General features: G+C 67.5%; 9 protein-coding genes across 11 annotated transcripts in view; 3 read left to right on the top strand and 6 right to left on the bottom strand.

Annotated features, from left to right (window-relative positions):
- Positions 1-2,828: 2,828 nt before the first annotated feature.
- RFX1 (regulatory factor X1) lies at positions 2,829-12,769 on the top strand (the record flags this gene model as incomplete). Its single annotated transcript, XM_065654900.1, is given in 15 exon segments — positions 2,829-2,927; positions 3,440-3,484; positions 3,572-3,645; positions 3,752-4,121; positions 4,924-5,105; positions 5,686-5,805; positions 6,832-6,944; positions 7,603-7,721; positions 7,808-8,141; positions 8,217-8,314; positions 8,404-8,553; positions 9,528-9,736; positions 10,979-11,132; positions 11,383-11,428; positions 11,788-12,769. Coding segments are annotated over 15 exon segments (2,274 nt in total), but the record flags the coding sequence as incomplete, so codon positions are not given.
- A 123-nt stretch (positions 12,770-12,892) lies between these two features.
- Positions 12,893-18,011, bottom strand: DCAF15 (DDB1 and CUL4 associated factor 15). Its single transcript, XM_065654952.1, has 13 exons — positions 17,854-18,011; positions 17,361-17,458; positions 17,131-17,266; positions 16,932-17,038; positions 16,709-16,848; positions 15,625-15,795; positions 14,817-15,308; positions 14,609-14,700; positions 14,382-14,510; positions 14,210-14,295; positions 14,020-14,124; positions 13,435-13,550; positions 12,893-13,111 (listed from the first exon to the last, which is right to left on the bottom strand). Exons 1-13 carry the CDS (start codon positions 17,989-17,991, stop codon positions 13,056-13,058), a joined length of 1,866 nt encoding a protein of 621 aa, XP_065511024.1. The 5' UTR covers positions 17,992-18,011; the 3' UTR covers positions 12,893-13,055.
- Positions 18,012-18,386: 375 nt separating this feature from the next.
- On the bottom strand, positions 18,387-29,454 carry CC2D1A (coiled-coil and C2 domain containing 1A). 2 transcript variants are annotated; one of them, XM_065655059.1, is made up of 30 exons: positions 29,398-29,454; positions 28,642-28,710; positions 28,275-28,410; positions 27,756-27,862; positions 27,599-27,658; positions 26,990-27,118; positions 26,413-26,632; positions 26,199-26,305; positions 25,470-25,542; positions 25,311-25,373; positions 25,070-25,200; positions 24,913-24,985; positions 24,665-24,795; positions 24,368-24,473; positions 23,565-23,737; positions 22,814-22,936; positions 22,301-22,359; positions 22,074-22,190; positions 21,892-21,965; positions 21,530-21,588; positions 21,383-21,434; positions 21,174-21,273; positions 20,967-21,057; positions 20,747-20,878; positions 20,555-20,610; positions 20,113-20,176; positions 19,921-20,047; positions 18,980-19,056; positions 18,832-18,879; positions 18,387-18,742 (listed from the first exon to the last, which is right to left on the bottom strand). In XM_065655059.1, exons 2-30 carry the CDS (start codon positions 28,699-28,701, stop codon positions 18,722-18,724), a joined length of 2,769 nt encoding a protein of 922 aa, XP_065511131.1. In that variant the 5' UTR covers positions 28,702-28,710; positions 29,398-29,454; the 3' UTR covers positions 18,387-18,721. The 2 variants fall into 2 exon arrangements, with proteins under 2 accessions (XP_065511131.1, XP_065511132.1); XM_065655060.1 differs by lacking the exons at positions 18,387-18,742; positions 18,832-18,879; positions 18,980-19,056; positions 21,530-21,588 and having other exon boundaries at positions 19,960-20,047.
- A 3,834-nt stretch (positions 29,455-33,288) lies between these two features.
- NANOS3 (nanos C2HC-type zinc finger 3) lies at positions 33,289-34,755 on the bottom strand. The gene has a single exon (XM_065655065.1). The coding sequence runs from the start codon at positions 34,106-34,108 to the stop codon at positions 33,365-33,367; it is 744 nt and encodes a 247-aa protein (XP_065511137.1). The 5' UTR covers positions 34,109-34,755; the 3' UTR covers positions 33,289-33,364.
- Positions 34,539-40,849, top strand: LOC136000901 (basic proline-rich protein-like). Its single transcript, XM_065654898.1, has 5 exons — positions 34,539-34,556; positions 34,658-35,362; positions 37,744-38,043; positions 38,989-39,056; positions 40,681-40,849. The coding sequence occupies exons 1-5, from the start codon at positions 34,539-34,541 to the stop codon at positions 40,847-40,849; spliced, it is 1,260 nt and encodes a 419-aa protein (XP_065510970.1).
- A 5,280-nt stretch (positions 40,850-46,129) lies between these two features.
- C36H19orf53 (chromosome 36 C19orf53 homolog) lies at positions 46,130-46,849 on the bottom strand. The gene is made up of 3 exons (XM_065655066.1): positions 46,702-46,849; positions 46,499-46,554; positions 46,130-46,406 (listed from the first exon to the last, which is right to left on the bottom strand). The coding sequence occupies exons 1-3, from the start codon at positions 46,790-46,792 to the stop codon at positions 46,263-46,265; spliced, it is 291 nt and encodes a 96-aa protein (XP_065511138.1). The 5' UTR covers positions 46,793-46,849; the 3' UTR covers positions 46,130-46,262.
- Positions 46,850-47,237: 388 nt separating this feature from the next.
- MRI1 (methylthioribose-1-phosphate isomerase 1) lies at positions 47,238-52,513 on the bottom strand. The gene is made up of 6 exons (XM_065655062.1): positions 52,364-52,513; positions 50,871-51,115; positions 50,057-50,229; positions 49,792-49,968; positions 48,667-48,891; positions 47,238-47,411 (listed from the first exon to the last, which is right to left on the bottom strand). Exons 1-6 carry the CDS (start codon positions 52,493-52,495, stop codon positions 47,272-47,274), a joined length of 1,092 nt encoding a protein of 363 aa, XP_065511134.1. The 5' UTR covers positions 52,496-52,513; the 3' UTR covers positions 47,238-47,271.
- Positions 52,514-52,960: 447 nt separating this feature from the next.
- On the bottom strand, positions 52,961-56,131 carry YJU2B (YJU2 splicing factor homolog B). 2 transcript variants are annotated; one of them, XM_065655064.1, is made up of 10 exons: positions 56,097-56,131; positions 55,944-55,988; positions 55,135-55,188; positions 54,952-55,034; positions 54,225-54,280; positions 54,080-54,140; positions 53,837-53,979; positions 53,587-53,759; positions 53,394-53,505; positions 52,961-53,308 (listed from the first exon to the last, which is right to left on the bottom strand). In XM_065655064.1, exons 2-10 carry the CDS (start codon positions 55,944-55,946, stop codon positions 53,049-53,051), a joined length of 945 nt encoding a protein of 314 aa, XP_065511136.1. In that variant the 5' UTR covers positions 55,947-55,988; positions 56,097-56,131; the 3' UTR covers positions 52,961-53,048. The 2 variants fall into 2 exon arrangements, with proteins under 2 accessions (XP_065511136.1, XP_065511135.1); XM_065655063.1 differs by having other exon boundaries at positions 55,944-56,125.
- Positions 56,132-62,141: 6,010 nt separating this feature from the next.
- CACNA1A (calcium voltage-gated channel subunit alpha1 A) overlaps positions 62,142-62,447 on the top strand; it is a 45,202-nt gene continuing 44,896 nt past the window's right edge. Inside the window, 1 exon segment of the mRNA XM_065654897.1 lies at positions 62,142-62,428. Coding sequence (XP_065510969.1) covers positions 62,142-62,428 — 287 coding nt within the window.

Here is a 62,447-nt window from a genome sequence, read left to right as displayed (position 1 = left end):
GTACAGCCCAGTACAATCCAATACAGTCCTTTACAGCCCAGCACAAGCTATTATAGCCCAGTACAGCCCAGTACAATTTATTACAGCCCAGTACAAGCTATTACAGCCCAGTACAGCCCAGTACAATTTATTACAGCCCAGTACAAGCTATTACAGCCCAGTACAGCCCAGTACAATTTATTACAGCCCAGTACAATCCAATACAGTCCTTTACAGCCCAGTACAAGCTATTACAGCCCAGTACAGCCCAGTACAATCTATTACAGCCCAACACAATCCAATACAGTCCTGTACAGGCCAGTACAACCCAGTACGATCTGGCACAGCCCCGACGGGCCCCGACAAAGCTCTGTTGTTCCCTGTCGGGTTTTGTCGGTGTCCTTCGGGCCCTGTCGGGGTCTTTCGGGTTCTGTCGTGTTTCGTCGGGGTCTTTCGGGCCCTGTCGGGTTTTGTCGGGGTCTTTCGGGCTCAGTCGTGTTTTGTCGGGGTCTTTCGGGCTCGGTCGGGTTTTGTCGGGCCCTGTCGTGTTTTGTCGGGCTCTGTCGGGCCCTGTCGCATTTTGTCGGGGTCCTCCCGCCCTGTCGGGCTCTGTCGAGCTTTTTCGGGCCCTGTCGGGGTCCTTCGGGCCCTGTCGTGTTTCGTTGGGGTCTTCCGGGTTCTGTCGGGCCCCGTTGGGGTCTGTCGGGCTTTTTCGGGCTCGGTCGGGTTTTGTCGGGCTCTGTCGGGCCCTGTCGCGTTTTGTCGGGGTGTTTCGGGCCCTGTCGTGTTTTGTCGGGCTCTGTCGGGCCCTGTCGCGTTTTGTCGGGGTGTTTCGGGCCCTGTCGTGTTTTGTCGGGGTCTTTCGGGCCCTGTCGCGTTTTGTCGGGGTGTTTCGGGCCCTGTCGTGTTTTGTCGGGGTCTTTCGGGCTCGGTCGGGTTTTGTCGGGCCCTGTCGCATTTCGTCGGGGTCCTCCCGCCCTGTCGGGCTCTGTCGAGCTTTTTCGGGCCCTGTCGGGGTCCTTCGGGCCCTGTCGTGTTTCGTCGGGGTCTTTCGGGTTCTGTCGGGCCCCGTCGGGGTCTGTCAGGCTTTTTCGGGCTCGGTCGGGTTTTGTCGGGCTCTGTCGGGCCCTGTCGCGTTGTGTCGGGCCCTGTCGCGTTGTGTCGGGCCCTGTCGGGCCCTGTCGCGTTGTGTCGGGCCCTGTCGCGTTGTGTCGGGGTCTTTCGGGCTCGGTCGGGTTTTGTCGGGGTCTTTCGGGCCCTGTCGCGTTGTGTCGGGCCCTGTCGCGTTGTGTCGGGCTCTGTCGGGCCCTGTCGCGTTGTGTCGGGGCCCTTCGGGCTCCGTCGGGCCTCAGAAAACCGGCCCGGAGCTGACGTCACGCGGCAGTGACGTCGGCGGTAGAACTACATCTCCCGGCGGCCCCCGCGGCCGCGCTGGCGCATGCGCGGCCCGAGCGCCCCGCCTTCCCGCCGATTGGCAGCGGTAGCGGCCAATGGGAAGCCGCCAGCTCCCCGCGCGGCCCCGCCCTGCCCGCCCCCCTCAGGAAGCGCGGACGGACGCGCGGCGCAGCCAATCGGGCGTCGGCGGGGCGGGAGCCGCGCAGAGCGACGCGCGGCTCGGCCAACCAGCGCGCGGCGTCGGCAGGCGAGGGCCAATGGGCGCTGGGGGGCGGGGCGCCGCGCGGGCGGCCCCGCCCGCAGCCGAGGCGGGTAGCAACAGTTGCCCCGGTGAGGGAACACGGAGGGCGCCATAGCCACGGTCGCCGTGGCGACCGCGCACCGGCCCCGGCCCGGCCCCGCCGCCCTCGCCCGCCGCCCCCGCCGCCCCCCCGCCGCCGCCGCCGCCCGCCCGGGCCGGGACGAGGCCCCGCGGGGCCCCGGCGGCGGCCCCGGGCAGGTGGGTCCGAGCGGCGCCGCGCAAGATGGCGGCGGCGGGAGGGGCGGCGGCGGGAGGGGGCGGCGGGCGGGGGGGGCGCGAACGGGGACGGCCGGGCCGGGCGGCGGCGGCGGCGGCGGCCCCGGGATGGAGCCGGGCCCGGGGCCGGAGGGGGCGGGGCCTGCCGCGCGCCCCGGCGATTGGTGGGCGGGCGGGCCAATGGGGGAAGGCGGGGCGGCGGGGGGAGCCAATGGCGGCGCGCGGCGGGGCAGAGACCCCGCCCCCCGCCCCCGGGCGCGCGAGCGCGGCGGTGATGTCACGCGGTGGTGACGTCACGCGTTGGTGATGTCACGCGGCGGTGACGTCACGCGGTGGTGATGTCATGTGGCGGTGATGTCACGGGGCGGTGATGTCACGGGGCGGTGATGTCACGCCACGGTGATGTCACGCGGCAGTGATGTCACGCGGCGGGGGTCGGTGACATCACAGGGTGATGATGTCACTCCCGGGGTGGCTGGTGTCGCCTGGCAACGGCACGAGGGGGGAGGCGGGGCCTCGTGACGTCAGCCCCCGGCGTGATGTCACCGTGTGACGTCGCTCGGTGACACCCCCCCACGCACTGATTTGTCTTTTTCTCTCCCACTTCTCCCCCTCCCAGGCCCCCCGCCCGTCGCCATGGCAACGCAGACCTACGTCACCGAGCTGACGTCACCGCAGCAGCCGCAGGCCCCGCCCCCTCCCGCCCCCACCCCCTTCGGGGCGGAGCTCCCGGGAGGCCCCGCCCCCCCGGCCCCGCCCCCGCCGCCCCCCGCTCCCCCCGCGCCCCCCCCGCAACAATTCATCGTCGTCACCGTCTCGGGTGAGCGCCCCAAAATCGCCGCTTTTCACCCCAAACCCACCATCCTCCCCGCCCGGCTGGGGCGGGGGGGGGGGGTCGTTGTGCTGACCCGTTTTTGCCGGTTTTCTCCCCAAAGCCGAGGGCGCCCTGCGGGCCAGCGAGGGCGTGGCCGAGGGCAGCCCCGCCCCCCCCGCGGCCCCCCCGGCCGGGCCCAGCCCGGGGGTCCCGGGCACCCAGGTGGGGAACGGGGCGAAACCGCGCGGAATCAGGCAAAACGGGGCAAACCGGGGAGGAATCGGGCAAAACGGGGAGAAATTGAGATAATGGGGACACGGGGGAGAAATGAGGCGAAACGGGGCAAAACTGGGGTTGAGGGGAGGGAAATGGGGTAAAAAGGGGCAAAATAGGGTAAACCCAAGTAAAATGGGGTAAAACTGGGGGAAATGGAGTAAAATGGGGCAGAACTGGGGTTTGGGGTGGGGAATGGGGTAAAAGAGGGCAAAACTGGGCAAACGGGGGGTGTGGGGGTGGGAAGTGGGGCAGAACGGGGCCAAATTGGGCAAAACGGGGTATGGGGGGAATGGGGCAAAATGGGGTCATGGGGGGGGGAAATGGGGCAAAACTGGGCAAAATGGGGCAAACCGCGGGTCCGGGGGGGATGTTTCCCACCCGAGGGGGGTGGGGGGGTCCCGTGTGTCCCCCCCCCGGTTTTGGGGACCCCCGACCCCCCCATCTTCCCCCCCCCCCAGTGCTCCCCAGCACCGACCGGCGCCGCCGCCCCCAAACCCCAGGAGGTGAGCGGGGGGGCTCGGGGGGGACAGGGGGGGCGCGGGGGGTCGCGCCCCCCCCCGGTGACACCTCCGCGTTGTGTCCCCCCCCAGGTGACGCCGCTGCCGCACGTTTACCCCGCGCCCTACGTGGAGGGGGGCGACGGTTCCTACCCCCCCGCCGCCATGTGAGTGCCCCCCCCGCACCCACCCCCCGATATTTAGGTGGGGGGGGAGCCCCCCCCTTGGCTCCCCCCACCCCTTTTATTAATCCTTCCCCCTGCCCCCCGCCAGCCGCTCGGGCTCGTTCCCGTTCACCGAAACGCCGCTTTACACCCCAAACGCCGGCGCCGCTTATTATGAGGGGGGGGCGGCGGCGGCGGCCGCCGGGGGGGGCCCGGTGCAGCCCAGCCCCCCCCCGCCAACTTCGCAGGCCCCCCCCCCCGTCTACGTCCCAGGGGGGGGCGGGGGGGCGGCGGCGGGGGGGGGGGGCCCCATTTTGGGGAGCGCTCCCCCCCCTCCCCCCGCCGCCCCCGCCGCGCCCCCCCCGGCCGCCGCCGCCCCCCCGCCCCCCCCCGGCGGCACCTACGTCATCCAGGGGGGGTACGTGCTGGGGGGGGGCGCCCAGTCCTACTCGCACACCACCCGCGCCTCCCCCGTCACGGTGAGAAACGGGGCGAAAACGGGCGGATTTGGGCAAAAGGGGGGGGTGCGGGGGGGGACTGTCCCTGTTTGTACCCCCGTAGGGGGTTAAACTGGGGAGAAACTGGGAGGTTTTGGGGAGGGGGAGTGTTTAGGGGGTGGGAGGGCACTCAGAGGGGTTTTGGGGAGAAAACAGGGGGTTTAGGACAAAAGGCGAGGGGGGGGCACTGTCCCTGTTTGTGTCCCCCAGGGGGTGAATTGGGGCAAAACTGGGAGGTTTGGGGGAGGGTTGGGGGGGTAGGGGGCACTCAAAGGGGTTTTGGGGTGAAAACAGGGGGGTTTGGGTAAAAGGGGGGGGGTGGGGGCGTGGCCGACACCCCGTTCCCCGCCCAGCCCAAAATTTTGAGGGGAAACCATGAGAATTGGGGGGTAAAACGAGGCCTGGAAGTGGAACGAGGCGACAGGGGGCGTGCGGGCGGGGCTGGGCGGGGGCGGGGCCGGGGGCGGGGCCAACGCCCTGTGCCCCGCCCACACTGCGATTTAAAGGGACACACCCGAGGTTTTGGGGAACATGGGCCTGGAATGGGGATGATGCCGCAGGGGGCGTTTGGGCGGGGTCAGGCGTGGTTGGGCGTGGCGGGGGGGCGTGGCCAACACCCTGTGCCCCGCCCACGGTAATATTTAAAGGGAAACCCCCGAGTTTTTGGGGCGCATGGGGGCGATGCCCCAGGGGGCGTTTGGGCGGGGTCGGGTGTATCTGGGCGTGGCCAGGGCGTGGCAAAGGGCGTGTCCGACCCCCCCGTGTGTGTCCCCCCCCCCCGCAGGTTCAATGGCTGCTGGAGAACTACGAGGCGGCCGAGGGCGTGAGCCTCCCGCGCAGCACCCTGTACTGCCACTACCTGCTGCACTGCCAGGCGCAGAAACTCGAGCCCGTCAACGCCGCGTCTTTCGGGAAACTGATCCGCTCCGTGTTCGTGGGGCTGCGCACCCGGCGCCTGGGGACGAGGTACAGACCGCCCCCCCCCCCCGCCCAGGGCTCCCCAAAACCCCACAAACCCCCCGAACTCGGCATCTCGCCGTCAATGCGGTGGCTTTTGGTAAATTCATCTGCTCTGTTTTTATGGGGTTGCACAGCCGGTGTCTGGGGACACAGGGTGGATTCCCCCCCCCCCAAAATTATGAGACCCCTCCTAAACCCCTGCAGGGCACCCCAAAACCCCCCAACCCCCACAAAACCCCACAGACCCCCCCAGAACCCCCATCAACGCCCCCTTGTTTGGGAAATTAATTTGCTCTGTGTTCGTGGCGCTGTGCACCCGGCATCTGGCGACACGGGCCGGGCCCCCCCGAAATGATGGGACCCCCCCAGAGCCCCCCAAAGCCCCCTGGGACCCCCCATTAACGCCGTGCCCCCCCCGTTCACCAGGGTAACTCCAAGTACCACTACTACAGGCTGCAGATCAAGGGCAGCTCCTGGGACCCCCCCAGAACCCCCCAAACACCCTCCAGAACCCCCCAGGATCCCCCAAAACCACCTGACCCCCCCCCGGGCCCCCCCATTAACCCCGTGCCCCCCCCGTTCACAGGGGTAACTCCAAGTACCACTACTATGGGCTGCGGATCAAGGGCAGCTCCCCGCTGCTGCGGCTCATGGAGGACCAGCAGCACCTGGCCATGCGCCAGCAGCCCTTCGCGCAGAAGCAGCGGTAGGACACTTACTACGGGTAGTAAACGCTACTACGGGTCGGACCCGATCCCCCCCCCCAGCATCGCGGTTTTACTGCTCTGGGGGGATTTCCCTGTATTGGCTTCAAAAATTGGTGGTTGAGCCCACAAACCCTCGTGGAGACGCACCCAGAAGCAGCGGTAGGAGAGTTACATGTGGTAGTAAACGCTACTACGGGTTGTACTACAGCCCCGTCACTCTGCAGTTTAGCTGCTCTTGGGGTGTTTCCATGTATTTCCATTAAAAAGTCTCTGTTTGACCCCCCAAACCCTCATAGAAACACGCCCAGAAGCAGCGGTAGGAGAGTTACACCCAGTAGTAAAAGCTACTATGGGTTGCATCCGAACCCCCGCCCCCTTTAGAGGTTTTCAAGTATTTGTCTCTGCCTAAAAAATGGGTATTTCACCCCAAAACCCCTCCCGGAGCCGTGGCCGGGTCAGGACCGCCCGTCCCACCCCAAACCAACCCAAATCTGGCCGTTTTCCACCAAAACCCAGCAGTTTGGGGGCAGTTCCAGTAAAACCTCCATCCGGCTGCTCAAATCTCCCAAAAAAGCCGCGTTTTGGGGCTCCAGCTCCACCTGACCCATTGACCTTTAGCGGGACTCACAAACTTGGAAATTCCCTGAAGAAATTGTGGGTTTAATGCTTTTTTTCTGCTGTTTCTTGGGGAAAAAAACCCCAAACATTTCCCACCCAATTCCCCCGTTGACCAAAATCTCACGTTCTTTCCTCATTTTACCTCATCGCTTTAATCCCTTTGGCGTTTTGACCTCTTATTTAGTGCTCTCACTAATTACACTCCCAGGTGATAAATTAATTTCCTGTAACGATCCCTAATTAATTAATTAACCCTGACTGGGGGGGGGACTCATTAACCCCCCCTCGACTTCCCCCCAAATCGCCTTTTGCTGCGATTTCTTTCCCGAGAACTTGGCAAATCCCGTTTTTTCCCCCAAATTTGGGGCCGTGGGGGGTATTTAAGGTCCCCGCCGTGTCCCCCCCAGGCTGAAGCCCATTCAGAAGGTGGAGGGGGGGGTGACCAACGGGGTGACCCCCCAGCCCCCCCCGGGACTCTCCGACATCAGCGCCCAGGTCCAGCAGTACCAGCAGTTTTTGGGTGAGAAAACCCCCAAAATCCCCCCAAAAAACCCCCAAATCCCCCCCCAAAAAACCACCAAATCCGCCAAACCCCCCAAATCCCCATGAAAATGCCCCCAAACCCGCCTAAAAACCCCTTGAATAGCCCCAAAACCCCCCCGAACCCCCCGTATTCCCCCAAATCCCCAATCCCATGAAATCCCCCCAAATCCCTCCAAACTCCCCCCAAGTCCCCCCAATTCTCCCTAAACCCCCTGAAATCCCTCCCAAACACCCCAAATCCCCCCAAAACCCTCTGAAATTCCCCCAAAAGCCCCCAAATTCCCCCTAAACACCCCAAATCCCCCCACGCTCCCGAATCCCCCCAAATCCCCCCAAATTGCCCCCAAATCCCCCTAAAATCCTCTGAAATTCCCCCCAAACACCCCAAATCCCCCCTAGACCCCCCAAATCCCCCCAAAACCCTCTGAAATTCCCCCTAAACACCCCAAATCCCCCCACGCTCCCCCGAATCCCCCCAAATCCCCCCAAATTGCCCCCAAATTCCCCCCAAATCCCCCTAAAATCCTCTGAAATTCCCCCCAAACACCCCAAATCCCCCCTAGACCCCCCAAATCCCCCTAAAACCCTCTGAAATTGCCCCAGATTCCCCCCAACCACCCCGAATCCCCCCGCAGACGCCTCCCGCCCGCTGGGCGAGTTCCCCGAGCTGGACCTGCAGGGGAAGCCGCTTCCCGACGGCGCCGGCGCCGACGACCTCAAAACCTTCCAGCTGCTTTACCGCGAGCACTGCGAGGTGGGCGCCCCCAAACCCCCCGAAACACCCTCGGGGGGACCCCCGCTTTGTCCCCGACCCCCCCGCTTTGTCCCCGTCCCCCCCAGGCCATCGTGGACGTGATGATCAACCTCCAGTTCACGCTGGTGGAGACGCTGTGGAAAACGTTCTGGCGCTGCGGTTTGAACCAGCCCGGCGACGCCACGGCGGCGTGAGTGTCCCCGCGGGCTCGGGGCCGCGCCGGTGGCCCCGGGGCCACCGCGGTGACGTTCAGTCTCGTCCCCGAAAGGCACGAGGAAGCCGAGAAGCGTCTCCCCAAGTGTCGCCTGGTCCTGCTGTCCAAATTCGAGCCTCTGCTGCGCTGGGTGCGCGACTGCGACCACGCGCTCTACCAGGGGCTGGTGGAGATCCTGATCCCCGACGTCCTGCGGCCCATCCCCAGTGAGTCCCCACAAACCCTGAAATCACCCCAAAAACACCCCCGGACCCCCCTTTTCACCGCTCCCCCCCCCGCAGGTGCCTTGACCCAAGCGATCCGCAATTTCGCCAAAAGTTTGGAGAGCTGGTTGACCAACGCGATGATGAACATCCCCGAGGAGATGGTTCGCGTGAAGGTGATTAATTCGGGGCGGGTGGTGATTAATTTGGGGGTTCCCCCCCTACCCCAGCGCTGAGTCTCAGGCCCAAAACCGGTGGTTTTTAGGTGGCGGCAGCAAGTGCCTTTGCCCAAACTTTGCGGCGTTACACGTCGCTGAACCACCTGGCGCAGGCGGCGCGCGCCGTCCTGCAGAACACGGCCCAGATCAACCAGATGCTGAGCGACCTCAACCGCGTCGACTTCGCCAACGTGCAGGTAACCCCCCCGGAAATCGAAACGCGCACCTGGGGGGCTCCCCCCAAAAATATGGGGCGGCGGGGAGAGCCTGGGAGTGAAATATATGGGGGAAAAGAGCTGGAAAAAATGGTATAGAAGGGGTGTGGCGAGCGCCCAAAACTAGAGGGGAGATGGCCCCAAATTGGGGGTTCCACCCCCCGCTGTGGGTCTGAACCCCCCGCTGTGGGTCTGCCCCATGTCCCCAGTGTCCCCAATGCCCCCAACCAGGAGCAGGCGTCCTGGGTGTGCCGTGCGGGTCTGACCCGTGTCCCCAGTGTCCCCAATGATGTCCCCAGTGTCCCCAGTGATGTCCCCAGTGTCCCCAATGATGTCCCCAGTGACATCCCCAATGCCCCCAACCAGGAGCAGGCGTCCTGGGTGTGCCGTGAGGGTCTGACCCATGTCCCCAGTGTCCCCAATGATGTCCCCAGTGTCCCCAGTGATGTCCCCAGTGTCCCCAGTGATGTCCCCTGTCTCCAGGAGCAGGTGTCCTGGGTGCGCCGTTGCTGCATGGGGCTGGTGTCCCTGTGTCCCCGGTGATGTCCCCATGTCCCTAATGATGTCCCCAACCAAGAGCAGGCATCCTGGGTGTGCTGTGCGGGTCTGACCCGTGTCCCCAATGATGTCCCCAGTGACGTCCCCAATGTCTCCAACCAGGAGCAGGCGTCCTGGGTGTGCCGTGAGGGTCTGACCCATGTCCCCAGTGTCCCCAATGGTGTCCCCTGTCCCCAGGAGCAGGCGTCCTGGCTGTGCCGTGCGGGTCTGACCCATGTCCCCAATGTCCCCAATGATGTCCCCGTGTCCCCAACCAGGAGCAGGCGTCCTGGCTGTGCCGTGTGGGACTGAACCATGTCCCCAACGGTGTCCCCTGTCCCCAGGAGCAGGCGTCCTGGGTGTGCCGTGCGGGTCTGACCCATGTCCCCAGTGCCCCCAACGGTGTCCCCTGTCCCCAGGAGCAGGCGTCCTGGGTGTGCCGGTGCCGCGCGGGGCTGGTCTCGCGCCTGGAGCAGGATTTCAAGGCCACGCTGCAGCAGCAGCACTCGCTGGAGCAGTGGGCGGCCTGGCTGGACGGCGTCGTGGGCCGCGTGCTGCGCCCGCACCTGGGGACAGCCGCCTTGCCGCGCGCCGCCAAGCGCTTCCTGCTCAAGTGGTCCTTCTACAGGTCGGTGTCACCCCCCTGTGTCACCCCTGTGTCCCCAAACCCCGACCCCGTGTCCCCCTAAACCCTCCATGTCCCCCCGCACCACCAAGCGCTTCCTGCTCACATCGTCCTACAGGTTGGTGTCACCCCCCTGTGTCACCCCTGTGTCCCCAAAACCCCCCCGTGACCCCCTAAAACCCTCCACGTCCCTCCCGTGTCCCCCCGCACCACCAAGCGCTTCCTGCTCAAGTCCTTCTACAGGTCGGTGTCACCCCCCCGTGTCACCCCTGTGTCCCCAAAACCCCCCCGTGTCCCCCTAAACCCTCCATGTCCCCCCGCACCACCAAGCGCTTCCTGCTCACATCGTCCTACAGGTGGGTGTCACCCCCCCGTGTCACCCCTGTGTCCCCAAACAGACCCCATGTCCCCCTAAACCCTCCATGTCCCTCCTGTGTCCCCCCGCACCACCAAGCGCTTCCTGCTCACATCATCCTACAGGTCGGTGTCACCCCCCCGTGTCACCCCTGTGTCCCCAAAACCCCCCCGTGTCCCCCTAAACCCTCCATGTCCCCCCGCACCACCAAGCGCTTCCTGCTCAAGTCCTTCTACAGGTGGGTGTCACCTCCCTGTGTCATCCCCATGTCCCCAAACCCCCCCGTGTCCCTCCTGTGTCCCCCCCGCTGCCACGCCAAGCGCTTCCAGCTCAAGCGGTCCTTCTGCAGGTCATTGTCACCCCCCCGTGTCAACCCCGGTGTCTCCACACCCTTCCCCGTTCCCCCCAACCTCCCCGTGTCACCCTTGTGTCCCTGTGTCCCCTGCCCTGTGCCACCAAGCATTTCCTGTTCACATGGTCCTTCTACAGGTCAGTGTCACCTCTGTCACCCCCCCACGTGTCCCCAGAACCCCCTCCTGTCCCCCCCCGTGCAATGATACAACCCCCGTGTCCCTCTCCAGCTGGGGTGTCCCATGTCACCCCCGCAGTGACCCCCCCCATGTCCCCTGTCCCCCATGTCCCCCGTCGCCTGTGTCCTCCCTGCAGTGTCACCTCCACAGTGACCCCCCCATGTCCTCTGGGTCCCCCCCACGGTGTCATCCCCGCAGTGTCCCCCACATGTCCCCTGTCCCCCCCACAGCTCCATGCTGATCCTCAACCTGGCCCATGTCCCCCATCATGTCCCCCATCATGTCCCCCCATGTCCTATGGCTGGGGTGCCCCCACCGCGGCGTCACCCCGTGGTGACCCCCCCGTGTCCCCCCGCGCAGCTCCATGGTGATCCGTGACCTGACCCTGCGCAGCGCCGCCTCCTTCGGCTCCTTCCACCTCATCCGCCTGCTCTACGACGAGTACATGTACTACCTGGTGGAGCAGCGCGTGGCGCGGGCGCGCGGCCAGAGCCCCATCGCCGTCATGGGCGAGGTACGGGGGGGACACAGGGCGGGGGGGACACGGGGGGACATGCAGTGACACCCCCTGGGTGCCATGAGTACGTGTACTACCTGGTGGAGCAACACGCAGCCAGAGCCCCATCGCTGTCACAGGTGAGGTACGGGGGACACGGGGGGGACATGGGGTCAGGGGGGGACATGGGGTTGAGGGGGGACACACGGGGTCGGGGGGGACACACGGGGTGACCCCCCCAGGACTGACGGCCGCTCTCCCCCCGCAGTTCGCCAACCTGAGCAGCTCCTTCAACGCGCTGGATGCGGAGAAAGGTACCAGCCCTTCCCGCCCCGGGCGTGTTGGCTGCTTGTTAACTCTGAAACCTACCGATGGCAGCACAGTGAGAGACTGAGCGTTTGTGTGTGTTAACTCTGAAACCTACCGATGGCAGCGCAGAGACAGAGTGTGTGTGTGCGTGTCTGCGTGTTAACTCTGAAAATGACTGATGACAGTGCAGAGTGTGTGCGTGTTAACTCTGAAACCTACTGATGGCACCTCTGTGCGTGCACACACGCGTGTTAACTCTGGACCCTACTGACGGCAGCCCTGCTCAGCCTGTTGCCACAGCAGGGTTTGGGGGGGGGCCGGGGGTGCTGGTGGTGCCCCCCCAATCCGTGTTGTCCCCCCCCAGACGAGGAGGAAGAGGAGGAAGAGGAGAGCGACGAGGAGCTGCCGCAGGAGCTGCCGCTGGGGGAGGGGCCGGCGCTGCCCCCCGCCCCCCTGGAGCCCCCCCCCGCCAAACTGCCCCGCACCGACCGCGGCCTCTTCGTCCAGGCCCTGCCCTCCAGCTGAGGGGCCCCCCCGCCGGTAATGCCCCCCCCTGCGCTTTCACCCCCGCCTGGGCCCCCCTGTGTGCCCCCCCTGCCCCGCAGCTTCCCAGGGAGGGGGCCGGGGGGGTCGCTCAGCGGTGACAATTGTGCCTTAAGCCGGGCCGGGACCCTGTGCCAAAGCCCCCCCGCCCCCCCCCGCGGGGACAGATTTGGGGGAGGGGGGGGGTGACACCCCCGGCCTGGGGGTTGGGGGGTGCGGGGGGGGCGCTCCCGCAAAGGGAACCGCAGGATTTGGGGATGGTCCCTCCCCGGGGTGGGGGGGGGCGCGATTTAGGGACCCTTTAGGGGGTGGGTAGAGGGGGGGGACACACAAAACCACCCCGGGGGGGGGCACAGAGAGCCCGGGGAGGGGGGGGGTACAGAGACCGCAGATGCTGCCCCCCCCCGGCACAATGTTGGGGGGGGTGACCCCCCCACACAGCCCCCCCGCCCCCCTCCCCAGTGCCAAACGCCCCCCCCGCCCCCGCTGCCTTACACCAGCCCCTCCCCCCCCGCATGAAGGGCCCCCCCCCGGCCCCCCCCGCGCTTCAGCCCCGCCCCCCCCCAATAGATATTCCAGTTTTCAATCAATTCTGTGCTTTTGTAACCCCCCCCCCGCCCCCTCCCGGGGGGGGTCGGTGTTTGTGGCCCGTGTGAGAAACCGCCAGCGGGGGGGGCAGGGCGGGGGCCCCCCCGTGTGTGTGTGTGTGTGTGTCCCACCATGACGCGCCCCCCCCCGCAGACGCTGTTTTCTACCTTTTGTAGTTCTTTCTTAAGAGAAATAAAATCCGCCGTGGTCTTTGCCCCCCGCCCGTCCCTGCGCCGTGGGGGGGGGACACGGGGGGCACCCAAAACCCTCGGGATTTACCCCAAAACCCTCCGGATTTACCCCCAAACCCCCGTGAACAAAAGTGCCGGAAACATGGAAACTGGGATGTTTATGGGGGGTGGCTGCTGGGGGGGTGGGTCCGGTCTCCTCCACCGCCACCCCCCCCATTACAACACTGAACAGAAAAAGAGGGAAAAAAAAATAATAAAACCCCCCAAAACGGCCCCAAAATGGGGTCGGGAGGAAACCCCCCCGGGGGCTCTAGAGCACGATCCAGGTGTAGCGCTCGTTGTCCGCCAGAACCTTCAGCGAGCAGCCTGGGGGGGTGCAGGGGTTGGGGGGGCGCAGGGACACCAGGACCCCCCCGAGGACCCCCCCAGATCACCCAGGCCCCCCCCCAGACCCCCGTCCAACCTCCCCACCCCACCTTTGGCACAGAGACCCCAGGACCCCCCCAGATCACCCAGGACCCCCCAGACCCCCCTGTCCCCCTCCAACTTCCCCAACTTTGTGCAGCCCCTTCAAGGGAGGACAAAAAGGGTTTGAGGGGGAACAGGGAGGCTGGGGGGGGGACACAGGGAGGCTGGGGGGGGGGGACAGGGACCCCAGGACCCCCCCGGGCCCCCCCCGGGCCCCCCACCTTTGTGCAGCGCCTCATTCGTCATCCTGTTGACGACGCGCCCGGGGCTCTCGGGGACCAGCCAGCGCATCACGGTGTCCACGCAGCCCTTGCGGTACGAGCTCCACACGCTGCCGCTGCGGGGGGGGGCAAAACGGGGCTGGGGGGGGCACAGAAACCTGCCCCCCCCCCACCTGCACCCCCAAACACCCCCCCAAACTACCCCAGGGGGGCAGCAGTGCCCACAGTCACCCCCATTTGCTGCCCTGGCACCTCAAACCGCCCCCCCCAGCATCCAAATTACCCCCCCAGGCCCTTAATTGCCCCCCCAGCACCCAAAGTGCCCCCCAATCCCTCAAATTACCCCCAAAAGTGCCACCCCCAGGACCACAAATTGCCCCAGAGGCCTCAAATCACGCCCAAAATTCCCCCCCAGCAGCCAAACTGCTTCCCCCTCCACCTTAAGTCCCCCCCAGCTCCCCAAAGTGCCCCGTGCAGCCTCCAAATTACCCCTCGGGCACCACAAATCACCCCCCCCAGCACCAAAATCACCCCCCCCAGCCCCCAAAGCGGCCCCCCCCGTCCCCAACCCGTGCCCCCCCCCACCTGGTCTGTCCCTTGACCTCGGTGAGGTCCCCGACGCCGACGGTGACGAAGGTGCCGCTGTTGAGGTCCCAGGCGACCTTCAGGCTGGTGTGGTAGGTCTTTGGTCTGCGGGGGGGGCTGCTCAGCGCGGTGGGGGGGACAGGAGCACGTTTTTGGGGTGGGGGGGATGTTTTTGGGCCCCCCCCCTCACCGCAGCTGCCCCTCCTCGTCAGGGGAGGGAAAAGCCAAGAGCAGGAGCCCGATGTTGATGATGACCTGGTTGGTCTCGGGGCAAACCTGGGGGGGGACACACAAAGGGGTGAGTTGGGGGGAACACGGGGGGGGACACGGGGGTCGTGGGGGGGTCCCCGTCCCCCCCCCACCTCGAGGATGACGATGTCGTAGTCGCTGAAGGAGCAGAACTGGCGGGACCAGGCGGCGTCGTTCCGAATCACCTCGTTAATGACGTACTCGAAGTCCAGCGTCAACTGCTCCACCGTCAGGTATTGCCCCTGGTTTGGGGGGGGACACGCACACAGGGGGGTCTGTTACCCCCCCCCACACCGGGGGGAGTCACCCCAAAGCGTGTCCCGCCCTCCCAAAAATCAACCTGCGCGGTCGCTCGGTCCCGAAGCGGCTTCAGGCTGCGGCCGCGCAGGTCGGTGACGACGAAGGGCAGCGAGATCTTGTCGTCCTCGTACTCTGAGGGGGGGGCAAAAAAGGGTCAGGGGGGGTCCTAAGAACGGGGGGGGGCACCCCTGAATAGGGGGGAGCACGGAAGCCCAAAAACAATGGGGAGAACCCCCCAAAAACCTCACCATCCTGGGGCTCGCCGGGCTCCAGCACGAAGCGCAGTTTGGTGTAGTTGACGTAACCCGGCTCGGGGGGGGCGGGGGGCGCGGGGGGGGCGCGGGGGGGGCCGGGGGGGGGCTCCCCTAAAGCGCTGCCGCCCCCCCGGGGGGCCGCGGGGTGCACGGGGGGGCTGGCGGGGCCGGGGGGGTCGCACCGGAACGTGGTGTCGCTGGCATCGTCTTCATCTTCGTCCTCCTCCTCGGGGCCCCCCCCCGGCGCCCCCCCCGCGGCCCCCTGGGCCCTCCGGAAAATATCGGCCACGAACTCTTTGGCTTTGGCCACGGCGGGGGACAGGGGGGGGCCCCCCGCCGCGCCCCCCCCCCGCCGCTGCGCCCCCCCCACCTCCCGCTGCCCCCCCCCGGCCCCCCCCGGCTCCTCCGCCTGCGCCAGGACCCGCCGGGGGGGGCACGGGGGGGGGTGACGGTGGCTGTAGAGGAGCTGGGAGGGGCTGCTGTCACCTGCGGGGGGGGACAAAAGGGGTTATGGGGGGTCCTGGAGGGGATTTAGGGGGGTTTGGGGGGTCCCAAGGGGGTTTGGGGGTCCTGGGAGAATTTAGGCAGGGTTGGGGGTCCTGGGGGGAGTCCCAGGGGGACTTGAGGGTTCCTGGGAGGATTTAGGGGGGGTTGGGGGTCCCAGGGGGATTGGGGGGTCTTGCGGTGGGGGGGGTACCAGGGGAACTTGGGGGGTCCCAAGGGTGTGGGGAGGGTCCTGGGCGGACTTAGGGGGGTTTGGGGTGTCCGCAGGGTTCTGGGGGGCCCCGGGTGGGGGGCGCACCGGCGGCGTGGACGGCGACGGCGCAGGCGACGAGCGAGTAGCTGGTGTTGAGCAGCACGACCTGGTCCTTGCGCAGCTGGAACGCCGGCTGGAACGTGGGGAAGGGGTAGACGACCTGGAACTTGGTGTGGAGCAGGAAGCCGTGGCGCAGGCAGTGCCGGGGGCCGGGGCCTGCGGGAAACGGGGGCGCAAAATCACAGAACGTCGGCTTGGAAGGGACCGCGAAAATCATCTGTTCAGAGCAGGAGCACCCAGATGAGGTTACACAGGAAGGCGTCCCTGTCCTTGGACTGAGGGGCCAGAACTGGACACAATATTCCAGATGCGGCCTCACCAGGGCAGAGCAGAGGGGCAGGAGAACCTCTGGACCTACTGACCACCCCCTTCTAACCCCCCCAGGTCCCATTGGCCTTCCTGGCCACAAGGGCCCAGCGCTGGCTCAGCCCCAGCACCCGGTGCTCCCAGCCGGTCACCCATCCAAGCACTAACCGGGCCGGACCCTGCTTAGCTTCCAAGACCAGACGGGATTGGGCATTCTCAGGGTGCTATGACTGTATGTATTTTATATATACATATATATATATTCCCCAAGTACATCCTGATAGTATCTGAACTAAACCCTTTTCTCAAGAGCAGAGCAGAGGGCAGGAGAACTTGTCTGACCTACTGACCACCCCCCTTCTAATCCCCCCAGGTCCCACTGGCCTTCCTGGCCACAAGGGCCCAGCGCTGGCTCATGGTCACCCTGCTGTCCCCAGGACCCCCAGGTCCCGTTCCACTGCTCCAACAGGTCGTTCCCCAGCTTATACTGGAACCTGGGGCTGTTCCTGCCCAGATACAAGACCCTACACTTGTTCTATTCCATTAAGTTTCTCCCCACCCAGCTCTCCATCCTGCCCAGGTCTCTGGATGGCAGCGCAGCCTCCCAGTATCAGCCACTCCTCCCAGTTCGGTGTCACCAGCAAACTGGCTGACAGTCACTCTATTCCCTCATCCAAGTCACTGATGAATATATTGAATAATAGTGGTCGCGAACCAGCGCCGGGACCCCCGCCCGGGTTCCCAGCACCCCCCCGGGGCTCACCGGGGTGCGCCAGGGCCACGTCGCGGCAGGAGGGGCAGTGGCGCGGCGGGGGGACGGCCACGGCGCTGACGTAGATGTCGCGGTGGTTCTCGTCGCTCATCATCATCATGTTGACCATGAGGCCGGTGGCTGAGCGGGTGCTGGAGGGACACACGGGGAGGTTGCGGGTTTGGGGGGGACGTTGCGGGTTTGGGGACACTCACGGTGACGCAGGGACACTCACTTGAAGCCAAAAACAATGACTTTGGAGGTGTCGCTTGGCCACTCACACACCGTCAGGTACAAGTCGCTGTAAATCTCCTCGTCCTGGAACAGCCGGACCTGCCGCACCTGCGGGACGGGGCGCGGTGGGTGCGGGGACCCCCCCAAAAACAACCCCCGGAAGGGCGGAGGAGACATTTGTCCATCCGTCTGTCCAGTACCAGTTTGAGTTTGCTGTGGACGTTGAACTCCCACCAGTAAAGGTGATAAATGTAGAAGGAAAAGTCATCGTCGCCACTGCTGCTGGTGTAGGACAGGACGTAGCGGCCGCACTTGGAGAAGCCGAGGAAAATGTGCCTGGTGGGGGGGACACACACACGGCAGCTCTGGTGGGGTCCCCAAATTGGGGGGGACACCCCGTGTGTCCCGTGTCCCCCCCCCCCAGGCTCACCCCGCGCACAGAAAATCCTCGTCCACGATGCTCTTCAGGGAGACGCAGACGCGGGGGGGCAGCTTGCGGAACAGCCGGGGCGAGAGCTGCCCGCTGATCTGGGGGGGGGCGGCGTTAGGGACCCCCAAACCCCCCCGAGCCCCCACAACCCACCCCCAGACCCCCCAACCCCCCCAAACCCTCCCCAGATCCCTCAACCCCCCCAAGCCCTCCCCAGCCCCCCCCAACCCCCCCTGGTGTCCCCCAAACCCCTCACAGGTCCCAACTCAGGGCCCATTTCAGGCCCCCCCGCCCCAAAACTCAAGACCCCCCACCAGCTCAGGGCCACCCCCCACCACACCCCCCAGGCACCTCCGAAATGTCCCCACTCAGTCCCCAGCGCCCCCTGCACTGTCCCCCCCTCAGCTCCCCCCATCAGGGCCCTCGTTCCCCCCTCAGGGCCCCGTCCCCCCGCTCAGGGCTCCCCTCAGGCCCCCCGCCGCCCCCCGCTCACCTTGACGCGATCGAGCTGCCTCACGACGTGGTCGCGGCGGCCCCGGGAGCCCGACCCGGCCGAGGAGCCGCTCGCCGCCCCCGCCGGGCCCCGTTTTCCCCCCGGGCCGCCCCGCTCCGATTTCGAGCTGGGCGCCATTTTCCCCCCGGCCCCCTCCGCTTCCGGAGCGCCGCGGCCCGCCAACGACGGCCCGCCCACGCCGCGCGCCCATTGGCCGCCGCTCCACCACCCGCGGCCCTAATTGGGAGATCCGGCGGCGCGATGAGCTTCCCCCCCGCTTGATTGGCCGGGCGCCGACGTCAATCTCCGCCGTGCCCCACCCCGGCGACGCAGTACTACCAATCGGAGCTCAGCACCCGCGCTGTGATTGGCCCAATCTCCCGCCCATCCGGTTGCCATGGTGAAGAGGCACTGGCGGGGTGGGCGGTCCCCGGGGATTGGGCGGGGCCGCGGGCGGGAGCCGTTGCTATGGCGACGGGGATGTGCGGCCGGGCCTGGGGACACCGGGGCGGGGGGATTCACCAAACTTGCGCTTTTTCTTCTTAAAAACTTTATAGATTTGTGTGTGCAAGCAGAAAATAAACCCGTCGCGCAGCCCGGCCACCCCCCCCTCAAGAGCTCCCTGGGGACAGGCACTTAGAGGGGGTGACGGGGGACCCGCTTTGGTGGGGGGGGGACAAGGGGACAAAGTGCTGGGGGGGAGGTGGGGACACGGGGGGGGATTTAGTGTCACCCTGTCCCCAGAAGAAGGGACCAGGAGGGGACGTAGCAGCTCTGATCCCTGTGATTGTCACAGCAGCGCCAGGGGGGGGGTCCCTGCGCCCCCCACCAAATGCCCGCACCCCCCTTTTGGGGGGGGGGGGGCGGCTCAGGGGCGCAGCTTTTGGAGCTGGAAGAGAAAGGGGGGAACAGTGAGGGGACATGGGGGGGTGAGGGGACACGGATGGGGGGCCCCAAAACCGCCCCCCCCCGCCTCACCTCGCTCTCCACCAGGTTCCGCTTGTACAGCGCTTCCTTGGCCGCGTCCTGCGAGAAGGAGCCGTCGGGGGGGGCACAGGGGGTGTCCCCCCCAAAAAACAGCACCCATGGGTGCTGCTGGGCCCCCCCCGAGCCCCACAGGCCTCACCCGGTTGCCCTCGGTGCCCAAGCGCCGCGCGGCCTCGGTGTAGAGGTGCAGGTAGCGCTCGAGCTGCGCCCGGTACTCTGGAAAGAGGGGGCAAAAAGGGCAAAAAAGGGGAAATAAAGAGGGGGGAAAAAGGGCAAAAAAGGGGAAATAAAGAGGGGGGGAAAAGGGCAAAAAAGGGGAAATAAAGAGGGGGAAAAAGGGCAAAAAAGGGGAAACAAAGAGGGGGGGAAAAGGGCAAAAAAGGGGAAACAAAGAGGGGGGAAAAAGGGCAAAAAAGGGGAAACAAAGAGGGGAAAAAAGGGCAGAAAAAGGGGAAACAAAGAGGGGGGAAAAAAGGGCAGAAAAGGGGAAACAAAGAGGGGAAAAAAAGGGCAAAAAAGGGGAAACAAAGAGGGGGGAAAAGGGCAGAAAAGGGGAAACAAAGAGGGGGGAAAAAAAGGGCAGAAAAGGGGAAACAAAGAGGGGGGAAAAGGGCAAAAAAGGGGAAACAAAGAGGGGGGAAAAGGGCAAAAAAGGGGAAACAAAGAGGGGGAAAAAGGGCAAAAAAGGGGAAACAAAGAGGGGGAAAAAGGGCAAAAAAGGGGAAATAAAGAGGGGGAAATGGCAAAATAAAGGGGGGGAAACATAGCGGGGAGAACATAGGGGGGAGAACATAGGGGGGAAAGGGGTAAAATAAAGGGGGTGGAAAGGCTAAAATTAAAGAGGGGAAAGAGGAGAAAACAAAGAGAAAAGAGAGGAAAATAGAGGAAAGGGTAGAATAAAGAGAAGTAAAATAAAGAGCAGAAGAGGAGTAAAATAAAGAGCAGAAAAGGGGTAAAATAAGGGGTAAAATAAAGAGGGGGAGCAAAGGGGTAAAACAAAGAGGGGGAGCAAAGGGGTAAAACAAAGAGGGGGAAAGGGGTCTAGTGAGGGGGAAAGGGGTCTAATGAGGGGGTGCTGACCTCTGCGGAAGGGGGGGTCCCCGCTCTGCAGCCGCCCCCGCAGGCTCTGGCTGCGCCGCACGAGCTCCTGGTGCTGCTCCCGCAGCTCGGGGGGCACCGGCCGCTGCGCCCGCGTGTACTGCAGCATCTGGGGGGGCACAGGGCGGTGAGGGGGGGACACAGCCCCCCCAGCCCCCCCCGAACCCCACTCACCTTCCTCTCCAGCTTCTCGCGGTCAAAAGCCAGCAGGTTGAGGCTGGGCAGGGCGGGGACGGTCCTGCGGGGGGGACACGGTGCCGGTGGGGGGGGGGCGACACGGCGGGGGGCTCCCCCAGACCCCCCAGTCCCTTCAGGACACCATCTGGGCTGGGAGGGAGAGGAGTGGGGGGCCCAGGGGGGCACCCCTGGGTTGGGGACACCCCCGGGACAAGGGACACTGTGGGACAAGGGACACCCCCAGATTGGGGAAATCCTGGGAGCAGGGACACCCCCGGGATAGGGGACACCCCCTGGATTGGGGACGTTCCTGGATCGGGGACACCCCTGGGATAAGGGACACCCCCAGGGTCAGGGACACTCTCAGACCGGGGACACCCCCAGATTGGGGACATCCCAGGATCGGTGACCCCCCGGGACTGGGGACCCCCTGACTCACCTGTTGTTCCCGTCCCTCGGCGCAGCCACAGCCGGTTTGGCTTTGGGGACAGGGACCTGGAGAGAGAGAGAGAGAGAGAGAGAGAGAGAAAAAAACCCCTTTTAGAAACGTGATTTTTTCCTTTTCCTCCCGCGGTGCTGATTTACCGGGCGGGGGGGCCGTTGGGTGCCCCCCCGGGGACACGGCGCCCACCGGTGACACGGCGCTGGGGACAATGACGAGCCAGCGCTCCGTCCTGCTCTCCAGCTGCTGCGAGCCCAGGGGCTCCCGAATCCTCACCGTCACCTCCAGCTTCCCCCCCGTGGGCCGCCGGCCATCCAGGAGCTGGGGGAAAAACCCCCAAAATCCCCTAAATCACCCCAAATCCCCCCTTGGGGACAAGGGGGGGACGCGCCCCCTGTCCCCCGTTCACCTCCAGGATCTCCCGCACTTCGCACGTCGTCTCCAGCGCGTCCAGTTTGAGCTGCGCCGTGCCCAGGAGCCGGTCGGGCTTGAAGAGTCCCCTGGGGGAGGCAAAAAGGGGGAACAAAGGGGTGACAAAGAGGTGACAAAGAGGTGACAGCGGCCCGGGGGGCGCTCCTGGGCCCGGCTGGTGGGGGGGGACACCCCCAAATCTTACCCCTTGTGCAGCACCTCGAACTTGATGCCTTTGGTCTGCAGGACGCGGCGCAGCCCGCGGTGCCCCCGGTTGATGGAGAGTTTGAAGCGCTCCTGGAACTCTGCCGGGGGGGGGCTCGTTAATTAACACACTAACGAGCTTTGGGGTGTGTCTCCCCCCAGCGCCAGCCCCCCCCACCCCCCGCGGGATGGGCAGAATGGGGCGTTTACTGGGAGAATCGGTGTTTTTGATCACGTTGGTCTTGTCTTTTTGAGCTTCCTCCTGCCAAAAGGGAGGTGGGGGGGACACAAAGTGAGGGGGGGAGGGACAAAGTGGGGGTGACATCTGAGCCCCCCCGGGGAGGGGACGCGACTCACCGCGTTGGGGTAGGGGAACTCAAAGCGCACGAAGGCGTCCAGGTCATTGGGGGCCACACCTGCAGGTGACATTGTCACCTCAGGGGAGGATTTGTGACCCCCCCAGGTCCCCCCCGGACACCCCGAGCTCTGCAGCTCCTCGGGGAGCCCCCCCGGACACCCCCCGAGCTCTACGGCTGCTCAGGGAGCCCCCCCACGCACAAGAACAACCCGGGGAAGCCGCACGTTACCTGCTCGTGCCCGGGGTGTTTTAACCAAAATAATTACAAAAAAGGGTCATTTTGGAGCGGCGCAGCGCGGGGGGCCGGGGGGGCGAACCGGGGGGGTCTCAGCCCCGCGTCCCCCCCCCCGTTTTCTCTCACCCGCCGGCGCCGGGAGGTTGATCCCTTTGACGATCGCCAGCACCAGGTCGTTGCCGTTCAGCTCTGGGAAGATCCTGCGGACGGAGCGAGGGGGAGAATCGGGTCCGTGTGTCCCTCCCACCGTGTCCGTGTGTCCCCCGCCGTGTCTGGTGACCCCCCCCCGCACGCGGTGACCCCCCTACTTGATGACGGTGAAGGTTCTCTGCTCGTAGCGGTGCCGGGGGGGCGCGGAGCCGCGGGCGTGCGCCTGTTTGAGCAGCTCCATGTGCTGCCGACACTCCTCGGCCAGCGCCTCGAACCTGCAGGAGGAAGAGCGGCTGGGGGGGGCACCGCACCCTCCTCTTCCTCAGCGCCCCCTCCTCTCCCTCGCTGCCCCCCCCGCGGGGATCCGGCTCCCCCGGACACTCACTTGGTCGTCTCTGCGATGTTCCCCAGCTGAGCAAACTGGCGGGAGCAGCTGATGCACATCTGGGAGGAAGAGGAGGGAGGAGGAAGAGGAGAGAGAAAAGAGAGGGGAGGAAGGGGAGAGGGGAGGAAGGGGAGAGGAAGAGTGGGAGGAGAAGAAAAAGAGAGGAGGAAGAGCAAGAGGAAGAGAAGGATGAAGGGGAAGAGGAGGATGAAGGGGAGAAGAGAAAGAGGAGGATGAAGGGGAGAAGAGAAAGAGGAGGATGAAGGGGAGAAGAGAAAGAGGAGGATGAAGGGGAGGAAGAAGAGGAGGAAGAAGAGGAGGAAGAAGAGGAGGAAGAAGAGGAGGAAGAAGAGGAGGAAGAAGAGGAGGAGGAGGAGGAAGGCTCCCACTCCCCCCTGGGCAGCCCCAACGCCAGGAAGCGCCTCCTGTTCTTCTCCTCCTCACCCATAGTGAGGAAGACCCCCCAGGCCTCCTCCCCCTCCAAATCCCCCCAAATTTCCCCCGCCCCCCCACCTCGTGCTGCTGCCGGATCAGCTTCCCCAGCTCCAGGTACCGAGCGGCGGCCTCGGGGGGGACACGAACCCCGCCCCGCGCCACCAGCACAAAGTCCTCGGCGTCCACGGGGGCCTCGGGCACCTGGGGGGGACACGGGGTGACATGGGTGACAGCAGAGCCCCCCCGCACCCAGGGACCCCCAAACCATGTCAACGGGGAGTCCCCCCCACCCCTTGGGCCCCCAAACCATGTCAATGGGGAGCCCCCCCACACCCAGAGCCCCCCCAGACCTTGCTGATGTCCACGGGGAGCCCCCCCGCACCCAGAGCCCCCCCAGCCCTTGCTGATGTCCGCAGGGAGCCCCCCCAGACCTTGCTGATGTCCACGGGGAGCCCCCCGCACCCAGAGCCCCCCAAACCATGTCAATGGGGAGCCCCCCCTCACCCAGAGCCCCCCCAAACCATGTCAATGGGGAGCCCCCCCGCACCCAGAGCCCCCCCAGCCCTTGCTGATGTCCACGGGGAGCCCCCCCGCACCCAGAGCCCCCCCAGACCTTGCTGATGTCCGCAGGGAGCCCCCCCAGACCTTGCTGATGTCCACGGGGAGCCCCCCCGCACCCAGAGCCCCCCCAAACCATGTCAACGGGGAGCCCCCCTGCGCCCAGAGCCCCCCCAAACCATGTCAATGGGGAGCCCCCCCACACCTAGAGCCCCCCCAGACCTTGCTGATGTCCACGGGGAGCCCCCCCGCACCCAGAGCCCCCCCAGACCTTGCTGATGTCCACGGGGAGCCCCCCCCGCGCCGCCTCCAGCAGCGGCTCCAGCCCCTTCGCTCGCCGCAGCAGCAGCTTCGCCCCCTCCACGTCGTTCTTCTGCTTGGCCCGCAGCGCGGCCTTCGTCAGCTGCCTCTTCCTCAGCACCAGGAACGCCAGCTGCTGCTGCGCTGGGGGGGGACAGCACGCTCTGGGGGGGCTCCTGCACCCCAAGTTTGTGAGGGGGAGGAAGGGGAGGGGGCTGGGGGGGCTCCTGTGCCCCAACCTTCCCAGCCCAGGTGAGGAAGAGGAGGGCGAGGGGCCTGGGGGGCTCCTGTACCCCAGATTTGTGAGGAAAAGGAGGGTGAGGGTCTGGGGGGGCTCCTGTACCCCAACATTGTGAGGAAGAGCAGGGTGAGCACTCCAGACCAATGAGGAAGAGGAGGGTCAAGGGTCTGGGGGGGCTCCTGCACCCCAACATTGTGAGGAAGAGCAGGGTGAGCACCCCAGACCAATGAGGAAGAGGAGGGTGAAGAGTCTGGGGGGGCTCCTGCACCCCAACATTGTGAGGAAGAGCAGGGTGAGCACCCCAGACCAATGAGGAAGAGGAGGGTGAAGGGTCTGGGGGGGCTCCTGCACCCCAACATTGTGAGGAAGAGGAGGGTGAGGGGCATGGGGGGGCTCCTGAACCCCAACCTTGTGAGGAGGAAGAGGATGAGGGTCTGGGGGGCTCCTGCACCCCAACATTGTGAGGAAAAGGAGGGTGAGTGCCCTGGGGGGCCCCTGCACCCTGACCCTCCCACTCCAGCCCCCCCCGGTACCTTTCGTGTTGTTTTTCGGGGCCGGTTTGGTCCCTCCGGTGGAATTTGGGGGTCCGGCGGGGGGGGCCCGGGGGGGCAGCTGCTGGGGGGCGGCGCTGGGGGGCGGCTGCACCGGAGAAGAAAACACCAGAAAGTACAAAACGTGGGGAAACATTTTACGGTTTTCATCCTTTTCTTCCTACTTTTTGTCTGTCCCCCCACTCCCCACTCCTGTTTTGGGTTCCTACAGTTGAGGGGGGAGAAGATGGGGGTGTCCTGAGCCCCTAAAACCCTGGAAACCCCCCAAAAAAGCCCAACCTTGGTCTCCTGGGGATCATCGTCCTCTTCATCAGGTCCGTCCTGAGTCACCAGCTTCGCTGCCACCTCCAGCACCCCGGCCAAGCTTTGACCCCCCCCTGGCGCCTCCACACCCGCGATGGGCTGAAAACCTGCCGGGGGGGGACAAAGGGACAGGCTGGGGGGTCCCGAACCCCAAGATCGGGCTGGGGAGGGTCCCAAACCCCACCCCCCCTACCTTGGGAAATGGCCCTGAGAAGTGAAAATACCTGGTGGGACCGGTAATTCCGAAAAATCCACTGTTTTCCCCGCTTTGTGCGCCCGGATGGCGTCCTGGTATTGCTGGGGGGGAGACGGGGGGGTCGGCGGTGCTGCTGGGGGGTCGGCAGTGCTGTTGGGGGGTTAATTACGCTAACGAGGACCCACCTTAACGATGCGCTCGTGCATGCGCGCCTTCCGCTCGTCGCCTTTGCCCTTGGCCTGCGCGGCCGCCGCTCGGTACCGCTCCATGCGCTGCTCCAGAGCCTCCAGCGTGTCCCGCGGGGCGGCCGGGGCCTCTTTTTGGGGAGAAAAATGGCAGAAGAGCGTCAACGGCTGCTCGCCGTGAACGCCCTTTACGTCCGGAAGCCGTTCGGGGTGAAAAACGAGCGGTTTTGGGGCTCCCAACCTGACGCGGGTTGAGGTTCCGGCGGTGGCGGCAGCTCCTTCGGGAGATGGGGGTGATCGGCAGCTGTTAACGAGCCGGGAGGTTAATTAGCGCGTCGGCGGGACACGTGGAACCCCAATATCGTTGGTTTTGTCACCAAAAAGGGGGTTCGGCTCTTACCGGGGGGCGGGGGCACGCTGCTCGGCTCCACCGGCTGGCCCTGCGCTGCCGCCTCCAGCAGCGGCTCCAAACCCTGAGAATCACCAAAAAAAGGAGAAAATCTCGCGCTTTCTGTACGGCCAGCGCCGCCCACCCTCGTTTTACCGCAAAACGCACAGAAAAGGGGAGTTTGGCCACAAAAAGGGGGAGATTTGGGTCAACATTGACCCAGGAGGGAAACCCAGACCCCAGCGCCGCACCTTTGCGATTTGGTAACCTTGTTTTGCCACAAAAAGAGGGAGTTTTACCAGAAAAAGAGAGAGATTTAGGTCAGGATTGACCAGGGGGAGAAATCTGGGTCCCAGTGCTGCACCTTGGTGATTTGGCAATATTGTTTTACCACAAAAAGGGGGAGATTTGGGTCAAAATTGACCCAGGAGGGAAACGCGGGCTGCGGTGCTGCACCTTTGCGATTTGGTAACGTTGTTTTACCACAAAAAGGGGAAAATTTGGCTTGATGTGGACCCAGGAGGGACACCCGAGCCCTGGTGCCGCATCTCTGCAGTTTGGTTATATTTCTTTACCACGAAAAGAGGGAGTTTTACCACAAAAAGGGGGAGATTTAGGTCAATATCGACCCAGGAGGGAAACCCGGACCCCGGTGCTGTACGTCAGTGATTCGGTAACGTTGTTTTACCACGAAAAGGGGGAAATTTGGCTCGATATGGAGCCGGGAGAAAGGGGCTGCACCTTTGCCACCCGGTAATATTTGGCGGCCATTTCCAGGTCTCCGCGTCGTTTGGCGTCCAGCGCTGCCACCTTGTACTCCCGCTGCCGTCCCCGCAGCAGAACCTCACCTGGGGACAACGGGGACAATGCGACAACGGTGTCACCGCCGGTTCCTGAGCCCCCCCGGGGAGAAAACGGGCAGATCTGGGGGGGGGGAAAGGAGCCCAAACCTCACCTGGTTGGGGACACGGCGATGAGGGAGCCGGTGCCACCTCCGCGGGGGGATCTGGTGTCACCACGGGGAGGGTTTGGGGCTTGGGGACACCGGGGGGTGAGGGGGATGCCGGGGGGTGCTGTGGGGGCGCCCCCGCTTTCCCCAGCGCCACCGGGGGGGGAATTTCCTCCTCGTCGATGGGTTTGCCCTTCCTGACGGAGACCAACATGTTCTCCAGCGTCTGGTGGGGGGGAAATTCAGCGTCACCCCGAAATTCCTGCGAAAAGAGGAACCTCGGAGCCCACCGGGGATTGGGGGGGAAATAAAAAAACCAACGAACCTCGGAGCCCACCAGGGATTGGGGGAGAAATAAAAAAAGCAACAATATCTGCCTCAAAACGGCACCAAAAAATGGTTAAAAACATCCCAATCCCAGCCCAGAAGGAACCGGGGGGACGGCTCCGAACCACAATGGTGACGGCAGGAAAAGCCTGAGCGCAGCACAAAGCGGCCTAAGGACAGCGGGAAACGGCCGGGAGAGGGGAAAATGAGGGCTGAAAATTAAAAATAAAACTAGAATTAAGAGGTTTGGGCTCACCTTGAGGCCCCGCTCGAGGCGACGCAGCCGGGGACCGTCTCCAGTTTGCCGCGCGTTGCCGATGGCCGCCCGGTACATGTCGGCGCGTTCCAGCAGCGTCGACTCGATGCTGAGCGGCTCCGGAGGCACCTGCGGCACCACAAGAGGCAATCGGATCAATATCGGCCAGGATCGATAATCACTGGGATCGATAATCGCCGGGATCAGGGGTTTGGAGCCACGTTCCCACCCCCCGCTGGGGTTTTACAACCGTCACGGGCTCGGGGAGCAGCAAGAATAGCTGGAAATGTCGCTAAATAAATAAAAATATAGTTAAGTAGCCCCTTGGGGAGCCCCAGGAATAGCTAAAAAAGGGACCGTCAGTGACTTATTTCTCATAAACTCCAACAAATCTGCTCAATCCTGTCTCTACGTTTGTATTTCCCACCGCTGCGCGTTACCAAGGACGCGGTACAGGGAACCGGCTCCTCCCCGAGCCCCCCAGGGACGTTTTTGGCCTCTTGGGGGGCAGATTTGGGTGATAAAGTCGCGGGTTTTTTTGCTGAGAAAAAGAAGAAAACTACGTAAAAGGCTAAAAAGGGGCAAAAAGGGTGGAAAGACGCTTCATACCTTGGTGGGAGGCGCCAGCACGTCCCCGTCCCCGTCGCCCAGCACCTCCTGCAGCTCCGCCTGCCGAGCACCAGGAGCTTCGTCAGCGCCCAAATTCAGGGCGGAAAAGCCTGGTTTTGGGGCCGAGGCGACCGCGAGGGCTCGGAGCCCCTTTTACCATGAGATCAGCTTCGTCTCCCAGCTCTTCGTCGCCGTCCTCCTCCTCCTCCTCGTCCCTCAAGCAGAGCGCGGCCATGCGCTCGATCGCCTCCATGGGCAGCGGGGCTGCGTGAGCAAAACAAACCTTTGTTTAGGGCCGCAGACCTGTTTCTTGAGAGTTTAAACCCTCAAATTTTGGCTCTTGGTGGCCTCACAGCGTCCAGAGATTAGACATCCTGGTCTTGGTGGCCCAAGGGGTCCAGGGATGGGACAATCGGGGTCTGGGATGGGACATTTTAGGTCTTGGTGGCCCAAGGGGTCCAGGGATGGGACAATCGGGGTCTGGGATGGGACATTTTAGGTCTTGGTGGCCCAAGGGGTCCAGGGATGGGACATCCTGGTCTTGATGCTCCACGGGTTGGGGCATTTTAGGTCTGGTCCAGGCGGGGGATAAACAATCCAACCGGAGGCGCTTTCTCCACGGTGCATTATTAATTGTGGCACGAATTAGGGGCGATTGAGCAGGTCCCACGCTCACTTTTTGGCTTGGGTTTGTCCCCCGGCACCGCTCGGGCTCCCACCAGCGCCAGCAGCTCGGCCTCCAGCTCCGCGGCGTCGTCCCCAATGGTGTCACCCGCTGTCCCCTCCGGGGAGAGATCCACCAGCAAACCCATCTGCAAGGGGGGGGACACGAGGGGGTGGCGCTAACGAGGCCTCATTAGGGAGCGGGGAGCCCCTCAGGACCCGGCGGATGGGAGGGGGATTCACTGGGGGTCACACCAGTGTCCCCAAGGGTCACACCGGCGTCCCCAAGGGTCACATCAGTATCCCCAAAGGTCACACCGGCGTCCCCAAGGGTCACAACGGTGTCCTCAAGGGTGCCGGGGGGGGAACTGGGGCCACACCTGCCTGGCGATGGCAGCACCGTGGCCGGGGGGCGGCGGGGGTCTCCTGGCTTTGCTCATCGCTCTGTCCTGAGGTGGAGGAAACACCAGGGTGGGGGGGTCAGCACCCACCAAACAGCCCGGGCAGAGGCCCCCAAGGCCCCATTTTCCCCCACAACCCCCCAGGAGGCCCCGTTGCCCCTTCCCAAGGCTTTATTTCCCCCAATAAACCCCTGAGAGACCCCATTTCCCCCCCCCACAAGGGCTCATTCCCCCCCCACAACCCCCATCAAGGTCCCATTCCCCCCTCCCAAGACTTCATTCCCCCACCAAGACCCTGTTCCCCCCTCAAGGGCTCATTCCCCCACTCCCAAGGCTTCATTTCCCCCCCGATAACCCCTGCAAGACCCTGTTTCCCCCCCAAAGGCTCATTCCCCCCCCCACAAGCCCCATCAAGGCCCCGTTCCCCCCTCCCAAGACCTCATTTCCCCCTCAATAACCCCCGCAAGACCCCGTTTCCCCCCCAAAGGCTCATTCCCCCCACAACCCCCATCAAGGCCCCGTTCCCCCCTCCCAAGGCCTCATTTCCCCCCCACAACCCCCCGTTCCCCCCTCACAAACCCCCCCAAAGCCCCATCCCTCCCAACCCCCAGCCCGCCCCCCGCCTCAAACGCAACCCCTAACCCCTCCCCGCTCCCCTCCGTGCCCTCGGCCCCTCATTTCCCCCCTAGTCCCGGTCCCGGTCGCCCCCCCGGTCCCGCCGCCCTCGATTCTCACCCGTTCACTTCCGCCTCCACCCGCCGCTGTCAACAACGCGCCGCGCTTTACGGCGCCGCCGTCGCAAAAGCCGCCGCGGCCCCGCCCACGGAAACTACAACTCCCAGCGTGCCCCGCGCCGCGCACGCGCAGCCGGCGGAGAGGAAAAAAAGGCGGGAAAAGCGTGAGGCGATGGGCGCGATGCGTGGGAATGGGTGAAATTCCCCCTTTTTTTAACCTCAAAAGCGGAGGGTTTGGTTCTCTGGGCGTGGGGGGTGACTGGGTGCTGAGGGGAGGCGGATGGCTGAGGGGTGTCGGGGGCAAAATGTCGCAGGAGGGGACAGGGAGAGGCTGATCCCAGGTCTGTCCTCCCCTCAGGCCAGTGGCGGGATGGGCAAACGGAAGAACGAGCAGCCACCAGGTAATTAATGACAAGGGGGACACGAGGGGACACCAGGGGACATCGTCCCCTTCCCCTCCCCAGCTCCCCCAGCCCTTTTTCCCACTTTGTCCTTAACCCCCCCGGGCTCCTCGTTATTCCAAACCTGCTCGAAACTGCAGAAACAGCCCAATTTGTAAGGAAAACGACACCCAGACTTCACCTTTTCTGCGCTTTTTACCAAAGCCCCGCGAGACGCCTCGTGCTGCCGTCCCCAAACATCCCCTCCTCTCATGTGGAAAAATACAGGTTATTATGGGGATAAAACACGAAACCAAGCGACTTCCCACCAGTGGTTGCCGTGGGGGGAGCAGCACCCCCCACCGAGGAGTTTTTTAATTTTTTTCCTAGGATTTAGTAAAGAAAAGTAACACAAAACCTCAACCCAGGTTGTTTTTGATGTGACACTGAACCCTCTCACCCCAGCGGCTGGTGCCCGAGTTGATTATTTTTTCCCCCCTTAGAAGGAGGCGGCGGCAAATTCCACGTTCCCAAAACCAAACGGAGTCTTGGGGACGATTCAGAGGCGCCAGGAGACGATGGTTTGGACACAACTGGTGACGCTGACGGCAAAGTGACCCCGGCCATGGGATGGACGGACGATTGGGGACAAACAACCAGCGGCAGCACCGGGACGGCCACGCCAAGGAGGTAATGGGGTGAAAAACCCCAGGATAGGGCCATCGCCGCACCGCTCAAACTTATTTTGTGGTTTTTAACAGCGCAAACAGGGAGGCGGCTGCACTGGGAGCGACTCGGCTGGAGTCTCCCCAGCGGGGGAATTCGGCGGATGAGGCAGAAGCTGCGCTGGAGCGGCATGGAAGCGCTGGTGATGCCGAAACGCAAACTCACCACGGAATGGGCAATATCTGTGATGGTCCTGAGCGCCCAAGGGAGGCGGCCGGTGCAACGATGGCTCTTCCTGGCGATACCGGCGTTGTCATGCCGGCGGAGGTGCCCGGCGCTCACCGCAAAGAGGAGGGTGAACACGGCGAGTTGGGTGACACCAATCAAAACCAGGAACCGCCAGGCACATGTGTTGTAAACGCTGAAGAAAGCGAATGCGGCGCCGCATCAGAGCGGGTGATGGTAGGAGAAACCCGGGAAAATGGCACCAAACAACCACGGGCAACTGGGATGAGCGACGCCGAATCCTGTGGCAGCCCGGAGCATTCGGGGGTCAGCACCCCGGCCGTGGACGCAGAGGGAGGAACCGCTGGAGTGGAGAGCACCGGAAAAACATCTGGAGAAGCTGCCGCCGGTCGGGAAGAGACCAGAGGGGAAGAAATCCCCTCGCCAGGTGCCGGTTTGATGCCGGATCCAGCCGTCGCAGCCGGTGGGAGCCCTGTGGGGGAGAGGGATGGTGAAGCCGCCGTGGTGAGTGCGGCTGGGATGGACATGTGGCCCCCAGTTTGCTGCAAAGGGATGGCAGAGGCAGCGCCCGCTGTTATGGTGACACTGGCGCCCACCGGCACCACAGAACCCCCCGGTGTGGGCACTGGCACTGCAGAACCCCCCGGCACCGCAGAACCCCCCAGTGTGGGCACTGGCACCACAGAACCCCTCAACACCACAGAACCCCCCAGTGTGGGCACCAGCACCGCAGAACCCCCCGGCGTGTGCACCGGCACCACAGAACCCCCCAACACCACAGAACCCCCCAGTGTGGGCACCAGCACCGCAGAACCCCCCGGCATGTGCACCGGCACCACAGAACCCCCCAGTGTGGGCACCAGCACTGCAGAACCCCCCGGCGTGGGCACTGGCACCACAGAACCCCCCAACACCACAGAACCCCCCAGTGTGGGCACCAGCACCGCAGAACCCCCCGGCGTGGGCACTGGCACCACAGAACCCCCCAGCATGGGCACCAGCGCAGCTGTTGGTGCAGAAACCCCCGGTGAGAGCCGTGTGGCCAGGGAGACGCTCCCCCTGCAGTCGGAGCTGCCGCTGCAGCAGGTAAAGCCAAACAAAACCCCCAAGACACCAAAAGAACCCCCCAAAATACCCAAAACACCAATCCCCCCCAAAATACCCAACACACCAACCCCCCCCCCCCCAAATGCCTGAAACATCAAAACAACCCCCCCAAACGCCTGAAATAACCTGTAAGGAGGAAAACTCCCAAGTGTCTGTGAGGGGGGGACAGGACTCAGGGTCCCCGTCACGCTCTGTCACCCGCCCTTGTCCCCACAGCCGCCTCCGGCCACCGACCGGCACGACCCCGTGGGGCCGGCGCCGCCAGGATGGAGCCACAACCAGGAGCCACCGCACAGGTGGGGGACAAGCCGGGACCCCCCAGGGATCCAACCCTCATTTTGGGCAAAAACGCTGCGTTTCGGTGAGTGAAACGGGCTCGTTTGGCAGGGAGGATGCGACCGATGTCATCTGCGGGCTCATCCTGGAGCTCTCCAACCTCAAGTAAGTGCCAGCGGCCAGATCCGGGTCCTTCGCGGTGCAGTCTGGGGGTCCCAGTGCCGCAGGGGGTGACACGGGTGACACGTGTGTCCCCCGCAGCCGCCTGGCCATGAGCACCCACCGCGGGCTGGAGATGCTGAGGAGGCCAAAGCCGCGGCAGAGCCGGCGGCCGGTGCCACCACGCGCCGGGAGATGGTAGAAGGAGACATAGGGCGGGAGCCAGACGTGCAACTCAACCTTTTATTGCCGTAAATCGGCGTTTTTGCCAGCAAACGGGGCAAAATAAACACCCTCCAACCTGGAACAGTGACATAATGGTTAACGAACAAACCAGCGCAGCCGGTGACCAGTGCCGTGCGGTGGCAACCGGGGCACTGGCACCATGTCGGTCACCAGCCGGCACCGCCCTCGGCACCCGCTGGGCTGCGCAAAAACCAACAAACTGCCCCAAAACCTGAAACAGAACCCAACCACAAACATCCTCGGCACGGAGGTGCTAGTGAAACTGCCCCTTGCCAGGGTTTCCGCTGGTTTCTTGATGCAGCGGCTCCCACCAAAGCACCGCCCAGTCTGACCAGCTCGGGAGAGGAACTGGGGGCACTGGTCAGGGTGGAACGCGCCGTCCCGGGGCTTCATCCTCAGGGGGCCTCTGGAAGAGAAAACAGGGGAGCACCACGTGCACCGGGCGGCACTGCCACTCCTGCCCTTCATTAGTGCTAATTCCCCTAACGAGCTCACCAAGATCCCCTTCCCGGCTGTTCCCATCGTGGGTGCAGAGGCAGCTTTGCCGGCAAGTGGCTTTGCCAGGGGAGCGGCTTTGCCGGGGACGCGGTTTCATGTGGCATCTACCGGCAAAGCCACCACCTCGCCACGGCGACACCCTCCCCAAAAACCCCCTTTTCCAGCCCAGTTTCTGCCGCTTTGCGCCCGGACCCACCGGCCCCATTGCTTCCCCGGCTACTTCTCCGCGGCTCCGCGTGGCACCTGCCGGCAAAGCCACCACCTCGCCGTGGCGACACCGCACCCGCCTCACCCTCCCTCCCCAAAAACCCGCTTTCTCAGCCCAATTCCTGCACCCGCCGCTTTGCACCCATGTTACCTGTGGGGCCACCGGCCCCGTCGCGCCCCTGGCTACTTCTCAGCGTCACCGCTCGCCCGTTTCCCGGCGCTGCCGCGAGCCGGGCGGGCATAGACCGAGGTGTAACCGCGGTGGGTGAGCGGGCAGAAGCGTTTGGTGTGCGCCCGGTCCTGGGTGGCCCCGCACTGGGGGCACACGTAGCTGCGCAGGACGGGGCACAGGATGCGGCCGCCGGCGTCGCGCAGGCTGTGCCCCCCGTACACCTGCCGCGTCTCCCCGTTGTGCTTGCAGAAGGCGCACGTGGCTTTGCCGGACGGCGCCGGTGCCGGATCCGCTCGCTCGGGTGCCGGCGGCTCCTCGCCGGCACGGTCGGGCTCCGGCGGTGGTGACAGTGACGCCAGCGCGGCGCCCAGCCCCAGGTAGTCCCTCCACATGTCGAACGCCGGGCCCGGCTCCATCCTCACCGCTGCCTGGTCAAGCTGTGCCAGCAGGTGCCGGTGGTGGCTCCGGTGATGGCTCCGGTGATGCCGGGAAGGGCCAATCGCCGCCGGTTCCCTCCCCCGTTGGCTGCCCGGAGCCGGCACGTCTGCCCCGCCGGGAGGGGGGTGTCTGCGCCACTTCCCCTCCCAAAGACCGGGGGTCGTTGCCAGGAGCCCCCCGGTGGCACCGGGGACCCCCCGGGGCACCAGGACCCCCTCTCTGGTGGCACCAGGAACCCCTGGGACACCAGGACCCCCCCGGTGACACCGGGGACACCTGGGGCTGCCACTCAACCCCTGTTTTTTTGGTAGTGGCATCACCCAACCTGGCCAGAAAGGCCTTTTTTAGGGGGGAAAGTGGGTTTTTAAGTCCCATACAAACCTGTTGTTGGGCGCTACAACCTGAGTTATTTGGGAGACCCCCAAAGCCTGGCCTAAAACTGGGATTAGCACAGGCCTGGGGGGCTCTGCCTGCGTGTCCCCCCCCCGGCTCAATCACCCGCTAACGGCGGCTCAATCACCCACAACGACCCCACAGCCGCCGCCTTTAGGGCAAAAAACCGGGGATTTTGGCACCACGCAGCGGTTACCGGGACAAGCCCGGAGTCCCGGCGGTTTGAGCTGCCAGCGGGTCCTTCCCCGGTGCCGGTGTCCCCACCGTGTCCCCACGGTGTCCCCGGTGAAGCCACGGGGCACACGCAACGCTCGGTGGTTTCACCCACAGCCACAAACTCACCGACAGCGTTGAATGTTCCCCGGGGACACCGTCGCGGCGGGAACCGCCCGGTGTCCCTCCCGGTGTCCCCCCGGTGGCACCGGGACGGTTCCCGACCCCGGGTGGGGTGTCTGCGCTGCTTCCCCTTCCAGGGACCAGGGGGGCACTCCCGGCCCCCACCCCGTGGCGCCGGGACCCCCTTAGGACCCCCCGCGGCACGGGGACCCCTCGCAAAACCGGGACTCCCCCGCAACACCGGGACCCGCCGACACCGGGACCCCCTCCCGCGGCACCGGAACCCCCCAACACAGGGACCCCCCCCCCGGGACTGTGAACCCCCGAAGCACCGGGACTCCCCCCGCGGCACCGGGACCCCCTCCCTGCGTTGCCACCGGGAACGGGAGCGAGAGTCACCAAAAGCGGCCAAACTGCCCCAAAACGGCGCTGGGTCTCCCCCGGTGTCCCCCGGCGAACCGGCGGCCCCGCCCGAACCGGGGAACGGGGCGACATCCCGGGAGAGTCCCGGGAACGGGGGGTTCTCCCCAAAACGGGGGGGGGGGGTCTCCCCCCGCACCCCCCACCCGGTGCGGAGCCCATTGGCTCGTGATGACGTCACGGGTGAGGTCACGGCGCCAACGGCCGCGGGGCCCCGCGAAGGAGGAAAAAAAAGTAAAAAAACCAAAACTCCGGGAAAAGCCCAAACCGGGCATTTTGTGCCCGTCTCACCGCGCCCCCCCACCCCGCCCTTACCGGCCCCGGGGCTGCTTTTAGGTGCAAAAAACCCGTTTTCCGCTCAACCCCTCGTGGGGGTTAACGGCGGCCGGACCCCCCCGCCGCCGCCTGCGGCCCCGCGCTCGGTACCGGCCTCGTTTCGAGGTGAAAAGCGGGAGAAACGGGCAAAAAAAAGGGTCGCGGCGGGGGGGAACCTGTCAGAGCAACTGGGGCTGGGGGGCCCGGGGCGGGGGACCTGAGTGTGGCCCCCCCGGGGTAACGGGGGTCGCTCGGTGTCCCCGCCCGGGGGGTCGGTGCCGCCCGGGGGCCGCGGTTACTCACGGGGGGGCCGGTCCGGGGTGGGGGGGTGCGGGTCAGCTCAGGCCAGCGGCGCCGCCCATTGGCCGCACGCCCCGCCCCGCCGCTCCTCATTGGCCAGCCGCGGCGCGCCGCCCGCCCCCTATTAATCACGGCCTCGCCGCTCTCCATTGGCCAGCCGCGGCGCCATTCGCGCCTCCTATTGGTCACCTCTCCGCCGCTTCTCATTGGCTAATTGCGGCGCGCCGCTCGCTCCCCATTGGTGGGTGTGTAGGCCGGCGTTTAACCCCTGCGGTGCCGCCGCGCTCCGAACCGGCCCCGGGGGGGGATTTTGGGGGGTTCGAAGGGGCTGAGGGGGATGGAGGGGGGACCCTTTGTTCCTGCTGAACTTGACCCCCAAACTGACACGTCAACCCCGCCCTTGGCGGCTGGGGGGCGGGGCCAGGGCGTCGTGGGAATGGTGTGGTAGCACATGGCACATACGGCGCGGTACATATGGCACAGTACGTATGGCACGGCACACCGTGAGCAGGGGAACATGGCATGGAGCTGCCGTGCCACCCCATGCCGTGCCAGGCTCCGTATGGGGCCACCGTGCCGTGCTGGGGACTGTGGGCAGAGCTGCCACCGGTGGTTCCTCGTCCCCGTGACTCCCCCGTGAGCACCGCAGCACAAACGGCTCTTCCAAGGGATTCCCACGCGCCCCCGCAGAGCCCAGCGCGGCACCACTACCTGCCTCAGCACCCTGGCACGGCCATAGGGACCCAGTGTGACCGCGGGGACCTTGGTATGGCCACAGCGACTCTGTCCCGTTCATGGTGGCACATGGTCCCTGCCAGGTCTCAGCCCCCCCAGCGCCGCTGTCCCCCACCCCGTCCCCATGATGCTGGTGCCGCTGGTGTTGCCACGAGCATCTCTGCTCAGCGTGGCCCTGCCAGCACCGCCCGGGCGCGGTGGGAAGGCAGCGTCACTGACTCACTGGTGCCCGACAAGCCGGCGCTTGACGCCAGGCCAGGCCGTGGGGCGAGTGGCAGCACCGGGGGGTCCCACCGCCCGCCGGGAGCCACCGCGGGCGGCACAGGGGACACCGGGGGGGCTCAGGCCCCAGCGATGCCTGGGGAGGTCCCAGCAGGGTCCCCGTGGCCGGGGGGGTTGGGGGGGAGCCCGAGGAAGCTCTGAGGGGTCCATGGGGGCCCCGTCCTCTGAAGGCGCCTTTTGTTTGGAGCCGCCCGGTCCCACCCTGGCAGTGACTCACGGGCGCGTGGCTGCGCCCTGACTCACCCCCTGGCCCCCCCGGCCTCGGGGTCCCCCCGGCACCCCCGGCAGGGAGGGGGTAGTCCAGGCATGGGGGGTCCCAAGGATAACAGGGAGCCCCTGCATAATGGGGGCGACGTGGGGCGCACAGGGGTCCTGGGGTGCACCCATGGGTGCAGAGGCGGGGTTGTGGGTGCAGAGGGGATTTTGTGGGTGCAGAGGCGGCCCATGGATAAATGGGGGGGGCCCATGGGTGCAGGGGGGGGCCCATGGGTGCACAGGGGGAACCCCCCAACTCTGCCCCCCCCCCCCACATTGCCCCGTCACCCCCTCTGTATTGGCACCCTGGGGGGGCTGGGGACACCCCAAGGGACACCCCGCGGGGACATCCATGGGGACACCCCTCTGGGAGCCGGCATGGGGGGCCCCGCCCCGGCGGTGCCGTGGGGCGGCCGTGGGCGCCTGCCAGCCCGGTGCTGCCGGTGACTCACGGCCGTGACTCAGCCCCACCACAAACACGGCGTCGCGCGGCAACGCCACCGGCCCCACGGCCACAGACCCACGGCCACCGCCCCTGGGGACCCTGGGACCCGCCCCGGAGGGGGGCCAGTGGGGCTGGGAGTGCTGGGGGCACCGTGCTGGGCCATACTGGGCCATACTGCGCTGTGCCGCGCTGTGCCTGCTGTGCCAGGCCATGCCCCCCATCCCATGTGCCCCATGCTGTGCCTCCCATCTTGCACCCCCCATCCCATGTCCCCCACCCCGTGCCCCCCATCCTGTGCCCCCCATCCCATGCCCCCCACCCCATGCCCCCATCCCATGCCCCCCAACCCGTGCCCCCCATCCCATAACCCCCCATCCAGTGCCCCCCACCCTGTGCCTTCCATCCCGTGCCCCCCATCTCGTGCCCCCCCTTCCGTGCCCCCCACCCCGTGCCCGCCGTGGGGCCGCGCAGCCCCCGGCCCCGGCGCAGCGTGTGCAGGCGGCACTGGGGCTGACTCAGGCGCCAGGAATGCACCGTCTGGCGCGTGGGCGAGCGCCAGCCCGGCCGCTGCCATTACCTAGAAAGGACATTTCTGTGCCGCCGGCCCCGCCACGGCCACCACCGGCCACCACCGACCACCGCGGCCCCATCACAGCCACCACGGTCCCGCCGTGGCCACCGCGGCCACCACCGGCCACCACGGCCCCATCACAGCCACCACGGCCCCACCGCGGCCACCACCGGCCACCGCGGCCCGGCACCAGCACACGGGTGTGTGATGCGTGTGATCGGGCACCGCGGCACTGGGCACGTGTCACATGGGGCTGCTCGGTGTCACGGGGGGTGAGGGTGAGTGTGTGCACGTGAGTGTGCACTTGTGTGAGTGTCCAAACACCCGAATGCGCGTGTGTCTGAGCACATGGGTGTGCACACGTGTGAGAGCGTGCAGGTGAGCGTGTCTGAGCACGAGTGTGCACACGTGTGAGAGCGTGCAGGTGTGCGTGAGCATGCCTGAGTACATGAGTGTGCACATGTGTGAGTGCACACGCATGCACGAGCACGTGTGCACCCTGGGCATGCCTCGCGGTGTCCGTGTAGGGTGTGCAAGGCAGCAGTGTGTGTCTGCATGTGCCTACACACGTGTGTGTGCGTCTGCTCGTGTCTACACGTGTGCATGCGTCTGCACATGCGTGTGTGCTGCTCTGTATGTGCAGCACAACACGGACGCTGCCACCTGCACATGCGTGTTCCGTGCAGCATGTGCACATTGCTGGCCGTGCTGTGTGCGGTACAGCATGTGCCATCCCGGGCCACACACATGTGTGGTGCCATATGTGCCATCCCATGTGTGGTACAGCGTGTGCCGTCCCGTGTGACACGCGTGTGCGTGTGCGGTGCCGTCCTGTGTGCGGTACAGTGTGTGCCATCCTGTGTGACACACGTGTGCAGTGCTGTGTGTGCCATGTGCAGTACAGCGTGTGCCATCCCATGCCACACGCGTGTGCAACGCCATGTGTGCCATGCCATGTGCGGTACAGCGTGTGCCGTCCCGTGCAACACGCATGTGTGTGTGCGGTGCCATGTGTGCCGTCCTGTGTGCGGTACAGCGTGTGCCGTCCCGTGTGACACGCATGTGCGTGTGCGGTGCCGTCCCGTGTGTGGTACAGCGTGTGCCGTCCTGTGTGACACATCTGTGCGGTTCCGTCCCACGCGCAGTACAGCGTGTGCCATCCCGTGCAACACGCGTGTGCATGTGCCGTGCCGCGTGTGCCGTCCCGTGTGCGGTACAGCGTGTGCCGTCCTGTGTGACACATGTGTGCTGTTCCGTCCCATGCGCGGTATAGCGTGTGCCGTCCCGTGCGACACGCGTGTGCGTGTGCGGTGCTGTCCTGTGTGCGGTACAGCGTGTGCCGTGTTGTGCCACACGCGTGCGCAGCGCTGCCCGGCCCCTCGTTTTGGGGGGTGTGTCGTGTCCCCCCCCGTCCCGTGTGTTTAAAATTAGCAGCTGGCGCAGCAGCTCCAGCTGTTGCTGCCCCGCGGGAGCCACCGCTGCCAGATGTGCGGTGGCTGCCAGATGTGCGGCCAGGCCGGGGAGGGGCCGCGGGCTGGGGGGCTCGGGGACGGGGACCCCCCCATGGGCTGGGGGGACCCGGAGGGTTTGGGGACCCCATGGGGCTGGGCGGGGGGGCAGAATACAGGGGGGACACTTGGGGACACGGGGGACCCAGGGGGACACAACCCCTATGGCACAGCCATGCCGGTCGCCATGGCATCGCTGTGCCGGGGGGCACTGGGGGACATTGGGGGATGCTAGAAGCACTGGGAGGCACTGGGGGACACTGGGGGACATTGGCGGACACTAGAGGCACTGGGGGGCACTGGGAGGCACTGGGGGACACTGGGGGACATTGGCGGACACTAGAGGCACTGGGAGGCACTGGGAGGCACCGGGAGGCACTGGGGGACATTGGCGGACACTAGAGGCACTGGGGGGCACTGGGAGGCACTGGGGGGCACTGGGGGACACTGGGTGGCCCTGGGGGACACTGGGAGACTCCGTGGGGCCAAGCCCCCGGTCCCTCCCTGCTATTGTTGGGCCCTCCCCGGCGCGGAGGAAACGACCCAAAACCTCCACTAATTGTATTTGGGAACTCGCAGCATCGCCCGGGCAACGGGCGCTGACGGCAGCGGGGCCGGGCCTGGGGACCCCCAGTGCCCCCCGGGAACCCCCATAACTACCCAATAACCCCCAGAACCCCCCGGGAGCCCCCCCAGGAACCCCCGGAACCCCCTGGTACCCCCATAATCCCCAGTACCCCCTGTAATCCCCCGGTACCCCCCAGTAACTCCTGGGACACGAGGAGCCGGGGAGACCAGGAATGGGGGGACACAGGAACAGGGGGACGCGGGAATGGGGGGACCGGGAATGGGGGGACATGGGAATGGGGGGACATTCAGTCCTGGGGGGACCAGGAATGGGAGGTTGGGGGTGCAGGGGTGGGGTGAAGCTGTGGGGTGCAGGGTGTGGGGTGCAGGGTTTGGGGTGCAGCTGTGGGGTGCAGGGGTGGGGTTTAGGGTGCAGCTGTGGGGTTTGGGGTGCAGGGTTTGGGGTGCAGCTGTGGGGTGCAGCTGTGGTGTGCAGGGCTTGGGGTGCAGGGTTTGGGGTGCAGCTGTGGGATTTGGGGTGCAGGGTTTGGGGTGCAGGGTTCGGGGTGCAGCTGTGGGGTTCCGGGGTGGGGTTTGGGGTGCAGGGGCAGGGTTTGGGGCGCGGGGCGGGCGGGGTTTGTGCTGTGGGGCGGGCGGGGGGGCCCTGGCCTGGCCCTGCGGCCGCAGTGACGCTCTGTGGTTTCGCCGACTTCCGATGCGAGGACTCTGTTTAATGTCTGTGTGTGCGGCATCGCCATGGAGACCACCGGCCCCCCCCGGCCCCCCCGGCCCCGCCGCCGCCCCCCCGTACCGGGGGCCACATCCTGCCCGGCCCCCCCGCGCGGCCACCGGGACCTGGGGGGGCTGCGGCTGCACCCCGGGGACCCCCGGCCCCTCAACTCTGCCCCTGGCCCCCCGGCATCGCCCCTGACCCCCCAACTTCATCCCTGGCCCCCCAGCATTGCCCCTGACCCCCCAACTTCATCCCTGGTCCCCCTGTGTCCCCCTAGTTCATCCCTGTCCCCCCAGTGTCACCCATGTCCCCCCAACTTCATCTCTGTCCCCCCAGTTCATCCCTGTCCCCCCAACACCGTTGCTGTCCCCCTAGCACTGCCCCTGGCCCCCCAACTTCACACCTGTTCCCTCAGCATCACCCCTGTCCCCTCCCATCACCCCCGGCCCCCCATCACTCCTGACCCCCCACATCATCCCCGGCCCCCCAGCACCAGCTCAGAGCCCCCCACAGCCAGGCAGCCCGGGGGAAACTGAGGCACAGGCTGGGACGGCCATGGGGGCTGTGGGCTCTGACCTCCCGCACTATGGGGCACACGACCCCCTCACTGTGGGGCAGACAGACCCCTCGCCATGGGGCACACGACCCCCTTGCCATGGGGCAGACAGACCCCTCGCCATGGGGCATGCGACTCCCTTGCAAGGGGGCGCCCAGACCCCTCGCTATGGGGCAGATGGAGGCCTCACTATAGGGCACCCAGACCCCTCGTCATGGGGCGCACAGTCCCCTCACCATGGGGTACCCAGACCCCTCGCCATGGGGCATCCAGACCCCTCACTATGGGGCACCCAGACCCCTCGCCATGGGGCACACGTTCCCCTTGCCACGGGCATCCAGACCCCTCGCCATGGGGCGTCCAGACCCCTCACTATGGGGCACCCAGACCCCTCGCTATGGGGCACACATTTCCCTTGCCATGGGGCACACGGTCCCCTTGCCATGGGCACCCAGACCCCTCGCCATGGGGCGTCCAGACCCCTCGCCATGGGGCACACGTTCCCCTTGCTATGGGGCACCCAGACCCCTCGCTATGGGGCACACATTCCCCTTGCCATGGGGCACACGGTCCTCTCGCCATGGGGTGTCCAGACCCCTCACTATGGGGCGTCCAGCCCCCTCGCTGTGGGGCACACAGACCGCTCACTATGGGGCACACGTTCCCCTCGCCATGGGGCACGTGCTGCCCGCCCGCCGGTCCCACGGTCGCCGCCGTCGCGGCAGCAGCCGGTGCGGCACCGCGCGCTGGAGGCCCCGGCGGCCCCGAAAGGGTGCGGGGATCCGTGCGCCGCGGCCCAGGCCCCTCCTCTCGCCGCCGCCGCGGCCTCGCCGCGCTCCCGGGGCGGAGCGAAGCTTTTAAAAAGGATTTCCCTTCTTGGAGTAAAAGTCAGTGACTTTGGGAGCCCTCGCGCTCCCCGGCCGCCCGTCCCGGGGGACCCCAGCAGGGCCGCGGCCGCCGGCGCTCCCGGTGAGTACGGCAGCCGGTGGGCGCCGGGTTGGTCCCCGGCACGGCGGGAGAGCCCGGGGGAAAGTCACCGTCCCCCCGGGGCAGCGGGAGAAAGGTCGGGGCCTGGGCGGCCTCGCCGCATGCCGAGTGGCGCCGAACGGCACCGGGCCCCGTGCCGTGGGCATGGCGGGCGGGGGCCGCGCTCGCCGGGTTCTCGCCGCCGCCCGGAGCCCCGCGGGGCCAGGGGGGTCGCGGCGGCGCGTCAGGGCGTGGTGGCGGCGGCATCGAGGCCGCCGGCACGGGGGGCGCGTGGGGAGTTTCGGGGGCCCCCCGGGGCGCGGCGGGCGGGGGCCACGGGAGGGTGCGCCGGGGCGGGCGGCGCCGAGGAGCGTGATTCATCCTTTCCCCCCGGCGCTGCGTGTGCCGACGGGCGCGGACGGGGCGGCCCCTTCCTCGCTCCTCCTCCGCCCCCGCCTTGGCTCGGCCGACGCCGGGAACCGCGCCGGGAACCACGCCGGGAACCGCGGCAATACCGCCGGCCCTCGACCCCCCGACGCCCGCGCTGCCCCACGGCACATTAAAGGGGGGGGGACGAGAGCGGCGCCGCCCCACGGCACCCGTGTCCCACCGCAGGTGTCGGGGAGGTGACACCGGCGTTTCCCGCTCCTCGTTTTGGGGTGGAAAGGTGGGGATTTTGACGAGGGGCATCACCGCCCCCCCCCGCCAGCCCCGCGCTGCTGGGGAACCCAGGCGTCCGGGCAGGCGCCAGCGCTCGGTGCCCGCCGGGCCCCACACAAGCCGGTTGGGGCTGCCGAGCCGGCACCGCCCTGGCGCGGCGCAGGCAGAGCGCCCAGCGCGGCACCGCCGGCGAGAGACCGACGGCACCGGGACCCCCGCATTGCGCGTCCCTCGGCGCCACTTGGAACTCGGCAAAACTCCCCAAGACACCGACGCGGTGACACCAACGCACACCCGGCGCTTTGGCCAAGCCGGGGCCTGGTCTCGCTGCCCCGCTGGCACCGCGGCGTTGGCGTTGGCGCCGCGGCCGCCGGGCGGGAACCAAGGCGTCCGGGCAGCCCCCCGCCCCCGCCTGGGCACGCGCCGGCCGGCCCGGCCCCCCCGGCGGCACCACCAGACATTTTGTTTGTGCCGCTGCCGTCCGTCCGTCCGCCGCTGTTTATCCCGATTTTTTTTTGGGCCCTTTCCACCCGATTCCCTTTGAAGTTCGCCCGTTGCCGCGGCGACCGTGATGTCACGGCCCGGGCGGGGCCTCGTGGCTCCCACATGGCGGCACAGGAGCCGCGGCCCCGTTGGCGGCTCTTGCCAGGAAAGCGCCGGCGTCGCCGCGACACCCGCGGGGGACACGGGGGTCCCAGCACCATCCAGGGGGGATGCGGTGACACCACCCAGGGACATGGGGGTCCCGGCACCATCCGGGGGTCACGGTGACACCGCGGGGGGACACAGGGATCCCGGCACCATCCGGGGGTCACGGTGACACCGCCGGGGACCCCGGGGCCCGTCCTGCTCGGTGATGTCCCCTCCACACCGGGGGCTTCGCCGCGGCTCAGCCGGTGCCACGTGGGGCTGGGGACGAACCGGGAGGGACCCGGCGGACACCGAGCGGACGCCACCGGCACGTGGCAGCAGCCGGGGACACGGTGACACGTTTTCACGCCTGCGGTGGTGCGGTGCTCACCGGGGGAGCCGCGGTGGTGCCACCACCACCGTGGGGACAGGGACGTCACCGAAGGTCCCACACGCATGAGAGTCCCGGCACGTCCCCCCCACCCGGGGACTCTCACGTGTGTCCCCCCCCGTGGCACCGGTGGCACCGGCACGTGCCCGTCCCGCCGTGACTCAGCCCTCCCGGGCGGTGCCCCCCTGGTTATTTTTACCACGGGGGGGGCTGTAAAAATGCTGCCCCATCCTCGTGCCCCCCCCAAACCCTCCTCTCCCCAGGTGGCTCCCGGCCCTGACAGCCGCACCGTGGGACCAACATCCCCCCCCAAAATAAAGGGGAGCCCCCACACGCCGCTGCCGCCCGCCGGGGTTCCTGGCGATGCGATTTTTTACCGTCTCGCCCAAAATCACATTGCCAGGGATTTCCAACGGGCGGCAGCCCCCACCGCCGAGACGCCGGGAAACGGGGAGGGCTTTGGGGCTGGGGGGGCTGGGGGTGTTTTGGGGGTGTTTTTTGGGGGGCCGCGGGGCCGTGGCGCAGGGCTTAGCCCACCTGTGAACAGAGTTGGCAGCCGCGTCGTGTTCACAGTGGCTAAGTTCCGCTCCCCGGCGCCCGGACGCCTGGGTTCCCCCCGGATGCCTGGGTCCCTCCCGGATGCCTCGGTCCCCTCCGGACATCTGGGTCCCCTCCGGACGCCTGGGTCCCCCCCGCTGCAGATGCCGGACACCCCCCGCAACAGGACGCCAGGACACGGGGACCCCCCCAGCCCGGGCGCTGCCTCCTGTGCCTACTGAGCTGATTTGCAGTTGCTTTGGTTAAACTGGCTCAGTTCAGCAGGAACAGGAGTCTGGCCCCCCCGCCGGGGTCCCCAAAACGCCCCCTCCCGGGTCCTCAACTCCCCCACAGCGTCCCCAAAACCCCCCAGGACCCCAAACCCCCCCAAGCCCGTGGTGGAGCCCTGGCCGGGTCCCGCATGTCCGGCTGAGCTCACCGGGACCCGCAGGTTCTTCCACAGCGCAGAGACCCCGAAAACCCCCAAAAATGGGGGGGGGGGGAGGGAGGGACCCAAAACCCTGGGGGGGGGTCCCCAAAAAAAGCAGGGTAAGAAGAGGGGGGGACACAAGTTTTCCATGGAAAGGGAGGGACTTGAAACGATGCGGGGGGGTCCCCAGGAAAAGGGGAGGGGGGAAAAGCGGGGGGACAGGTTTTCCATGGGAAGGAAGGGACCCAAAACCCCGAGGGGGTCCCCAAAAATGAGGGGGAGGAGGATGGGGGGGGGGGGGGGCATGTTCTCCATGGGAAGGGACCCAAAACTCCGGGAGGGGTCCCCAAAAAGCGGTGGGGGGAGGGCAGGAGGAGGATGGGGGGGCAGGTTCTCCATGGGGGGGACGGTTGGGCCCCGGAGGGGGGGCGGGGGGGCCGGGCCCGATCCGCAGCCCACGGGCCCCCCCGGCTCCCGCTCGGGCGAGTCCCGGCGAGTCGGGGCGGCCCCGCAATTAGCGGATTAACGGGGGGGGTGTGAGTCACCGGGGGGGGGACACGCCCCGGCGGGGGGAGCGGGGACCCAGGCGTCCGGGCCCCGCCCGTCCCCAAACGGTCCTTTTTTTTTTTTTTTTCTTCTCTTTCCCTGTTTTGTTTCCCAAAATAACCCCGGCGGCGCTTTGGTGAAACGCGCCCGATTTCAGGGAATTTCCCTGATGTCAGAGGAGGGGGAGGGGCTTCGCTGCCCGCCACGCCCAAACAGGCCCCACCCAAAGCAGGGGGGGGGTTTGCCCACGTGTCCTGTGTGTGTCCCCCCCCGCGCTCCCAAGCGGGACGCGGCGCCTTTAAGGTTCTCCGGGAGCGTGAGCCAATCACAGCGTAGTCTCCGCCCCCCGCCGCGCGCCGATTGGCCCCCGGCGCTACTCGCGCTGTCAATCAGCGCGGGGCTGAGCCAGCTGTCAGTCAAGACGAAGCGCACCAATCAGCGGGAAGAGCGGGCCCGGGAGGCGCTGCCCGCGGGAGTGGGCGTGGCCTCCAGGACTCCATTCACAAACTTCTGCCGGCGCCAGAAAGAGCCGCAGCGTAACGGGGACGGGGGGGACGGGATGGACCCCCCCCCCCCCCCCCACCCGGGACCCCCGTTGTGCCCCCACTCCCAGAGATCCCAACCCGGCGCCCCCCCCAACCCCATCCCGGGAGCCCCCCCCGGTCCCTCCAGCCGCGAATCCGGCCTTGGACCCCCCCCCCCAAACACTCCACGGGGTCCCCAACTCGCTCCCCCCCCCCCCCCCCGCCGGGAGACCAGCAGTTGGGGGGGCGGGGGGCGGCCGCGCTCCCCTCAAAATCCGTTTTATTAAAGAATTACAACAAAACAGAACGGCCGCGCTCGTGGCAGCTCCCGCGCCCCGGGGGGGATCCCAGGACGGGGGGGGGGGGGGGGGTCAGTCCCGCCGCTTCTTGGCTTTTCCCTTCTTGGGGGCGCCCGGGGGGGGCGCGGCGACCACCGCCAGCTTCTTGGGGAGGCTGGAGCCCGCCCGCTGCACCGCGTCCCGCTCGATCTTCATCCGGATGCCGACCTCCAGGCGCTGCGGGGAGCGCGCTCAGCCGGGGGGGGCACGGCCGGGACCCCCCGACACCCCCCCAGCCCGGGCCGCTCCCCCCCACTCCCATCTCTCACCTTCTTCAGCTTCTGCTGCTGGATCACACGGAGCTTCTTGGGGGCGATGGTCCGGCCTGGGGGGGCAGCGGGTGGGCGGGCAGAACCGGCGCCCCACCCCAGGGGTGTCTCCCGCTTTCACGGCCCCCCCATCCCCGCAGGCCGCTTCTCCCCGCTCCCCCCCGGGCTCCGGCCGCTCCCCCCCGGCTCCGGCCGCCTCTCACCTCCCTTCCGCGGCCCCCGCACCCCCCGGGCCGGGGCCGCCGCCGCCCGCCCGGGCCGCTTGGCCGCCGCCTTGGGCCTTCCCTGGGCCATGGCGCCGCCGCGCTTCCGGCTTCCCGCCCGCGCCGTGCACGCCGGGATACAACGGGGCGCGGCGCAATGCACGCCGGGATGCAGCGAGGCGCTGCCGGTGGGCGCGGCGGCGGCGCGAAGCACGCCGGGATATAGCGAGGCGCGGCGCAATGCACGCCGGGACACACAGAGGCGGTGCCGTAGGGCCGGGCGGCGGCGCGAAGCACGCCGGGATATAGCGAGGCGCGGCGCAATGCACGCCGGGACACACCGAGGCGCTGCCGGTGGGCGCGGCGGCGGCGCGAAGCACGCCGGGATATATCGCGGCGCGGCGCAACGCATGCCGGGACACACCGAGGCGGTGCCGTAGGGCCGGGCGGCGGCGCGAAGCACGCCGGGATATATCGAGGCGCGGCGCAATGCACGCCGGGATACAGCGAGGCGCAACAGGCACACACCACGATGCCCAAAACTGAAGTTTCTTCAAAAAAAGCGGCTTTTCAGGGCCCCCCCGCCGCGCTCCGCTCCGCCAGCGCCTGGCGCAGCTCCCCGGGGGCGAACACCCCCCACTCCGTGATGATGCCGCCCGTGATGAGCTCACCGGGGGTGACATCAAAGGCCGGGTTCCACACGTCGATGTCTGGGGGGAAAAGGGGGACACGGGGTCAAATCAGCCCAGAGGGACCCCCCGAGCACGGGTGGGACCCCCCTGTCCTGGACGGGACCCTCCTGGGGCTGCGAGCACCCTGGGGGGCAAGAGGAGACCCCCACCCGTGGGGACAGCCCTCCCCTGTTTGGGGGGACACCCATCGGGGGACCCCACACCCACCCGGGGGACCCCGCACCCACCGGGGACCCCACACCCACCCGGGGGACACGACACCCACCCAGGGGACCCCACACCCACCCAGGGGACACGACACCCACCCGGGGGACACGACACCCACCCGAGTACCCCACACCCACCCAGGGGACCCCACACCCACTCGTGGACCCCACACCCACCCGGGGGACCCCACACCCACTCAGGGACCCCACACCCACCCGGGGGACCCCACACCCACCCAGGGGACCCCACAACCACCCGGGGGACACGACACCCACCCGGGGACCCCACACCCACCCGAGTACCCCACACCCACCCGGGGACCCCGCACCCACCCAGGGGACCCCACACCCACCCAGGGGACACGACACCCACCCGGGGACCCCGCACCCACCCAGGGGTCCCCACACCCACCCGGGGGACACGACACCCACCCAGGGACCCCACACCCACCGGGGACCCCACACCCACCAGGGACCCCACACCCACCCGGGGACCCCACACCCACCCGGGGGACACGACACCCACCCGGGGACCCCACACCCACCAGGGACCCCACACCCACCCGGGGACCCCACACCCACCCAGGGGGCCCCACACCCACTTGTGGACCCCACACCCACCCGGGGACCCCGCACCCATCCAGGGACCCCGCACCCACCTGGGGGACCCCACACCCACTCAGGGGACCCCACACCCACCCGGGGGACACGACACCCACCCGGGGGACACGACACCCACCCAGGGACCCCACACCCACCCAGGGACCCCACACCCACCCAGGGGACCCCGCACCCACCCGGGGACCCCACACCCACTCGTGGACCCCACACCCACCCAGGGGACCCCACACCCACCCGGGGGACACGACACCCACCCAGGGACCCCACACCCACCCGAGTACCCCACACCCACTCAGGGACCCCACACCCACCCAGGGACCCCACACCCACCCAGGGGACCCCACACCCACTCAGGGACCCCACACCCACCCAGGGACCCCACACCCACTCAGGGACCCCACACCCACCCAGGGGGCCCCACACCCACTCGTGGACCCCGCACCCACCCGGGGGGGCCAGGCAGAGCCCCTGCAGGTGCGTGAGCTCCCGGCCCGGCCGCTCCTCGATGGCGATGCCGGTGCCGTCGGGCAGCGCGGGGTCACAGGACGCGCTGGGCGCCGCCACGTAGAAGGGGACGCGGTGGTGCCGCGCGGCCACCGCCAGCTGGTACGTGCCGATCTTGTTGGCCGTGTCCCCGTTGGCGGCCACCCGGTCGGCTCCCACCACCACGGCTGGGGACGGTGGGGACAGCGCGGTCAGCCCCGAGTCACCCGTCACCCTCTTGTCCCCATCCCATCCTGTCCCTGTCCCATCCCTGTCCCTCCCGTCCCATCCTGGCCCTGTCCCATCCTTGTCCCTCCTGTCTCTTGTCCCATCCTTGTCCCTCCTGTCTCTTGTCCCAACCTTGTCCCTCCTGTCCCATCCTGTCCCTTGTCCCATCCTTGTCCCTCCTGTCCCATCCTCGTCCCTCCTGTCCCTGTCCCATCCTTGTCCCTCCTGTCTCTTGTCCCATCCTTGTCCCTCCTGCCCCATCCTGGCCCTGTCCCATCCTTGTCCCTCCTGTCCCATTCCTGTCCCTCCTGTCCCATATTGTCCCCATCCCTCCCATCCTGTCCCTGTCCCATCCTTGTCCCTCCTGCCCCATCCTGTCCCTGTCCCATCCTTGTCCCTCCCGTCCCATCTTGTCCCTTGTCCCTCCTGTCCCAACCTTGTCCCTCCTGTCCCATCATGTCCCTGTCCCATCCTTGTCCCTCCTGTCCCATTCCTGTCCCTCCTGTCCCATATTGTCCCCATCCCTCCTGTCCCATTCCTGTCCCTCCTGTCCCATATTGTCCCCATCCCTCCTGTCCCATTCCTGTCCCTCCTGTCCCATATTGTCCCCATCCCTCCTGTCCCATCCTGTCCCTCCTGCCCCATATTGTCCCCATCCCTCCCATCCTGTCCCTGTCCCATCCTTGTCCCTCCCGTCCCATCTTGTCCCTTGTCCCTCCTGTCCCATCCTGTCCCTCCTGCCCCATATTGTCCCCATCCCTCCCATCCTGTCCCTTGTCCCATCCTGTCCCTTGTCCCACCTTGTCCCCGTCCCTCCCTCCACCCCCCCGTCCCCGCCGTGTTGTCCCCGTGTCCCCCACCCTGGACGCCGCGGTCCCTGATGGCGGCGGCGGCGGCGCTGTCGGCGATGAGGGTGACGGGGACCCCGTCGTGCTGCAGCTCCAGCGCCGTCAGCCGCCCCCCCTGGTTGTAGGGCCGGGTCTCGGTGCAGAACACGCGGTGCAGGCGGCCCAGCCCGTGCAGCGCCCGCACGACGCCTGGGGACACAGGGGACGTGGAGGGGACATCGGGGTGACCCCCCGCCGGCGCCGGCCCCCCCCGGTGCCGACCCCCCCCGGCGCGTACCCAGCGCGGTGCCGTAGCCAGCGGTGGCCAAGGTGCCGGTGTTGCAGTGGGTGAGGACGGTGACGCCGGCGCCGGGGGGGACGTGCTGCAGGACGTGCCGCGCCCCGTGCGCCCCGATGCTCCGGTTGTCGGCCCGATCCTGCTCCAGCAGCCCCTCGATGTGCTCGATGACGCTGGGGGGGACACGGGGGTGTCAAACGCCCCCCCCCCCCGGGGAACCCCCCGACATCCCGCCCGAGCTCGGCGTGACACCCCAGTGCCCCCCCAGAGACCCCCCAGGGACCCCAATATCTCCCTGAGGGACCCAAATCCCCCCCCAGCACCTCGATCTCCCCCCAGGGGACCCCAATAACTCCCTGGGGGTCCCTGATATCACCCCCAGGGAACTCAATCCCCCCGATTCCCACCCCAGTGACCCCAAATGCCCCCAGGGTGACCCCAATCCCCCCGCAGCCCCCTAATTCCCTCCCGGGTGGCCCCAATGTCCCCCCAAGTGACCCCAATATCCCCCCAGGTGACCCCAACATCACCCCTGGGGGACCCCGATGTCCCCCCAAGTGACCCCAATATCCCCCCAGGTGACCCCAACATCACCCCCAGGGGACCCCAATGTCCCCCCCAGGACCTCAATCTCCCCCCAGGGACCCCAATATCCCCCCCCCCAACCCCACGATTCCCTCCCCGAGTGACCCCAATCCCCCCCCCAGCCTCCACTTCCCCCCCGGGTGACCCCAATGTCCCACCCAACCTCTCCCAGCACCTCGGGGTGACCCCAAATCCCCCCCGGGTGACCCCGATATCGCGTCCCCCCCACCTCTCCCGCAGCTCCTGGGCGGTGACCCCCGGTCTCTGCGCCCCCCGGCGCAGGAGCCCCCGCAGCCGCTCGGCCTCTCGCTCCAGGTTGGCCGCCGTGGGTCGCGCCGTCACCAGGAACCGCAGCCGCTCGTCCACGAACGCCGCCAGCTCGGCCGCGTCCCCCCCCGCCGGGCCCCCCCCGGCCGCCAGCTCCAGCGCCAGGCTCAGGCAGCCCACCAGGGCGATGGCCGGGGCGCCGCGCACCTGGGGACAGCGGCGTTGTCACCGGCACCGTCCCCCCTGCACCGGGGGGCACTGTCACCGTCACCGGCCCTGGGGGGCCCCCCACACCCGGGGACATTGGCATTGTCACTGTCACCATCCCAGGGGGGTCCCCCGCACCTGTGGGCACCGTCACTGTCCCCAGGGGGGTCCCCCACACCTGGTGACATTGGCACTGTCACTGTCCCCATGCGGGGCCAGGGGGGTCTCCTGCACAGGGGGACAATGTCACTGTCACCATCCCTGGGGGGGCACTGTCACTGTCACCATTCCTGAGGGACTGGGGGTCCCCAATGCCTGTGGGCACCGTCCCTGTCCCCAGGGGGGTCCCCCACACCTGGTGACATTGGCACTGTCACTGTCCCCATGCGGGGCCAGGGGGGTCTCCTGCACAGGGGGACAATGTCACTGTCACCATCCCTGGGGGGGCACTGTCACTGTCACCATTCCTGAGGGACTGGGGGTCCCCAATGCCTGTGGGCACCGTCCCTGTCCCCAGGGGGGTCCCCCACACCTGGGGACATTGGCACTGTCACCGTCCCCATGGGGGGCCAGGGGGGTCCCCTGCACTGGGGGACACTGTCACTGTCACCATCCCAGGGGGGTCCCCCACACCTGGGGACATCGGCGCTGTCACCGTCACCATCCCCGTGGGGTTGGGGGGGTCCCCAATGCGGGTGGGGACCATCACTGTCCCTGGGGGGGGTCCCCGCTTCTGGGGACATGGCAAATGGCTCCATCGCCGCCCCCCCCCCGGCACGTGTGGCCACTGTCCCCGTCCTGGGGGTGTCCCCACGACCGCCCCCCCACCCCACCATGTCCCGAATGGCTGGGGCGGGGGGCAGGGGACACCGCCATTGTCCCCATCCCGGGGGGGTCCCCGTCCCATCCCGGGGGTGTCCCCGTTCCAGGGGTGTCCCCATCCCATGCCGGGGGGGGTCCCCGTCCCATCCCGGGGGGGGTCCCCATCCCATGCCGGGGGGGTCCCCATCCCGGGGTGTCCCCGTTCCAGGGGTGTCCCCATCCCATCCCGGGGGGGGTCCCCATCCCATCCCGGGTGTGTCCCCGTTCCAGGGGTGTCCCCATCCCATGCCGGGGGGGTCCCCATCCCGGGGGGGTCCCCGTCCCATGCCGGGGGTGTCCCCGTCCCGGGGTGTCCCCGTTCCAGGGGTGTCCCCATCCCATGCCGGGGGGGTCCCCGTCCCGGGGGGTCCCCTGCGCCCCCCTCACCTCCATGTCCCGAATGGCCTCCCAGGCGCGCTGCACGCCGGGCACTGGTTCATACTGGAGCCGCTGGGGCAGCAGCCGCTGGTTCAGGATGGACAGGGAGCCCCGCGCGTACCGGATCGACTCGAGCGCCATGGCCGGAACGGGCGGGGCCTCCCGGGCCCCCCCGGGCTCCTTCCTGCCCCCCCCCGAACGGTCCTGCCCCCCCCGGGCTCCTTCCTGCCCCCCCCAACCCGTCCTGCCCCCCACATGGGGCTTCCCGACCCCCCCATGGGGTTGTACTGACCCCCCCCCCGGGGTCCTTCCCGCACCCCCGGGGCTTCCTGTGCCCCCCAAACCGTCCTGCCCCCCCCCCGGGGCTTCCTGTGCCCCCCCCCGGGATCATACTGACCCCCCGGACCTGCCCGGGGGGGCTGGGGACAGGGGAGGGACCCCCACGCCCCAGGACAGAGCGGGGACCCCCCCGGAGCCCCCGGCCCCAAAGTGTCACCCCCACCGTGCCCCCCTCCCCAGTGCCCCCCCCCATCCCCGCGGGGGGTCCCCAGTAACTCAGGATGGCGCCGGTGCCACTAACAGCGTTTAATGGGGGGGGGGTGTATAAATTACAGGGGGGGACACAGCGGTGGGGAGGGGGCGCGGGTGACCCCCAGGACCAGCCGGGGGGGGCCGGCCCCCCCCAAAACGCCGCTCAGGCGCTTTCCCCATCGGAGTCCGAATAGTCGGCGACGAGGGACGTGCCGGGGGGGCGCGCCGGGGGGGTCCTGCCCCGTTCCGCCCCCCCCGGCTCCGCGGGAGCCCCCCCAGAGCGGCGCCGGACGATGCCGAGGCCGGCGGGGGTGGCGGGGGGGCCCCCCAGCCCCGATTTCCGCGGGGTCCCCCCGGTTTGGAGGGGGAACCAGGAGCGGCCGCAAATCTCGGTGCGCTTCATCCGCTGCTTCTCCTCGTAGGCTGCGGGGGGGGCACAGGGACAGGCCGGGGGTCACGCCGGGGGGGACACAGACCCCCAGGGCCCCCCCCGGCCCCCCCCACGCACAGTGTGGGCTGCGGAAGGCGAGCAGCGCGGCCACGCGCCGATCCTCCTCCTCCTCCTCCTTCGTCCCCGCCGCCGCCTCCTCCTCTTCCTCCCGCAGCGTCTTCTTCTCCTCCTGGGGGGGTGGAACACGGGGTGGGGGGGTCAGTGTCCCCAAGGCGGGGTCGGGGAGGGGGTGCGGCCCCCCCCGGCTCACCCTGAAGCGCTGGCGGAGCCGGGAATTGAGGGCGAAATCGTCTTTCCAGGCGTTTTGCGCCTCTTGAAGGGCGGCCAACGTGGGGCCGGCGCGGCGCAGCGTGGCGCGGTCGGCCTCGCCGTGCTCCAGCCGGAACATCGCGTCCGTCTCCAGCCGCTCCTTCTCCTCCGACGCTGGGGACGGCGCGGGAGGGTCGGTGGCCGTGTCCCCCGCATGGGGACGGGGACAAACTGGGGGGACGGGGACTCACCGGTGGGCAGCACCTGCTCGTTGTCGCCCATGTCCCACCGCTCCTCCTTGCGCCGGGCGCCGCTCACGATCACGTAGTCGCAGCCCGCGGGGTCCGTCTGCATCTCGATGTAGTTGACGCAGAGGTGACATTTCATCCGGAACCTGGGGACAGGGGACAACGGGTGCTCAGGGACAAGGTTGGGCACAAGGGCCGGGGTCCCCGAGCCCCTCGTCGGGGGGGACACGCGGCTGCCGCGCTCACCGGTAAATGGGCGTCGTGTAGTAGGTGCCGACTTTCTTCTTCTCCGCGTTGTAGCGGACGCCTGCGGGGGGGGGGACACACGGGGTTGGGGACAAGGAGGGGACGCACGGGGGGGGCAGGACACACGGCGGGGGGCAAGACTCACCCATCCCGATGTGGTTCTTGCAGCCGTCGCACCAGATGTTATAGGGCATCTCGAACCTGGGCGGGGGGACACGTGGCGGGGATGTCACTGCAACCCCCCCGGGGTGTCCTCAAGCCCATCGGGGTGTCCCCAAGCCCCCTGAGGTGTCCCCAAGCCCCTCAGAGTGTCCCCAAGCCCCCCCGGGGTGTCCCCAGCCCCCCCGGGGTGTCCCCAAGCCCCCTGTGGTGTCCCCAGCCCCCTGTGGTGTCCCCAAGTCCCCTGGGGTATCTGCAAGCCCCTCAGAGTGTCCCCAAGCCCCCCAGGGTGTCCCCAAGCCCCCCCGGGGTGTCCCAAGCCCCCCCGGGGTGTCCCCAAGCCCCTCAGAGTGTCTCCAAGCCCCCCCGGGGTGTCCCCAGCCCCCTGTGGTGTCCCCAGCCCCCTGTGGTGTCCCCAAGTCCCCTGGGGTATCTGCAAGCCCCTCAGAGTGTCCCAAGCCCCCCCGGGGTGTCCCCAAGCCCCCCCGGGGTGTCCCCAGCCCCCTGTGGTGTCCCCAGCCCCCTGTGGTGTCCCCAAGTCCCCTGGGGTATCTGCAAGCCCCTCAGAGTGTCCCAAGCCCCCCCGGGGTGTCCCCAAGCCCCCCCGGGGTGTCCCCAGCCCCCTGTGGTGTCCCCAGCTCCCTGCGGTGTCCCCAAGCCCCTCAGAGTGTCCCCAAGCCCCCCCGGGGTGTCCCCAGCCCGTGTCCCCTCACCGGATGACCAGGATGCCCTGGGCCAGCTTGCGGGCGCGCTCGCGCAGCGGGTGGCTGTGGTGGTACTTGTTGAGGGAGCCATGCTGGGGGGGGACAGGGACAGGGGGGGACACGAGGGGGGTCAGAGGGCACCGCGCCCCCCGGCCACCCCCCGGGTCCCTCCCGGGTCCCCGTCCCCCTCACCTTGGCCGGGTCGAAGTCGGGCGGGTAGTACTTGTTGGTGCCTTTGCGCTCGCCCTGGGGGGGGACACGGGGGTGTCACGGCCCTGGTGGCCACAACATGGCCCCGGTGGCCACGACAAGACCCTGGTGGCCATGACACGGCTCCGGTGGCCACGACACAGCTCCACTGGCCACGACAAGACCCCGGTGGCCACGACAAGACCCTGGTGGCCACGACAAGACCCTGGTGGCCACGACACGACCCCGGTGGCCAGGACACGGCCCCGGTGGCCAGGACAAGACTCTGGTGGCCACGACACGGCTCCGGTGGCCACGACAAGACCCCGGTGGCCACGACACGGCCCCGGTGGCCACGACAAGACCCTGGTGGCCACGACAAGACCCTGGTGGCCATGACACGGCTCCACTGGCCACGACAAGACCCCGGTGGCCACGACACGGCCCCGGTGGCCATGACACGGCCCCGGTGGCCATGACAAGACCCCGGTGGCCATGACACGGCTCCACTGGCCACGACAAGACCCTGGTGGCCACGACACGGCCCCGGTGGCCACGACACGGCGCCGGTGGCCACGACAAGACCCCGGTGGCCACGACACGGCCCCGGTGGCCACGACACGGCCCCGGTGGCCACAACAAGACCCCGGTGGCCACGACACTGCCCTGGTGGCCCCGGTTTGGCCGTGGTGGCCCTGGCTTGGCCCTGGTGGCCACGACACGGCCCCGGTGGCCAGGACAAGACTCTGGTGGCCACGACACGGCCCTGGAGACCCCGTTTTGGCCGCGGCGTCCCCGGTGTCCCCACTCACCATGGCCGCGGGTCTCTGGTGTCAGCACACAGGGACAGGCGGGACCTGGGGGGACAAAGGGGGCGGGCGGAGGCTCCCGGTCTGTACCGGGACCCCCCGGTACGGGGTTACCGGCCCCCGGTACGCGCTGGGACGCGGAGCCCCCGGCCTCACCGGCCTCTTCCTGCTCCGCTCCTCAGGCTCCGCCTCTTCCGCGCGTCACTTCCGCCCAAAAGTGGGCGGGGCGCGTCCCCCCCACGCGGCCCCGCCCCTCCCCGCAGCCCTCCGCGCCTGCGCAGTGCGCGCCCACGTCACCTGCGGCTGCCCCTGGCAACGGGGGCCATGGCAACGGGACCCACGGCGGCCCTTGGCAACGGGGGCCATGGCAACCGGGCCCGTGTTAACGGGGCCCATAGCAACGGGGCCTACGGCAACGCGGACACGCGGCGGCCCTTGGCAACGGGGCCCATGGCAACCGGGCCCCATGGCTGCCATGGCAACGGGGCCCATGGCAACCAGCCCCATGGAGGCCCGTGCCCCCCCTCAGCCCCACCGGGGGTCCCCGTGTCCCCCCGCGCTGTCCTCGGGCGAACCCCCGGCGCCGCTCGGCTTAATTAGCGCCGTTAATTGCCCCCGGACCCTTTTCGCTTTCCCCCTTGTCCACGTGCAGGCCCCGGTGCGTCCCCCCCGGGCCCGGTGGCTCTCGGGGACGTTAGAAAGGGGGGGACGCGACACCGGGGCGCTGGAGATGGACAAGGGGGAACGTGAAAGGAGTTGGGAGGCAATTAGTGGCGTTAATTAACGCCCGGCTGCCCCACGACCCTTCGCTGGTGCCTCCGAAAGCGCGGGGAACGCGCTGAGCTTGGCAAATCTGCGGGGGGGCAGATGTGTCCCTGCGGTGTCCCCACGATATCCCCGCGGTGTCCCCACGGTGTCCCCACGGTGTCCCCATAATGTCCCCACGGTGTCCCCACGATATCCCCGCGGTGTCCCCACGGTGTCCCCACGGTGTCCCCACAGTGTCCCCACGATGTCCCCATGGTGTCCCCACAGTGTCCCCATAATGTCCCCACAGTGTCCCCACAATGTCCCCATGGTGTCCCCACGGTGTCCCCACGGTGTCCCCACTATGCCCCCACAATGTCCCCACAGTGTCCCCGCGGTGTCCCCACGGTGTCCCCACGGTGTCCCCACGATGTCCCCATGGTGTCCCCACGGTGTCCCCACGGTGTCCCCACAATGTCCCCATGGTGTCCCCACGGTGTCCCCACGATGTCCCCATGGCGTCCCCACGGTGTCCCCACGGTGTCCCCACAATGTCCCCATGGTGTCCCCACGGTGTCCCCACGATGTCCCCACAATGTCCCCACGATGTCCCCACGGTGTCCCCATGGTGTCCCCACAATGTCCCCATGGTGTCCCCACGGTGTCCCCACAATGTCCCCACGGTGTCCCCACGATGTCCCCACGGTGTCCCCACGGTGTCCCCACGATGCCCCCACGGTGTCCCCACAGTGTCCTCACGGTGTCCCCACGGTGTCCCCACAGTGTCCCCACGATGTCCCCACGATGTCCCCACGGTGTCCCCACGGTGTCCCCGCGGTGTCCCCACGGTGTCCCCACGATGTCCCCACAATGTCCCCACGATGTCCCCACGGTGTCCCCGCGGTGTCCCCACGATGTCCCCACGATGTCCCCACAGTGTCCCCGCGGTGTCCCCACGGTGTCCCCACGGTGTCCCCACAATGTCCCCACAATGTCCCCACAGTGTCCCCACGGTGTCCCCACGGTGTCCCCACGATGTCCCCACGATGCCCCCACAGTGTCCCCGCGATGTCCCCACGGTGTCCCCACAATGTCCCCACGGTGTCCCCACAATGTCCCCACGATGTCCCCACAGCGTCCCCAGAGCGCGGTGGCAGTTTCCCAGCCCCGGGGCGGGGGGGACACGAAGCCCTGGCACCGAGTTTTGGCTGCAGGGGGGGAGAAAATTGGGGCTGGATTTGGTGCAACCCCCCCCGGCTCTGGCCGCCCCGGCAGCACCGGCTGCCATCGCCATGGGACGTCCATCTGTCCCCAGCACATGGGGGGGACACACGGCCAGGCCCTGCGGTGACATCCCCCCCGCACGGGGCCGGGGACACGGGGGGTCGGACCCACCCGGGGGGGGGACGGGGGCCCCCAGAGCGGGGTCCCCATGCGGGGGACGGGGGGGACGTTGGCACCGGATCCGGCATCCGGGAAAGTGCTGAGCACGGAGTTTGGCAGCGCCGCCCGCGTCCCCCCCCCGGCTGCGTGTGTGACCGCCGGGCACACGCGTGCGGGGACGTGCAAGCGGGTGTGGGGCTGTGCACACGTGTGTGGGGCTGTGCACACGTGTGTGGGGTGTGCACACGTGTGTGGGGCTGTGCACAAGTGTGTGGGGCCGTGCACACATGTGTGGGGCTGTGCACACGTGTGTGGGGTGTGCACAAGCATGTGGGGCCATGCACACGTGTGTGGGGCTGTGCACACGTGTGTGGGGCTGTGCACACGTGTGTGGGGCTGTGCACAAGTGTGTGGGGCCGTGCACACATGTGTGGGGCTGTGCACACGTGTGTGGGGTGTGCACAAGCATGTGGGGCCATGCACACGTGTGTGGGGCTGTGCACACGTGTGTGGGGCTGTGCACACGTGTGTGGGGCTGTGCACAAGCGTGTGGGGCTGTGCACACATGTGTGGGGCTGTGCAAGCGTGTGTGGGGCTGTGCACAAGCGTGTGGGGCTGTGCACAAGCGTGTGGGGCTGTGCACATGTGTGTGGGGCTGTGCACAAGCGTGTGGGGCTGTGCACACATGTGTGGGGCTATGCACACGTGTGTGGGGCTGTGCACAAGTGTGTGGGGCCGTGCACAAGTGTGTGGGGCTGTGCACACACGTGTGGGGCTGTGCACACGTGTGTGGGGCTGTGCACAAGCGTGTGGGGCCGTGCACACATGTGTGGGGCTGTGCACGCACATGTGGGGCTGTGCACACATGTGTGGGGCTGTGCATAAGTGTGTGGGGCCATGCACACGTGTGTGGGGCTGTGCACACGTGTGTGGGGCTGTGCACACGTGTGTGGGGCTGTGCACAAGTGTGTGGGGCCGTGCACACGTGTGTGGGGCTGTGCACAAGTGTGTGGAGCCGTGCACACGTGTGTGGGGCTATGCACACACATGTGGGGCCGTGCACACTCATATGGGGCTGTGCACACACATGTGGGGCTGTGCACACACATGTGGGGCTGTGCACAAGCGTGTGGGGCTGTGCACACAGATGTGGGGCTGTGCACACACATATGGGGCTGTGCACACACATGTGGGGCTGTGCACACAGATGTGGGGCCATGCACACACATGTGGGGCCATGCACGTATGTGTGGGGCTGTGCACAAGCATGTGGGGCCGTGCACAGACACGTGGAGCTGTGCACATGTGTGTGAGGCCATGCACACACATGTGGGGCCACACACGCTTGCTGGGAACATGCACATGCATGTGGGACCATGCACACACGTGTGGGGCCGTGCAGAAGCATGTGGGGCCATGCACACACGTGTGGGGCCGTGCACAAGCATGTGGGGCCATGCACAGGTGGGGACGTGCACACACGCTTGCTGGGAACCCGCACACACACGTGGGGCCGCGCACACGCGTGTGAGGCCGTGCACACGTGTGGGAGGCCGAGTGTCCCTTTCCCCCCGTCGGTGGGCGTTTCGGGGTCCCCATCGCTCAGAGGGGACATTTTGGGGGCAAAAGGGGCTGAAACGGCGCAGCCGCCCCCACAGCGGGGGGTCTGTCCCACCTCCCCCCGCCCTGCCATGGGGACGGGACCCCGAGGGTCCCCCAGACTCGGGGTGCAGCGGGGTGGGGGTGGGGGCCCCGCCGCCCCCCCCGCAGCCGCCCCCGCCTCGCCGGCGGCACCGAAACGGGCGCGTTGGCGCGGCCGCAGTTCGGGGACAAAAGCGGCGGCCGGACAAAGGGCCCTGACGTCAGGAGCGGGGCTGGGGGCACCGGGCGACCTACTTCCCGCCGCACTGGGGGGGACGCGGCTCGGGGGGCGCGGGGGGACCCCCCCACATCGTCCCCCCTCCCTGGGGACAGGTCCAGCTGCAGCATCCCCTGGGGTGGGATGGGGGGGCGACCCCAGGGTCTCCCTGTGGGGAAACTGAGGCAGGGGCCAGCCGGCGGGTCCGGCTTCCTCAACCCGGGCAGCTGCGTAATTAAAACCTCCAATTAATGAATTAACGTGGAGAGGAGCTGGGGACGGGGACAGGAAGGTCCAGGGGTGTCCGTGTCACCCGCCTCGGCCACAGCTGCGCGTCCTCGTGGTCACACGTGTGGCCTTGGGGTCGTGCGAGCATCGTGCGCACGGTCGCGCCCACGGTCACGCGTGTCGGCCACGGGACCCTGATGGTGCGTGTCACACGCGCGGACCCGCACGGGGTCTTGCACGCGCTGGTGAGCGGGTCAGCGCCGCGGGTGAGCACCCGTGTTTGCACGGCTGTGCACGCCCTCGCGTGCAGCCGTGCACGCCCTCGCGCGTTGTCCTGCACACGGCCGTGCGCGCTGATCCCACGCCCGTGCACGCCCGTGTGCACACCCGTGTGCACCGTCCTGCTTGTGCACACCTGCGTGTGCCCTCCCACCCACGGCCCCGGGAGCTCTTGCACAAGCGTGTGCACGCCTGTTCACGCCAGCCTGCCCTCGCCCGTGGCCGTGCCCCTCCGTGCCCCCTGTCCTGCCCGTTTCTTTGCACCCCATCCCACCCATTTTTTTGCATCCCCACTCACCCCATCCTGCGTGTTCTTTTGCACTGTCCTGCCCGTTTTTACACCCAAAACCGGCCCGTTTTTTGCACCCCCGTGCTCCCTGTCCTGCCCATTTTTTTGCACCCCCACCCGCCCATTTTCTGCACCCCCGTCCCCGCCGTTTTTTGCACCCCCGCTCACCCCGACCTGCCCCTTTTTTTTGCACCCCCTTCCACCCCATCCCGCCCATTTTTCCGCCCCCCATCCCGCCCGTTTTCCCTCTCCCGCCGTCCCCCCGTCCCGCCGGTTCCCGGTGTGTTCCCGGTGTGTTCCCGGTGGGTTCCCGGTGGGTTCCCGGTGTTTTCCCGGTGGGTTCCCGGTGGGTTCCCGGTGTTTTCCCGGTGCTTTCCCGGTGTGTTCGCGGTGGGTTCCCGGTGGGTACCCGGTGGTCCCGGAGCACCCGCTCCCGGGGTCCCGCCCCCCTCCCCAGCACCGCGCTCCTTTTAGCCCCGAGCCGGGCGGCGGCGGCGGCGGCGGAGGAGGAGGAGGAGGAGGAGGCGGGGGGAGGAAGAGCCCCCGGGCAGGGCAGGAGGAGGAGGACGAGGAGGAGGAGCAGGAGCAGGAGCAGGAGCAGCAGCGGCAGCAGCGGCAGCAGCGGCAGCAGCAGCAGCGGCAGCAGCAGCAGCGCGGAGCTCTTGCCGCAGCCCGGCCCGATGGGCCCCGCCGCCCCGCCGCTGCCGGGGGGCTGACGGCGACCCCCGCCCGGCCCGAGCTAGGGGCGGGGACACGACGACGCACCATTAGATTTGCGGCGACCCCCGCGATTTTATTCGTCTCTTTATTTTTATTTTGGCCGATTTGGGCTTTTTTTTTTTTTTTTTTTTTTTTTTTTTTTTTTTTTTGCAGGGGGTTCTCGCCCCCTCCCGCCGCCGCTCCGCGCTGCCCCGCGCCGCCGCTCGGCGGCCGCTGCCGGGGCCGGCGGGACGCGCTGACCGGGCGCGTTATTCTTTAATTCCTCCTGCCCCCCAAGCCCCGCTTCCCCTCCGGCCCCCCCCCCGCTCCACCCGCTCGGAATTGGCGCAGCCGGAGCCGCCGCCGCGCTGGGGGAGCTGCCGCCGCCCCCCCCGCCCCGCTCCGCTGCTGCATCGGGGCGCTTCGGCGCCCCCCCCGCGAGCCGGGGCACCGGCAGCCGCAGGACCCCCCGCCCTCCGCGTTCCTTCGCCGGGGGCAGCGCAGCCCCCCCAGCCGGAGTCCCCCCCCAGCCTCGCATTGCGGGGGGGGGCAGCGCACGGAGGATGATGATGCCCGGGCCGGTCCCCGCTCCCAGCGGCCGCCCCGCCGCCTGAGCGCCCCCAACCCGGGCCGGGCCGGGCGCCCCCCCCCCGCTGCCCCCTCCCCGGCCCATGGGATGTGATGAGCTCCTCGGCCTCAGCAGCGTGAGCTCCGCAGGATGGCTCGGTTCGGGGACGAGGTCCCGGCCCGGTACGGGGCCGGGGGCGGCGGGAGCGGCGGCCCCGGGAGCGCGGCGGGGGCCCGGGGCGCGGGGGGCCCCCGGCAGGGCGGCCCCCCCGGGGCGCAGAGGATGTACAAGCAGTCGATGGCCCAGCGAGCCCGCACCATGGCCCTCTACAACCCCATCCCCGTCCGGCAGAACTGCCTCACGGTCAACCGCTCCCTCTTCCTCTTCAGCGAGGACAACGTGGTGAGGAAATACGCCAAAAAGATCACCGAATGGCCATATCCTTTTGGGGGGGGC

This window comes from Caloenas nicobarica, chromosome 36, assembly GCF_036013445.1.
Source record: "Caloenas nicobarica isolate bCalNic1 chromosome 36, bCalNic1.hap1, whole genome shotgun sequence".
In the NCBI taxonomy this organism is placed as follows: Eukaryota; Metazoa; Chordata; class Aves; order Columbiformes; family Columbidae; genus Caloenas; species Caloenas nicobarica.
The sequence above is the reverse complement of the archived record's forward strand: the minus strand, read 5'-3'. Positions and strand labels throughout refer to the sequence as shown.

Excerpts from the sequence above, each read along its gene's own strand:
- NANOS3 (XM_065655065.1), bottom strand. The coding sequence starts at position 34,108 with ATGCCACTACCAAAAAAACAGGGGTTGAGTGGCAGCCCCAGGTGTCCC.
- MRI1 (XM_065655062.1), bottom strand. The coding sequence starts at position 52,495 with ATGGCGCTCGAGTCGATCCGGTACGCGCGGGGCTCCCTGTCCATCCTG. Across the intron at positions 51,116-52,363 it reads AGGCCATTCGGGACATGGAG|GTGCGCGGCGCCCCGGCCAT; the intron begins GTGAGGGGGGCG and ends CGCTGTCCCCAG. Across the intron at positions 48,892-49,791 it reads CAGGGACCGCGGCGTCCAGG|CCGTGGTGGTGGGAGCCGAC; the intron begins GTGGGGGACACG and ends CACCGTCCCCAG.
- YJU2B (XM_065655064.1), bottom strand. Across the intron at positions 53,980-54,079 it reads TACACGACGCCCATTTACCG|GTTCCGGATGAAATGTCACC; the intron begins GTGAGCGCGGCA and ends CCCTGTCCCCAG. Across the intron at positions 53,760-53,836 it reads CGAGCAGGTGCTGCCCACCG|CGTCGGAGGAGAAGGAGCGG; the intron begins GTGAGTCCCCGT and ends CGCCGTCCCCAG.
- C36H19orf53 (XM_065655066.1), bottom strand. The coding sequence starts at position 46,792 with ATGGCCCAGGGAAGGCCCAAGGCGGCGGCCAAGCGGCCCGGGCGGGCG. Across the intron at positions 46,555-46,701 it reads GCGGGGGCCGCGGAAGGGAG|GCCGGACCATCGCCCCCAAG; the intron begins GTGAGAGGCGGC and ends CTGCCCCCCCAG. Across the intron at positions 46,407-46,498 it reads AGCAGCAGAAGCTGAAGAAG|CGCCTGGAGGTCGGCATCCG; the intron begins GTGAGAGATGGG and ends CGCTCCCCGCAG.
- DCAF15 (XM_065654952.1), bottom strand. The coding sequence starts at position 17,991 with ATGGCGCCCAGCTCGAAATCGGAGCGGGGCGGCCCGGGGGGAAAACGG. Across the intron at positions 17,267-17,360 it reads GAGGATTTTCTGTGCGCGGG|GCACATTTTCCTCGGCTTCT; the intron begins GTGAGCCTGGGG and ends CCCCCCCACCAG. Across the intron at positions 14,511-14,608 it reads GGGACCGAGCGACCGCGCAG|GGGCAATACCTGACGGTGGA; the intron begins GTTGATTTTTGG and ends CCCCCAAACCAG.
- LOC136000901 (XM_065654898.1), top strand. Across the intron at positions 38,044-38,988 it reads GGCCCGGCACCAGCACACGG|TACAGCGTGTGCCATCCCGT; the intron begins GTGTGTGATGCG and ends TCCCACGCGCAG. Across the intron at positions 39,057-40,680 it reads CGTGTGCCGTCCCGTGTGCG|ACCACCGGCCCCCCCCGGCC; the intron begins GTACAGCGTGTG and ends ATCGCCATGGAG.
- CC2D1A (XM_065655059.1), bottom strand. The coding sequence starts at position 28,701 with ATGAGCAAAGCCAGGAGACCCCCGCCGCCCCCCGGCCACGGTGCTGCC. Across the intron at positions 27,659-27,755 it reads GAGACGAAGCTGATCTCATG|GCGGAGCTGCAGGAGGTGCT; the intron begins GTAAAAGGGGCT and ends GGTGCTCGGCAG. Across the intron at positions 21,058-21,173 it reads TTCGAGGTGCTGCACAAGGG|GGGACTCTTCAAGCCCGACC; the intron begins GTAAGATTTGGG and ends TGCCTCCCCCAG.